At 40.6% G+C, this 72,089-nt stretch overlaps 2 protein-coding genes across 4 annotated transcripts; one reads left to right on the top strand and one right to left on the bottom strand.

Moving 5' to 3' along the window:
* Positions 1-1,775: 1,775 nt before the first annotated feature.
* Positions 1,776-6,883, bottom strand: mIF3 (mitochondrial translation initiation factor 3). Of its 2 annotated transcripts, none has more exons than XM_068229850.1 (3): positions 6,211-6,883; positions 2,375-2,743; positions 1,776-2,100 (listed from the first exon to the last, which is right to left on the bottom strand). In XM_068229850.1, the coding sequence occupies exons 1-2, from the start codon at positions 6,784-6,786 to the stop codon at positions 2,591-2,593; spliced, it is 729 nt and encodes a 242-aa protein (XP_068085951.1). In that variant the 5' UTR covers positions 6,787-6,883; the 3' UTR covers positions 1,776-2,100; positions 2,375-2,590. The 2 variants fall into 2 exon arrangements, with proteins under 2 accessions (XP_068085951.1, XP_067012245.2); XM_067156144.2 differs by having other exon boundaries at positions 1,776-2,103.
* waw (Translation factor waclaw) lies at positions 6,812-57,789 on the top strand. Of its 2 annotated transcripts, none has more exons than XM_067156140.2 (11): positions 6,812-7,066; positions 7,182-7,767; positions 9,023-9,291; positions 12,286-12,525; positions 25,790-25,917; positions 27,101-27,238; positions 36,871-37,085; positions 42,305-42,433; positions 43,997-44,080; positions 46,430-46,566; positions 56,632-57,789. In XM_067156140.2, the coding sequence occupies exons 1-10, from the start codon at positions 6,927-6,929 to the stop codon at positions 46,553-46,555; spliced, it is 2,055 nt and encodes a 684-aa protein (XP_067012241.2). In that variant the 5' UTR covers positions 6,812-6,926; the 3' UTR covers positions 46,556-46,566; positions 56,632-57,789. The 2 variants fall into 2 exon arrangements, with proteins under 2 accessions (XP_067012241.2, XP_068085950.1); XM_068229849.1 differs by having other exon boundaries at positions 7,039-7,105.
* The last annotated feature ends 14,300 nt before the right edge of the window (positions 57,790-72,089 follow it).

Here is a 72,089-nt window from a genome sequence, read left to right on the forward strand (position 1 = left end):
AAACTACAATGTCATCAGCAAAGAGCATAGACTTTACTTGCTCGCCCATCTTCTCCTTGACATTACGTAGAATACTATTCATGATGATAAGACAGGGAAGTGTATTTTCTCCCTTACTCTTCATTAAGTCTGTCTCAACTCTGAACCATTCAGTTTGACCCACTTTGGTTCTAACACAGCTTTCTTAATAGTTGTGTTAATACTAAAATTAAAATGGTTAACTAGTCCTTAGGCTACGCTTAAAACACTATATAAAATGGTTTGTGACACTGAAAGAACTGTCACAAAATTGCACAACACTTACATAAAATGAACACTTAAGTGCACTTGACATTTGTGTTATTGTCTTCATACTTCATTTGGATAAAATAATGCTTTTGTTGATCGCAAATATATTTTTCAAACTTATAACTTCATTGGAATTTACAAGTGTACCTGAGTGTTTATAATTATTAACTGTCAAAGACGATCAACAAAAGCATTATTTTATCCAAATGAAGTATTAAGACAATAACACAAGTGTCCATTTTATGTAAATGTTGTGTATTTTTGTGATAGTTCTTTCAGTGTTACAAGTCATTTTATATAGTGTTTTAAGCGTAGCCTAAGGACTAGTTAACCATTTTAATTTTAGTACAGTATAAAGACACCATGGATGTAGATGCCTAATATATTTAGGCAAAACATTTCCCGTTATTTCATTATGTAACATTTCTATTAAATCACAAATTGTATTGAAAAGGTGGACTTCTAGGAGGTAATTCTTTCATGAGCTTATATGTAGTTCACGGATTTCGATATGAAATGTATAACTTGCAAGAGCAATAATGAGTCAGCAAATTTAAAATAATAATTAGTGAGGAAAGAAGTGGCATCAATGTAAATTGATCAATAATGTCGCATATGGTCTTGGCTAATAAATGAGATGTTCCCTCTGTCCTTCCAAATCGTAGAATTCATTGAGTGTGATACAGCCAATTTGTTTGTTTTCCCATTTTGCAATTCTGTGTGACTTTTCTTCAACATTAAACACTTTCCCTCTCGTTTTTGACATCTTCACAGTATTTAACAGACAGACTGATTTGAAATCTACAGTTTACCAGTGGCGAAGTGTGCTGGTAACTGGTAACAGTTTGAAAATATAAAAATCTAGTACTCTTTAATATTAATATTTAATATATTTGTTTCTTTGGCGGGACGTGTCGCGAGAACTCTATTGCAGTAGACAGCCACCGTCAAAGCTGAGAGAGAGACTGTTACGGTGTTACCAACTGCAGGCAGTGGAAACGCGTTGAATAGCTTCTAACAGCTGGGTGAGTATTACTGTACCTGCGCCAAGCAAAGCCCTTCTCCTTCCGACACTGACATGTCCCCTCTTCATGTTACCACAGTGTAAAGTGTTAACGAATATTTAAAATGTTGGTGCTGAGTAGTTCTGTCCGTTCTTTGAGCTGCGCTCAAAAGTGCAGTGTTATAATTTGAGTTAATTATTGTTTTCGATATAATACGATGTGACTTTTCTTGTTAAAGTGTGAATTTATATTTAATTTGTCTTAGGTAAAGACAGCATATAGTAGTGCACAACTTATTACACATTAAAATGAGTGCTGTCACTTCCACCTCGAAAATAAGAGTGTTGGTGGTCCCAGAATGGTCATATGTAATATAAAGTTCTTTAATGAACACACCAATTTCCTTCGGAAACTTTGAAGAAAAAGGAAAACATAATTGAAAAAGTTAGACCCATGCCTTCTCTTAAGAATTTAATCAAGGAATCGAAAAGAACAGCAATATATTTTCATGACTTGTGGCACAGAGATCTGCATTGGTTATTTGGTTATGCAAAAATGAATAATCTGTATTGTTGGCCGTGTGTTCCATTTTCCTCAGGAATGAATGTTTGGAAAAACGACCGTATCGAGAATTTATTCAGTTACAGAATTTTAAAGACGCCATGAGGTGTCTCAAGCACACATGAACACTGTTGTCAATATGATTCAGTTCGGAAGGTCCAGAATAGAGTACAGCTTACAGAAAGAAGGTGAGAGCGACGAGGAGTGTGCTAACACTTTTCAAAATGTCACACGTCGCTACTGCAGTCTACTGAAAAGAAAAGTTTGAAAATAAGCTTTACATTGTTGTCAGCAATCCCCAAATGGGTAACAAAGAAAAAATAAACTTTGTACGTTATAGTCGATACATTTCTCTGTTATAAAAATATGCCATTTTATACGATATGCTGTAAAAACCTATTTTTAAATATATACAGGATTTAGACGGGGACATTAAATTTTGCCATTATATCCAATAAGTTGTTAAAAACGATGTTGGAATAAACGGCTGAGACTGTACCACCAATTGATTAAACACCCACCTTTTGGATAATACTGCCAGAATGGAGCAAAAAGCTGGTAATTCCACCATTGAAAAGGCTTAACAAACTTGAATGTTTATAAGACTAGTTTTGTTTAACACTGTAAAATGTGTAATGAAGTTAGTTCAGTCATGTACAATTTTACCAACACTACGTAATGGAAATGATCAGTGAAGAATCGTTATTGCACTTTGTTCAAGTTCTTCATAGCAAATATCATGTTTCTTGAGTCAACTCTTTGGGCTCCTCCTCCACCTCCTTCTTCTTCAGTGGATGGACTTTGAACTTGAGACTGTTGCCTTTCTTCTGCTTCTGAAACACTTGGCCGTAATCCTTCAGTCCAGTCTGAATCACCTTGTAAATGTCTTCCTGAAACACAGAGCAATGGTATTCCTGAATATCACAGCAATAGAGAACATATCTCATGCTCCATTAATTAACGATTAGTATTTAATTTTTTTTTTTTTTTTTGGAACTCTTGACCTTCAGTATGTTTTTATCTTTATTTAGTCTAGTTTCAATAAAGCTAAGTTAGGTACAATTAGAGCACTATCTGAAAGAACTTTATTTATATTTTTATTTATTTGTATTTAACTATACAGGGTGTATCAAAACTCGATGGCAAAAATTTAGGAATGGATTCCTCTCATAGAGAGAAGAAAGAAGGTTATGACAACATGGGTCCGGAAACGTATACTTACAGATTTATTCAAACTTTTGTACATTTACACCGTACGTCTGTAATGGCAGCTGAAACACTTTGAACATGTATCAGAGTAAATGTTCAAAGTGACGACCTTCAGCTTGAATATAAGCCTCCGCTCGTCGTCGCATGGAGTTACGCACGCGATCAAAAATGCTCAGTGTGTTGTGTAGTGCCTGAGAGGTTGTTACAATGCGCTCACATAAAGTTGCCTCAGGTAAAAGTCCAGGGGGTTCAAGTCAGGAGAGCGTGGCGGTGGCCAAGCAATCGGTCCTCCTCTACCTATCCAGTGCTCAGGAAATTGGGTATTCAGGTACCTGCGGGCAGCAGACTGAAATGTGCGGGAGAACCATCATGCACGAAAAACATTTGTTGACAGGATGCAAGTGGCATGTCTTCCAAGTAATCAGGCAATGCAGTACGCAAGAAATTCGTGTAGTTCTGTCCAGTAAGCCTATTTGGAAGAACGTAGGGTCCCAACAAGGAATCGCTAACAATGCCTGCCCAGATGTTAATGGCGAACCTCAGTTGATGAGATGATTGGATGACTGCATGAGGACATGTAAATTATTACTAAAATTAATTTGTGTCACAAAGTTTGAATAAATCTGTAAGTATACATTTCCGGACCCATGTTATCATAACCTTTTTTTCTTCTCCCTATGTGAGGAATCCACTCCTAAATTTTTGCTGTCGAGTTTTGGTACACACTGTATATTGGTGACAAAAGGTCCCATAAGCCTACGGCTTATGATAGCAACAGTACAGTACATATTTCTGTATTGACATAATTTATTTTAACTCTTCAGAACACAACAAAATGTTCTTTAGGCTCAGGCCTGAAAATTAAACAGATCAGCTAATGTTTATGTTAAGGTATAAGTGATGCAAGAACTGGAAAATTTTCAAAAGAAAGCAGCACGATTTGTTCTGGGCGATTTCCAGCAAGAGTAGTGTTATGAAAATGTTGCAAACTTTTGGCTGGGAAGACTTGGGAGTAAGGAGACGAGATGCTCGAGTAAGCTTTTATCTTCTGAGCTGTCAGTGGAGAGATGGCATGGAATGACATTAGTAGACGAATAAGCTTGAGTGGTGTTTTTAAATGTAGTAAAGATCATAATATGAAGATAAAGTTGGAATTCAAGAGGATAAACTGGGGCAAATATTCGTTTATACGGAGAGGATTTAGGGATCAAGAGAAATGTTTGATAAATATCCAAGTTCTTTGAAGTTACCGTCCTGGGTAATCACGATGCGGGCTTCACAGTTCTTCTCCAGCCCTTTCTTCATATTTTTCACCCTAGATAGTTTTAATATATTTTTTTAGAGAGAACTGAAGCCAAAATTATGACTATTGATGCTAAAATAATTGTGAACAACGAGACAATAAATATTATTCAGATTATCTACTTTGAATTAATCAATCTTTTTGAATGGAAGTCAAATGTACTTATATACTAAATAAATAAATTATCTAATTTTGGTTGAAAAGTCTAGCTACGGTACAAAATTGATAGGGAATCTGCCACCTAGCCAACAGCACTAAATACAGATCAATAACTGATTTCATCAGCAAAAGTAATTGAAAAATGCTTTTAAAGGAATAAACAATTAAGTATGCTTTCTGGTATGTTTTGTATATCTAGAAAAGGCATACAACAGAATATCAATGGAAAATGATGTTAACTGTAATGGGGGAGTATGGAATTACAGGTAGATTATTTTATTTACATTTTTTAGAATTTTCTTTACGTCGCACTGATACAGATAGGCCTTATGGCGACAATGGGACAGGAAAGGGCTAGGAGTGGGAAGGAAGCAACTATGGCCTTAATTAAGGTGTGGTGCTTGGTGTGAAAATGGGAAACCACAAAAAAACCATCTTCAGGGCTGCCGGCAGTGGGGTTCGAAACCACTATCTCCCAAATGTAAGCTGATAGCTAAGAGACCCAAGCCGCAAGGCCACTTTATTGGTGGGTAGATTATTCCAGGTAATCTAAGGTATTTATGTTAACGACTGACCTGCAGTGAGAATTTATGGCAAAATGAGACCTTGGTTCAAATTTCATAGGCTGTTCATAGTACCCATGAAGGTATAAAGCAGGGCCTCTCAAACGCCCAAAATCTCACGCGTGCAAATTGAGGCGCAAGAGCTCCGTGCACTGTGCATCGGTCCCGCTCGGCTGGCTCCGACCAGCGCTTCGTCTCATGGCTACTCGGCTAAGCTCGGCTCTACTCGGCTTGGATTTGAGCGCTACGGGGCAAGTGGGGAAGAGGAAGGCAGTGGGAGCGAGCGAGACAGGCGTGAGGAAAGAGAGAGTAAGCGCTATTGCTCCAAATCGAGAAGTGGGGGGGTCTGCACTCTGGTCAACCAAGCGAAGTCGGCTTATGCACCGTGCACAGTGCATGCACCACGCGCATGCACCCTGAGAGGCCCTGGTATAAAGTAACAGGGAGGGTTTAGTTTGGGAGGAAATGTAATAAGCTGCTTGGCCTGTGCTGATGACCTGGTGTTAAAAGGCAGATTCTCCCAGGAGGGTAGTATACTGAGACTGAGTCAAGGTGCAGCAAAGCTAACGTAGTTAGCTCGCAGTTGTGATCAACAGTATTCTGTAGAACAAAGCCAGTTCTTGGATGAAACTATCTTTACACCAGTCTGTTTTCAGACTTTCCTGTACGGGAGTGAAAATTGCACGGACTCTGCATATCTCATTCATAACTTAGATGTAACAGATATACAAATAGTAGGAGAATGATCGGTGGTATAAACAGGTGGGAACAATGACAGTAGGGTACTTGAAATGGGGGGCTTAGTCCAGAATGAACTCAATGGATGAAGCTGAACATATAAACTGGCTTCAGTGGTAGGGTCATGTGAGGTGAATGGAGGAGGGCAGGTTACCTAGGAGAATAATGGAATCAGGCATGGAGGGTGACGGGAGTAGAGGGAGAAAAAGGTGACAATGGTTAGCCTGGTTTTTTTTAAAATAATGAGAGATGTGAAACTAAATGAGGCTACAGAGCTAACTGCAAATAGAGGATTGTGGAGGTGGTTAGTTAACTCACAGAGGCTTGCAGACTGAATGCTGAAATACATAACAGTCTATAATGAAGACGTATGTAAGATACTTACTGCAGCCTCTTCACTGGATCCGTCCTGGGTGATCACAATGTGGGCTTCACAGTTCTTCTCCAGCCATTTCTTCATATTTTTCACCCTAGATTGAAGGTCATGCTCACTAATTTTAGTCGATAAAGTAAGTAGTTTCTCCCTCTTAATTTCTGTCTTTCTTTTTTCTGCTTTGAGTTTTCTTTCCTTCAAATCTTCTTCAAAGAATTGGGCTCCAGTCATCAGCTTATAAATAGGTCTGTCCGTCTTCGTATCCACATCAGTTATTTTCACAAGTTTTAAGTCCCTCCGTTTTGCGAGCTTCTGAGCCTCTTCAAGGCTTACTACTGATAAATTACCATCAACACCCAATAATGTAATTTTAGGTCCTTTCTTCTTTTTCGTTGTACCCTCAGGACCATCACTTTTGCCTACAGTAGCGAAAGATGCGACTGATTTACAACTAGGAATGTAGTTAGGGTTTTTCCCCACAACTCTGGGAAACTGGCTAACTGTGCGTGTATTAGTGGAAATTATTTTATGCTTCCAAATGACACTGTTTAGTCCGTTCAAAGATCGCACCAAGGCCGCATACGCCATGTTTGTTTACAAGTATCAGCTGTTCCAAGACGTCCACTTTTACTTCTGAGTGCGGACTTACAGATACAAATGATCTTCTTTTGTATATATCCGTGTTTCCATAAATTACTTAGTCATTGTGGATATAACTACAGCTAGCAATGAATTCTTCCCTTTTATTAGTGGCTGACTTATCCAGACATATACATTTTCACTCCAAGAGAATTATAGTGAGGTTATGTTGTGTAGAGAGAAGCGTGAAATTCTGTAGAGGCACAGTTGGTAAATGTATAATCAGAAGGTATATACGAATGTTTTAATTAGAATAGTTCCTATGGAGGTAATTTTCTTTTTATTTATGAAAAATTACTTTCATTTGTAGATAATATGCTTTCTAACCTGACACGTTTTTTCAGGTTATCATTTTGGGAACATGCTTCTTCAACCAGGTTATATCAGAAGCCGGTACCGCACTACAGTAGCATCAGATATGCGTCAAGTGACAGCAATAATGCTGACATTCCTGTCGAAAATATTAGGAACTTTAGTATAATTGCTCATGTTGATCACGGGAAAAGTACCTTAGCTGATCGGTTATTGGAAATGACCGGTGCTATTGAAGAGAACTCTGGAAAGAATCAAGTCCTAGATAGGTTACAAGTGGAACGTGATCGAGGTATTACGGTGAAAGCACAAACTGCATCATTATATTACAATTTAGACGGCACCCAGTACCTACTTAATTTGATTGACACTCCAGGACATGTAGATTTTGCTAATGAAGTGTCCAGATCTCTGTCAAGTTGTCAAGGCGTTATTTTATTAGTAGATGCTAATCAAGGCGTTCAGGCACAAACTGTGGCGAACTTCTATCTCGCTTTCTGCAAGGAGCTTGCTATCATCCCTGTTCTCAATAAAGTGGACTTGAAAAATGCTGATCCTGAACGAGTGACAGAACAGCTCGTTAACCTCTTTGGTATTAGGAAGGAGGACGTTCTAAAGGTGAGTTATTAGAAGACTTTTATCATCATCATCATCAGTAGTTTACAGTTTCTATTTCCCTGGGTACTGTTCATATGCCTGTTCCACTCTTTTCTGTTCATGAAAGTCTTGCTCCTTATGACATCATCCATTGTCTATCCTCTAGCTGCAATGTCAATCTTACCATATCCATCTAGCAAGTTCTAAATCTTCCAACTGGGCATTTTTCTTCTCAAAGTTACCAAGAAAGAGTGAGAAAGTGAGGTGACTTATTTAATTTTTAGTCAGTAATAATAATAATAAATAATGTTATTGGCTTTACATTCCACTAACTACTTTTCGGTTTTTGGAGACACCGAGGTGCCGGAATTTAGTTCTGCAGGAGTTCTTTTATGTGCCAGTGAATCTACCGACATGAGGCCGATGTATTTGAGTACCTTCAGCCAGGATCGAACCTGCCAAGTTGGGGTCAGAAGGCCAGGGCCTCAACCGTCTGAGCGACTCAGTTCGACTTGGTCAGTAGTTGAAAGATCATTTTTTATACCCTAAAACTGTTTTGATTTTATGTCATTTAACTACATTATTTACATGGATATGTTTTTGGGCTGGGGGGGGGGGGGGTCTCTGGAATTAGTATCATCAATTTAGTGTAGACAATTTTGCGTTCGCAGAAAAGCAACATTGTGGTAACCAGTCAACCAGCATTGGTCATCATCTTCCTGACGTTATTACCATGTGCCAGAACACTGCCTTTTATATACAGTTGGTACAAATGGAGCCGTGTTTTAAATGAGTTTCCACTGCCTTTGACTGGCGTTTCGTCTAGCTCACATCAAAGCCTCTTACACACGGTAATGTCATCGAAGGCAGCAGAATTTTTCTTGTGATACATATAGCCTACTATGAATATTTATGGCTATAAAATTGTATGCTAATCAGTGACCATTCTGTTGGACGTAGATCTTGACAGATATAGTCAAACTGTTGTGTCTTAACAATGTGAACAAATGCAAGCAAAAGAGCGGGGAGCATCCCGTATTGCAGGCCCAGCAAGCTGTTGTAGGAACCTGTCCCTGATATTACATATTCAGTCCCACTTTGCCAGAGTGAAAAGGCTAGAGTCATACTGCTGAGTTGTGATAAACATCAGTTACTTAAGTAATTTTTCTTTTGATGTTCCACAGGATGGTGCACAGTTGATTTTCCCCATCCAGCAAAGCTCCTGAATATCTGATATGGTAATGCTGGAGTATATAATTCTCATTGTGGTTTTCAGGTGTCTGCCAAGTTTGGTACCGGTGTCGACGATGTGCTCCGAGCCGTGGTGGAGAGGATATCCCCTCCTTCGGTCGACCGCTCATCCACTTTCCGAGCTCTGCTGTTTGACAGTTGGTATGACCGCTACCGAGGAGCCATCTCCTTGATCTACATCACAGACGGTTCTCTTGCACCCGGGGATGAGATCACTTCCGTCCACTCTGGCAAGAGTTACGAGGTACGAGATGTTGGACTGCTACGCCCACATGAGGAATCGGCACCGCGTCTGTGAGTAGTCCTGATGTGGATCTGTAACCTTCTCGTTAATATGCCTACCCCTTACCATCTTGTATAGAGAGGTAGAAACATTAAAAGGAAAACATAGCAGGGTAAATACTGGTTCAATCAATCAATTAATTACGGTAATTAATCAGTCATCACTGATCTGCATTTAGATCTGTCTTCCAGGTGGCAGATTCCCTATCAGTTGTTTACCTAGCCTTTTTTTTAATAATCCTGCATGGTTAGGAGCGTGCGGCTGTGAGCTTGCATCCAGGAGACAGTGGGTTCGAATCCCACTGTCGGCAGCCCTGAAGATAAGTTTTCCGTGGTTTCCCATTTTCACACGAAGCAAATGCTGAGGCTGTACTTTAAGGCCATGGCCACTTCCTTCCAACTCCCAGGCCTTTCCTATCCCAACGTCGCCATAAGACCTACCTGTGTCGGTTAGACGTAAAAGCCACGAGCAGAAAAAAAAAAAGCTTAAATAATTGCAAAGAAGTTCAAAATTTATCGAACATTTCCCTTGATTAATTATTCCAATCCCTTACTCCTTGTGTTATAAATCAATATTTGCCCCAATCTGTCCTCTTGAATTCGAGCTTCATCTTCATATTATGATCTTACCTACTTTAAAAGCTCCAATATAAATGGTCCGTAATTGGACATAATAAATTTTCCAGCTAATTCATTCCTGGTTGCCAGCGTTTCACCCCCTTGTGCTAAGTTGGGCTCATCAGTTGGTACTTAACACACCTACCAAGACGCATGGCTAGTGCATACTGTGGAAGCCAGTGCGTAGGCTACTTGGAGCCACTGGCCAGTGCCAATGCACTTGAGAGACTTTGTCTCATTACCAGAAATTGATGCCTGCTTGGCCATCAGATGATATAGATGTTGATACCCGTTTCGCTGGCAACCAGGAATGAGTTAGCTGGAAAATTTATAATGTCTATTTACGGACCATTTATATTGGTATTATAAATTTACTCATTCGGGACAAATATTTCAGGTTCCCTATGGGAATCAACATCTATATCATTAAAAGCTCCACTCAAACTTTTTCGTCTACTGTCATTCCATGCCATCTCTCCACTGACAGCTCGGAACGTATCACTTAAGATATTGATTACCCTAGGGAACTTGAAATATTATTTATCCTAGATGAGCAAATTCATAATTCCAATATAATTGGTCCGTTATTGGACATTTTCCATTTCATTCTTCGTTGCCAGCATTTTGACCCAGTGTGTCAATATGGGCTCATCAGTTGGTAATTAGCTCTCCTACAAAGACGGACTTGCAGTGACAGACCATTTATATTGGAATTACATACCACTTTAGTCGAGCAGCTTGCTCTGCTTAATCCCAACGCTTCGCAGCCCAGACTTCCTTTGTCTGAAATAACCAAGAACAAATCACGTTGCATTTCTTTGGATCCTTTCCAAGTAGTCCTCATGTGGGCCTGTAACCTTTCTTTACAACCTCATTAATATGCTTACCTCTTTGAAGATAATTTCGTGTATTAACACCTAAGGTACTTACAGTGTTCCCCATGAGGTACTTTCATACCGTCAGCACAGTAATTACAACTGAGAGGACTTTTCCTCTTTGTGAAACTCACAACCTGACCTTCCACCCCATTCATCATCTTACCATTGTCTGCTGTCCGTGTCACAACATTGTCGAGGTCTTTTTGCAGTCACTCGTAATCCTGTATCTTATTTACTACTTAATACAGTGTAACATCATCCACAAAATGCCTTGTCTGTGATTCCAGTTCTTTACTCATATCAAGCTGTCAGCTTGCATTCGGGAGATAGTGGGTTCGAATCCCACTGTCAGCAGCCCTGAAGATGGTTTTCCATGATTTTCCATCTTCATACTAGGCAAATGCTGAGGCCAGGACCGCTTCATTCTCACTTCTAGCCCTTTCCTATCCCATCGTCGCCATAAGACTTAAAAGTCAATAAAAAAAGACTTAAAAGTCAATTAAAAAATCAAATCAAATATATTGCTACGAATTAAAACTCCATCTGTTTCATTACTCTAATTTATTTCAGGAGGACCCAATAAATGCACACACACATGTATACCCACACAATTCTGATCAGCTATGAATGGCTACACTTACTAATTACTGTCTATTAACAAATTGCTCTTCCTTACGGCGCAGCAGGCGGTCTGGGGACGCTTAATCCTTACTCTCACTTCCCCAAGTCCAGTCACGTCATACAGCAGCTGGATCTGAACACAGGGCTACGGGCCACTCGACACGCAACGACTGTTTGTTGGTTCGACTCCACAGATAGCTCAGTTGCAGCGAACAACTAAACAGCTCAAGAGCAGGACGATACTCACAACAGCGAACATTAACACTGGTCCACTTATCCTCGCACTCACGATAGCAGGTTTCTTCGCTGACTCACGGCGACCCTCAGTCCACAGAAATCCACAGGCACACACTACTCTCAGGTTATACACGTCTTCCGTTCCGTCTACTCACTGGTCTCTCCGACACCACATCAACAGCCCCTCGTTCAGACCTCGGTGGGACACTAGTTACAGCCAACACCTCTGTTGCCCTCAGCCCACCCACCGAACCACAATTCACTGAGTGTCACACTGATTCCACCACGGAGCCCAACGATGACTGACTGTCTCCCTTTTTATCGCTCGGCCGATGAGAACAATGCACGGAAAGGCCGGCCTCACCCCACAAGCCGGCTGGGAGATCGAAAGGGGCTACCACGGGGCTGCCACATAACAATATGTATAAATATTGTTATATTAACACCTAGGTACTTACAGTAATCAAACTACACCCAGGAAATTCCTTAATCCATCCCTGACTTTTGTTAAAATCTGTGTTTGTTGGATACTTAGACCTCTCTCTGTATGGTCTAGTTATTTCTCTCCCCAATTACTTGAAGATTTCAACCACTTCCAGTGCCTCTTCCCTTAGTATGATCACTCCTCAGATGATCTGTCTTTTGTCTTCAGGTTGGCTGGACAGGTGGGTTATGTAGCTTGCAACATGCGTTCCGCCAAGGAGGCCCACATCGGAGACACTCTGCACCTCAAAGACAAGCCAGTCACACCACTCCCTGGCTTCAAACCTCTCCAGCCCATGGTGTACGCTGGCGTCTACCCCATGGACCAGTCTCAGAATGTTGCACTACGGAGCGCCATAGAGAAACTGGTACTCAACGACTCTGCAGTCTCCGTTGCTGTCGAGTCCAGGTATGGCTAATTATGTTTGTCTCTTTCTTACCCTTTATCCTGACAAACAGGGTTTGCTGTCTTGCTTCATCTTTCACCAGTTGGCACAGTCTTAGGCATCGTGAGGGTTCTAATGTTATTAAATTACCATGTTCTGCCTTAGAATTTGCTCTTGTGTGGGCGTGCTAGCTGAGCAACATCATCATCACTCGTTTATCATCAACGCAATTGTGCTTTGAATCCTGGTCAGTGCATATGGAAGTTTTGAGGTGACATGGTCTATAAAATGTGGCTACATACATATGAAACTTAGTGTAGTGATAATGTTCTCACAGTCGGGCATATGGCTCCAGACATGAAGATCCAATCGAATGATTAAGGTAGTTTTTGATTGAAAATGTGAGACGAGAGAAATATGACACTCAAGGGTCCTCAGTTTAACCCTTTCCTGCCCACATTTTCAGTGCTCTTATCGCCAGATTTCAACCTATTATTTAGGAAAAATTGATGCAGAGCACACTGTTTCAGAAAAAGTTAAATATAATAAAAACTGTTGATCACAATCTATTCAAATTTTCAATAGTATTAGAAAACATACCATTACATCCATTTCCATATTCATTGAGTCATAAGATAGTTGGTTCAAACCTTCACACCCCCTAATTGTGGTACTTGACACAAAGGTAGGCTCTGTTTGTCACATTCTCATGTTGTATGAATCCCTCTAAACCAGTAATCGCATGATTCTGGAAGTGGAATGTATACTGTATATCAGCTTCTATTTCCCCTGAGCAAGTGTCTTCACATTCTGTATCTGTGTTTCCGGAATGTGCCTGTTTGAATGCTGCATTGATATATATGCAAGTGGCTATCTCACTGAAGTTTGTCTCCTCCTAACATAGGTATGTCAAAAATAATATATTTATCATAATACTCTTTCCAAATTATGGACAGGTTCAATATCATCCATATAATCATTCGGAGTAACGTAACGAAATATTTGTGTTAACTGAAATGCCGCGGCATCGCAATCAGGTCCGAATTCTCGATATACGTTTTCACTTACATCAGTGTTATCACTAAAATTATCTTCGTTGATATGTTATTCCCTCACTAAAAGTTCACCTCCACCCCTACTCAATGATTCTGTGTCACTTTCATCGCCTATATTCAGCTCAGTTTCAATATCCGCAGTATTCAATCCCGCCATGTTTAGGAACGAAACAGCTGTTCCGCACACGCGGAAGTTCACGACCGTTTCCTAGGCGACGTCAAGACAGATTATCGCTCTTCTTTCATTTCCTAAGCCTTGTAGATCATACTGCATTTTCATAAATGCCTCATAAACACTTCAAAGCCAAATAAAACAAAAAACTATCGCATAGCTCGCGTAAGTGTGCAGATAATGCAGCCGGGCGCTTTCGGGCGCTAAGGACCAGAAGGCAAAGTGAAGAGTCGGGCGCTTTCGGGCGCTAAGGGTGGGAAAGGGTTAATACACAGGGTGGAGGGGGCTTTTTTTACACTGTGAAGACGAGCGATATATCTCACTTATGGATCTGCTTCTACGTACTGCAAACGTTGGCAATGTGCTGGAGCACATGCTGCAATGCTTGTAGTTCTTAAAACAAATACTAGATGGCAGGACATCAATTGAAACCAAAATCTGTGCTTGATACTACTTTAAGTTGGTACTACTGAGGCAGCTTCATTGTCGCATGGGCTGGCACGGTCGACAAGTGACTGAATTGTACATGCACGGTTGCTCGGTGTAATCATGGACTCAAGCCATCTAAATCAGCAAGAACTGGATATTTTAGTGAATAATCTCGGTTCAGTTCTCGACGATGACGATTCGGATGAATTGGTTGCTGTTGTGAGCAGTGTAATGGCGGCTTGTGTTTCCCTTATTGTTTTGAATTATCTCATATCAGAGCCAGTTTTCACAGATACTAGAAATTAATGATACAACTTTGGTATTTCTCGGTGATTATTATACGTATGTTGTTTTACTTAATTGTATCATGGTGTATGTGACTGTCTAATATTTCATGATTTCAATATGCGTTGTGAAAATTGATAAAACTGAAAGTGTAAAACAGTTTTTTACTTTTAAAAATTTGTAATTTTACTCCAGTTTTGAAACACTAAAACATTCTGAATCCAAAATACGTTTGGGATAGTAAGTAAGCATGTCAGTTATTCTTGTGGAACTCCTCAGTCCACGGTGTTAGATCTGAATTCAACATACTGAGTGAGTGGCTGAATGGTTTGGATCACATTGCTATCAACTTGCATTCAGGAGAGAGTGGGTCCGAACCCCACTGTCGGCAGCCCTGAATATGGTTTTCCGTGGTTTTCCATTTTCACTCGAGGGAAATACGAGGACTGTACCTTAACGCTTTCCCACCCATAGTGCCCGAAAGTGCCCGGCTGCATTATCCCTACACGTCTGCGATCTGTGCAATAGTTTTGTATTTTTTTTGGCAGTGAAGTGTTTGTAAGGCATTTATGAATATGCAGTACAATCTACAAAGCTTAGGAAATAAAAGAAGAGTGATGATCTGTCTTGACATTGCCTAGGCAACGATTTTGAACTTTGGCGAGCGCAGGTCAGCTGTTTTGTTCGTAAACATGGCAGGATTGAATAGTGCAGATACTGGAACTGAGCTGAATATAGGCAGAGAAAACAACACAGAATCGTTGAGTAGGAGTGGAGGTAAATTTTTAGTGAGGGAATAACATATCAACAAAGATAATTTTAGTGATAACAGGGATATAAGTGAAAATGGATATTGAAAAATCTGACCTAATGGCATTGCCGCAGCAATTCAGGTAACGCAAACATTTTGTTGCGTTATTCCAAATAATTATATGGATGATGTTGAACCTGTCCATAATTTGGAAAGAGTATTACGAGAAATAGATTATTTTTTACATATTGTTAGGTGAAGACAAACTGTTCAGTGACATAGCCAATTGCATATATATCAATGCAGCATTCAAACAGGCACATTCTGGTAAGACCTATCTGTGTCGGTGCGATATGAAGCAAATTGAAAAAAAAATTAAATTAGGTGCTTTTATGATTCTCTCTTTTTCCAAATTATAAATGCTCTTGTACAGCCAGTCCCTGCTATGAATGGTGTGAAAACATTGCTCATAGGGTCGGTTGGTGCATGCATTTCAGGGGGCTTGGCAGACTGATATGTAATAGCAACTTTTGGCTCGGCGAGGAAAGCAACGGGAATCTACCTCACTCCTCATTTCCCTAGTACGCCTCTTCAGTGATGCCTAGGCCATCTATGACTGCTGATGGCAGAGCTATTGAAGATCCAACCGGCCTTAGGGCTGAAGACTGAACATACATATACACCTAATGGAAACAGATACAGAACTGGTGTGAAGAAGCTGCCAGGCCATGTTGGCATTGCGGAAAGTGAACTTGCAGATCAAGCTGTAAAAAAAGTGGTAATTTTATTGCCTAGACCTTTGAAAGTAGGTACCGTATTTCTCTGAATCCAAGACGACCTTGAATGCAAGATGACCGCCACTTTTTCCTTCAAAAAAATTTAAATCAGGCTTAAAAAGTGCTTTGTAAAATCATACGAATGCCTTTCTTGTACAGTACGCATTATTAAACTGTCTTTGTCTTTGCGCCAACGCCAAACATTGGCTTTAGTCATGCCGTATTTTTTTGCGGATGCGCAATTATTCTTTATTTCCGCGGGTTTAATAACCATTAAGTTAAAATTGGCATCCTAATATCGAAGAGAACCCATTGAAAATTTGCCGGCAATACCTGTTCCATACATCTCTACAGTTCGACGATCCATCAGGAAAATATTCTTGCTGTCTATAAAACTGTTATTTTTAGTCAGCGTCAGGTACAACTGGCTGCCGCTATATGCACGTCTCGCTTGCGGGTTCGACCTTCTGCGGCTAGCGATGTATAATAAAGAGGTGGTCGTTGATTGTCAACGAGTTTTGTGTGTGCGCGCGGGGGTGAAAAGAAGCAGTGTGGTTACCGTGGTAGTTGCCAGTAATGTTCATTACTGTTAGGTCATGAATGCAAGACGACCCTTGATTTTTCACATTTGATTCTGAGAAGAAAAAGTCCTGTATTTGGAGAAATATGGTACCTGATACGTTGAACCACCTTGGTGTTGTGGGAATCTGAACTCCCAACAAGCTGAGAGCAATTAAGAGGACATCTACCCTGTGGCAATCCTATTTCCAACCTCCTCACGGAGTTCGCCGATCTCTCTGGCCTAAGACGGAGCCTCAGCCTGCAGGATGCACTCAAACTCATACTAGGTGATGACTTGACTACTGTTGATCTCGTCAGTCACTTTATGTATGACAGTGGATTAATTAAGGGTATGTAAATTTCATGCGTTCTCTTACTCAGGGAACTTATGTTTGGAGCCCTGTGGGGATATACAAAATAATATCCGCATCCGCTCCGCATCTGCACTCCCTTAATCTGCACCCGCATCCGCATTCACAAAATGGTTATCCGCGGATAAAATAAATTTTAAACTACAGTATATTACTCCCAAGGTATTGAAACGGATAGATCTGTTAACATAATACAATAGGCCTGGCACCAGAACCCCTACAGTCGCAGATTTATGAGAGATTTTCTCTTGCAACAACTACCGACGTATTGACCTTTGTTCCTTTCTTCCATTAATTGCGGGCAGGAGCCAGTTAGGCTTAGGGCAGATTTATGGCTTTATAGTTTCAAGGCTCTTTATATATCACTATTCTAGCATACCATTGTCAAGGGTCGCCTAACCACAAGCCAAAAACAAGAGTATAACTCAGTGAAAATCTAAACGTCATTATTTAGACATTATCAGCAAAATTATCCGCACTGCCATACAGTTTGTATCCGCATCCGTGCTGGGCTCTACAGTACTTATGTTTCCTTTTGATGCATTTGTGTTCTTTACAGCTTAATAAAATCATTTTTGTTTAACTTTTAAATTCATTTCCAAAATTTCTCTATTACTGTAGTCACGTCCTAGTTCGTGAACCATGGGCAACGGCTGAGTGGCCTAGTAAGTGGTCCTGAGAGTCGGGATACCAGGTGCTATGGAATGGGAGTGGGCATCTCGGACATATTCTGAGTCGTGGCCCTCCTTGTGCTTAGGCGGCTAGGACAATACAATTCACCGGTGGTCCATAACCCGTTAGAGGAGAGATCCTCACTTGGACTATGTGCAAGTAGGGCAGCATCCTGCTTCATGAATTTACCGAGCTCAGAACACTTTAAGCAAGCCTCGGGCCTGTGGGAGTAATGGAGTCTCACTCCCATTTGACAGGCGAGGGACTCCTTGAATACAACTTGGTGAACGAAATGGAATTCAATGGGGAGCTATCAATATTAATGGGGCTTATGGAAGAAAGAAGGTAGAACTGGCTGAGTCGGCAAAGAGGATACATCTGGATGTGCTAGGAGTAAGTGATATTCGGGTAAGGGGAGATAATGAGGAAGAGATAGGAGATTATAAAGTGTACTTGACGGGTGTTAGAAAGGGGAGGGCAGAGTCTGGGTTAGGGCTCTTTATCAAGAATACCATTGCACGCAACATAGTTTCTGTTAGGCACATAAATGAGCGAATGATGTGGGTAGATTTATCAGTTGCAGGAATTAGGACTAGAATTGTGTCCGTGTATTCACCATGTGAGGGTGCAGATGAGGATGAAGTGGACAAGTTTTATGAAGCATTGAGTGACAGCGTGGTCAGGGTCAACAGCAAGGATAGAATAGTGCTAATGGGCGATTTCAATGCGAGAGTTGGGAATAGAACTGAAGGATACGAAAGGGTGATTGGTAAATGTGGGGAAGATATGGAAGCTAATGGGAATGGGAAGCGTTTGCTGGACTTCTGTGCTAGTATGGGTTTAGCTGTTACGAATACATTCTTCAAGCATAAGGCTATTCACCGCTACACATGGGAGGCTAGGGGTACCAGATCCATAATAGACTATATCTTAACAGACTTTGAATTCAGGAAATCTGTTAGGAATGTACGAGTTTTTCGCGGATTTTTCAATGATACAGACCACTGTTTGATCTGTAGTGAACTAAGTATCTCTAGGCCTAGGGTAGAGAAAGTGAAATCCGTCTGCAAACGAATAAGGGTAGAAAATGTGCAGGACGAGGAAATTAGACAGAAGAACATGGATATGATTAGTGAGAAGTTTCGAACAGTGGACAGTAAGCAGGTTCAGGATATAGAAAGAGAATGTGTGGCATATGGGCATGCTGTAGTAGAAACAGCAAGAGAATACCTAGGAACGACTATGTATAAAGATGGGAAAAAGCGAACATCTTGGTGGAATGACGAAGTGAGAGCAGCCTGTAAACGTAAAAGGAAGGCTTATCAGAAATGGCTCCAAACAAGGGTTGATGCAGACAGGGAATTGTACATAGATGAAAGAAAGAGAGCAAAACATATAGTTGCATAGTTGCTGAATCCAAAAACAAGTCTTGGGAAAATCTTAGTAATAACCTGGAAAGGCTAGGTCAAGCAGCAGGGAAACCTTTCTGGACAGTAATAAAGAATCTTAGGAAGGGAGGGAAAAAGGAAATGAACAGTGTTTTGAGTAATTCAGGTGAACTCATAATAGATCCCAGGGAATCACTGGAGAGGTGGAGGGAATATTTTGAACATCTTCTCAATGTAAAAGGAAATCATCCTTGTGGTGTCGCGAACAGCCAAACTCATGAGGAGGAGGAAAATAATATTGGTGAGATTATGCTAGAGGAAGTGGAAAGGGTGGTCAATAAACTCCATTGTCATAAAGCTGCAGGAATAGATGAAATTAGACCTGAAATGGTGAAGTACAGTGGGAAGGCAGGGATGAAATGGCTTCATAGAGTAGTAAAGTTAGCATCGAGTGTTGGTAAGGTACCTTCAGATTGGACAAAAGCAGTAATTGCACCTATCCATAAGCAAGGGAACAGGAAGGATTGCAACAACTATCGAGGTATCTCATTGATTAGTATACCAGGCAAAGTATTCACTGGCATCTTGGAAGGGAGGGTGTGATCAGTAGTTGAGAGGAAGTTGGATGAAACCCAGTGTGGTTTCAGACCACAGAGAGGCTGTCAGGATCAGATTTTCAGTATGCGCCAGGTAATTGAAAAATGCTACGAGAGGAATAGGCAGTTGTGTTTATGTTTCGTAGATCTAGAGAAAGCATATGACAGGGTACCGAGGGAGAAGATGTTCGCTATACTGGGGGACTATGGAATTAAAGGTAGATTATTAAAATCAATCAAAGGTATTTATGTTGACAATTGGGCTTCAGTGAGAATTGATGGTAGAATGAGTTCTTGGTTCAGGGTACTTACAGGGGTTAGACAAGGCTGTAATCTTTCACCTTTGCTGTTTGTAGTTTACATGGATCATCTGCTGAAAGGTATAAAATGGCAGGGAGGGATTCAGTTAGGTGAAAATGTAGTAAGCAGTCTGGCCTATGCTGACGACTTGGTCTTAATGGCAGATTGTGCCGAAAGCCTGGAACTTGAAAATAGGTGCAATGAGTATGGTATGAAAATTAGCCTCTCGAAGACTAAATTGATGTCAGTAGGTAAGAAACTCAACAGAATTGAATGTCAGATTGGTGATACAAAGCTAGAACAGGTCGATAATTTCAAGTATTTAGGTTGTGTGTTCTCCCAGGATAGTAATATAGTAAGAGAGATTGAATCAAGGTGTAGTAAAGCTAATGCAGTGAGCTCGCAGTTGCGATCAGCGGTATTCTGTAAGAAGGAAGTCAGCTCCCAGACGAAACTATCTTTACATCGGTCTGTTTTCAGACCAACTTTGCTTTATGGGAGCGAAAGCTGGGTGGACTCAGGATATCTTATTCATAAGTTAGAAGTGACAGACATGAAATTAGCGAGAATGATTGCTGGTACAAACAGGTGGGAACAATGGCAGGAGGGTACTCGGAATGAGGAGATAAAGGCTAATTTAGGAATGAACTCGATGGATGAAGCTGTACGCATAAACCGGCTTCGGTGGTGGGGTCATGTGAGGCGAATGGAGGAGGATAGGTTACCTAGGAGAATAATGGACTCTGCTATGGAGGGTAAGAGAAGTAGAGGTAGACCAAGACGACGATGGTTAGACTCGGTTTCTAATGATTTAAAGAAAAGAGGTAAGGAACTAAATGAGGCCACAACACTAGTTGCAAATCGAGGATTGTGGCGACGTTTAGTAAATTCACAGAGGCTTTCAGACTGAACGCTGAAGGGCATACCATTTTCGTTGTGCAAATATTGTAAATAGGACTGATATTGAAGAAAGTGAGTGGCTGTGTCCCGAGTGTAAACAAACTGAGAGTGAGGCAGAACAACAAGAAAGAGAGACTTACGAAACTATAATTAAGATTTTAGGAGTGCTACAAGAGGACTTATGCGCTCTGAAACATGAAAATGAAAGCTTAAAGGACAGAATAAAGAAACTGGAAGATAAAGAAGACATTGGAGAAGAAAGATTGCCGTGGACGGAAGTGGTGTGTGGCCATTTTAGGCCTAATGTTAAACATATGGGGGAAACTACGTACAACTTAAAACCGGGAAAAAACTCTTTGCAGTGCCAAAATAGATTTCAGTTATTGCTGCAAGTTCCAGAAGAAGACACACCAAGTTTTCCAAATAATTTTAAAACCAGTGGTGGTAAGCTACAGAAGAAGAAAACCAACCGAAAGTCAAGATCGCCAAAGATTCATCTCTACGCAGACAGTCAAGGGCGGGGTATGGCAGAAGGCATCAAGGATGAGCTGCAGAATCCAGAGAATGAGGTTTTAGGACTAATAAAACCAGGTGCCAAAACTGAAGACGTCCTTTCAAGTTGTGATCCTATGTTAGAGAAGGACAATTATGTGGTGATTGTGAGTGGTACAAATGACATTGCTGCAAATGAAGGTGAGGAATTAATTACGACTCTCAGAGGTAAGATTTCCAAACTACCTGACTCAAAAGTAATTGTAGTAAATGTGCCACCCAGGTTTGACCTTTTAGAGGACTCATGTGTGAACAAAGCTGTACATGAAGTAAATATAAAAATCAAGAGATTAAGTAAGAGTTTTAGAAATGTCTATGTAGTAGATACTTTAGGTCTTGGCAGGCAAACGTTCACTAGACATGGGTTACATCTAAATGGTAATGGAAAAGCAACTCTCTGTAGACAAATTGCTACAATTATCAACAGAGATTTGCAAACTAATCTGTACTTAAGAAAACCCATACCACTAAACTGGCACATACAGGGAAACTTGCCAGAAAACCCAGACCCTTAAATCAAGATCTAAGTACAAGGATCTGGGTTCCAGGGAAGTTCTCAACTCATGAGTCAAACGTTACCCAATTGCAACAGTCAAGTTTTAGGGAGGAAGGAGGTCTGAGATTGCTCTTGGTAAACTGTCAGAGTGTAGTAAATAAACAATTAAAATTCGGTACATTGATGGAATCTTATGAGACGGATGTGGTGATAGGAGTGGAATCGTGGTTGAGAGAAGGGGTGGGTAATACAGAAGTATTTCCAGAAGGGTATACAGTCTATCGTAGAGACCGAGGAGATAAAAAGGGAGGAGGGGTATTTATTCTGGTGAAGGAAAATTATTGCTCGCATGAATGGTTTACTGATGAAAGGGATGAAATATTAGGGATAAAATTAGTTTGTGATAATATGAAGGAGGTGGGAATTATAGGAACATATAGGCCTGGAAGAGAGGAAAGAGACATGGAAATATTTGAGAAAATAATAGATTATACTCATAAAAACAATAATGATACGGTAATAATTGGTGGAGATCTAAACTTGCCTGAAGTTGAATGGAATGGAGCTGCAAGTGAAGCCCATGAACAGAAACTGGCAAATAAGTTAATTTGGGAGGGAGGTTTTACACAAGTAGTACAAGAACCAACTCGTCTCAATAACTTGCTAGATGTATTCTTGGTTAAACCATGGGAAATTGTTGATAAAACTGAGGTAATTGAAGGAATAGGTGACCATAAGGCTGTAATAATGGATGTAGGACTTGTACCAAAAATGCTTAATAAGAGGGTCACAAAAGACAAGAAATTATACAGAAAAACTAAAGTTGATGAATTTGGGACTTACCTTAAATCACAATTCAGTTGTTGGATAAGTGAAGGGAATAATGTGGATACACTTTGGGCTAAATTTAAAGGAATCATTTGGGAAGGAGAGAAGAGATTTGTACCTGTTAAGAAGGGTAAAATGACCTCAGACCCTGTTTATTACACAAGGGAAATAAGAAAATTAAAAAGAAAATGTAGAATAGTAAACAGGAAAATCAAAGAAGGTAGGGAGAGTAGAGAAAGTAGAAAACAGCTAATGAGGGAACTGAATAGAGTGAAAAAGGAAGCAAAAGAGAATTATATGAATGGCATTCTTCAAGAGGGTAATGACCACAAAGGGAAATGGAAAAAGCTGTATTCATATATTAGGAATCAAAAAGGAAAAGGAATCCAAATTCCTACAATGGTGGGAGAAGGGGGTGAACACTATTTAACAGATACTGAGAAAGCAAACCTCTTTAGTAGGGAATTCCGAGATTCAGTAGAAGATTGTCAGGACTTGGAAACCGTAACAGAAGATAGAGAGGGAGAGACACAGAGGGAAACAAGAAGCTTCTCATTCACAAATGAAGATATTTTCAGAGAAATCCAACTGCTTCAGCGAGGAAAAGCAGCAGGAAGTGATCAAATTACTGGGGAGGTATTAAAGACAATGGGGTGGTATATAGTGCCTTATTTAAAATTTCTCTTTGACTATGTCATAAATAATAGTGTGATACCAAAGGAATGGAAGGAATCTATAATAATACCAATTTATAAAGGAAAGGGTGATAAAAGGAAACCAGAGAACTACAGACCAATCAGCCTGACCAGTATAGTTTGTAAAATACTGGAGAGTTTAATAGCAAAGTACATCAGAGGGATATGTGATGATAAAAATTGGTTCATGAGGAGCCAGTATGGATTTAGAAAGAAATTTTCTTGCGAGGCACAACTGGTGGAATTTCAGCAGGACATATCAGATCAGGTAGATTCAGGAGGCCAGTTAGATTGCATAGCCATAGATCTTTCCAAAGCCTTTGATAGAGTGGAACATGGAATATTATTAAAGAAATTGGAGGAAATAGGACTGGATGTAAGGGTTATACGTTGGATAAGAACATTTCTAAATTCAAGGGTTCAGAAAGTCAAAGTAGGAAATAATATATCACAGGAAGAGAAAGTCTGGAAGGGAATTGCACAGGGTAGTATAATCGGTCCGTTACTTTTCTTAATATATGCAAATGATTTAGGGAACAATATAACATCGAAAATAAGATTGTATGCAGATGACATAATTGTTTATAGGGAAATAAATAACATTGAGGATTGTTCAGAATTACAAAGGGACCTTGACGGTATTCAAGAATGGGTTGAAGAAAATAATATGAAGATTAATGGAGGCAAATCAACTGTTACAACATTTACAAACAGGAGCTTTAAAACTGAATTTGAATATACTTTGGATGAGGTAGTTATCCCAAGTGCAAATACTTAGGTGTGAGATTTGAAAGTAATTTGCACTGGAAGGGTCATGTTGATGACATTGTTGGGAAAGCATACAGATCGTTACATGTCATAATGAGACTACTTAAAGGATGCAACAAAAAATTAAAAGAAAAAAGTTACTTAAGTATGGTTCGTCCATTATTGGAATATGCAAACAGTGTTTGGGATCCTCACCAAGAATACCTAATAAAAGAACTAGATGGTGTGCATAGGAAAGCAGCAAGGTTTGTAACAGGGGATTTCAGGAGAAAGAGTAATGTATCAGAAATGTTAAAGGAACTTGGGTGGGAAACTTTAAGTAAGAGAAGGGAGAAAACTAGACTTATAGGATTATATAGAGGCTATACAGGAGAAGAAGCATGGGGAGATATCCGTGAGAGGCTTCGGTTGGAAAATAATTATATTGGTAGAACTAACCACAAGTACAAAATTAGAAGGAATTTCATCCGGGAGATAGTAGGTTCGAATCCCACTATCGGCAGCCCTGAAGATGGTTTTCCGTGGTTTCCCATTTTCACACCAGGCAAATGCTGGGGCTGTACCTTAATTAAGGCCACGGCCGCTTCCTTCCACCTCCTAGGCCTTTCCTATCCCATCGTCGCCATAAGACCTATCTGAGTCGGTGCGACGTAAAGCCCCTAGCAAAAAAAAAGAAGGAATTTTAGCAGAAGCGATTGGGGTAAATTTTCTTTCATTGGGAAGGGCGTGAAGGAGTGGAACAGTTTACCAGGGGTAGTGTTTGATCCTTTTCCAAAATCTGTACAGATATTCAAGAAGAGAATAAACAACAACAGAGATAATAAATGTTAGAGTGCATTCGACCAGTGCAGGATATTGTAAATAATAAATGTGTGTGATTAAATTAATTCCATCCCCTGGTCTATGGAGTTTGGACAGCCCAAGTAGGGGACTGCCTGTAGGGGTGAAGTACAGTGGGGACTTCGAGGGCCCTGGGACCGCTACGGTAGCTGTGAAGGCCCTTCAGGAACTCTGAAAAGTGGTGGCAAAAGGGGCTCTGGTTAAGACGCAGCAGGTCGTTATGCTACTTAGGTTCCAAAATGGGTAAAATATAAATATGTAAATAAATTCAGTGTTAATTTTAATCTTATACCAGTTGTATAGTATTATTAGAAGTAATTTCACATACCGTACTGTATATGAGTTGACTATGTTTGTAAGTAGTACAGGAGATATTATAAGTAGAATTTTGTAAACAATATAAATTTATTAAGGATGATGTGTGTGTTTAATAGAAAAAATTATTAGCGTAAATTGTATAATATTGTATTCTAGGAAAATTTTCTTCGTCTCCTGTTAATTTAAAATTTAGTGCTTGACAATAATGTATTTTAGTGTACCATTTGCCACCGAGGTAGACACCTCATTTGCAAATAAAGAGATTTTGATTTGATTTGAACAGTCTATAATGATAATGTAATGTATGTATGTATGTATGTTGAATAAATAAAATAGTTTTATTTTAATTTTTGTTTCCATTTTATTTTTTCTGAGAGGATGATGACCTGCTTGTGTTTCTTCTTAAAAGAAAAATCACCACCACTATGTGAAGGCAGCAGAATAATCTTTTGATGGAGTATTCATAGATGAAGGCCTAGAATAAGAAGAGAAAAACCTGTTTCCACCACTTATATTCACCCTTTCTTGTTACAGTCCTGCATTAGGTCAGGGGTGGCGTCTTGGCTTTCTGGGAATTCTGCACCTGGAGGTGTTCAGCCAGCGACTGGAGCAGGAGTACGGCGCCCACGTTGTCCTCACTGCGCCTAGCGTCACCTACCGAGGTAACACAACTTTATTTCTGTTCTCAGATGTACCCGAGGAGAGTGAATTTCTAAAATAAAACTGGAAGTTGCAAAATCAAACGATCAGAATGTAGTTTAGGGATAGGTCATAGAGTAGGATGATTGTATGTCGGAGGCAGGAATAAAAGGACACTTGCCTGTATAATACGCCACACACACCCAGCCCCCGAGCCATTGGAATTAACCAATTAAGATTAAAATCCCCGACCCGGACGGGAATCGAACCCGGGATCCTCTGAACCGAAGGCCAGGACGCTGACCATTCAGCCAACAAATCGGACACGAGTGACATAGGCTGTACTTTGTATTTCTGCTGACACACAAAGAACAACCAATGCAAGATCTAAGCGAGGATTCCCATATGTACTCAAAAATAAGACTCCCCCCACTGATTGTAAGACCCACGAGTTGTGAGGACAAAGATTACAAAAATAAATATACGTGCAAATGTTATACCCGTAAATTTAGTTACTGGAGAGGTTGTATATCCGAGAAAAACATTTCTTCAGAATTCTGTTGCTACTGTTGACCAATGACAAATTTTCCCCTTTCAGTTGTTTGCAAAAGAATATCCTTAGCTAGGAGGGGCTGGGAATTTGACTTTGCACAGTAGTATGTTCTACCTTTCTGCCTGCTGCCTGCTTTCATTTTTACTAGTAAAGCAAGTTCTACAAGGTGGAACTACAGCATCTTCATTTGGATGAGCAGTTTTTTTTATTTTACCATGTTTTTCAGTGTTATTGGTAAAATGAATTCACCAAAGAGTTTCATGTGGAGTTTAAGCTAGACGTTGTGGAGTTCACCAGAAAGAATGGTGCACGCAAGCTGAGAGTATTCAGTAAAACTGAACGTGGTTCATTACTGGAGAAATCAAGGAGATAAAGTGAAGGTCATACAAATAACATTATTTTAATAATCCAAAATACCAGTTTGTAAGATCCTTTGCAAATGTGAGATCCCCTGCACCAATTAGGGACTAAAAGTTGCATTCAGAAAAGGGGTCTTATTTTTTAGTAAATAAGGTATTTTTCTCCTTCAATTCCATATCAAACATGTCAAAAATTAGGGTGCATGATATAAGTGATGGAGAGAAATACGCATGTAAATATGGTGTTTAATGAATTAGTTTACCATCTTAATATTGTTCTCTGTCTTTTTTTAGTTAAAATATTTGGAGCGAAGAATATTCAGAAATACGGCAGCTCTGAGATCTCCATCTCTAACCCAGCTAATTTCCCTGACCCCTGCATCGTGAGCGAGTTCCTGGAGCCGATGGTTAAGGGAACCATCATCACGCCAGGTGAGGCAACTCTTTCCCATGATCCTTCACAGTTCTAACTTTGCAAATTTGAAACTTTGGGACTTGTAAGAACTTTGGCTCTGCTACAGGAGTATAGTTAGAATTTTTTGGATAAAATGTATCCTTTTTGTAGACATCATATGGGCTTATACCGTTTCAAGAAAACAACGTGAAACTCTTTACGTTTCGCAGAGAACTTTGCTCCCTGTCTTCAGAAGAAAATCTCGACTGTTCACGAGGAAGTCTTCTACAATAATGAGGGTTTGCATTACTGTTGGAGCTGTAGTGGTATGCTCATTTGTCACCAGGTGGCTCGCTGTATGCTGGCACAGTGCTCCAAGGGGGAATTGATGACGATATTAAGCTCCAATTAAGATGTTCTATAGCATTGTGTGTGCGTGAGAAGTGGCATAGATGAATCAGGGACGAATGTGGTGGAAGAAAACATAGAAACTACTTTTTATTTTAAGTGTTTGCCTAATAATCAGATGTGCTGTATGTTCAAGAGGTTTGTAATAGAATTTTTTATACAAAATGACTAAGAATGTCACTTTTAACCCATTTCCATACTTTAACGGACACTTCCGTCCTGGTGCACGGAACTTTTATAAGTTCATTATCACTGTTAGCTGGACGGAGAGATTTATTCTGTTTGTTTTGCAGCCTACGCAACAGATGTCAGATGATACCTGAAGCTATTTTCTCTGTGTAAATAGTAACTCTGAGTTAAATAAAAAGCACCTCATTTTGCCGCTAGTTGTAAACAATCATGGCGGCAACCGGGCTCGGCATAGATGAAGTTATTCGTAACTGACTTGAAAATAGTCATGTTGAAAGTCGAAATGATTCTCTGGAGAGTGAAAATACTCCTTCTTCAACTGACAGTGATAAAAGTGATTCCGATTTCAGTTCCAAGGTGATAGTGCCAATAGAAACAACGGGACAAAACCAGAATGCAACTGGAGTGAGTGAGAACTCTAGTAATGCCCTTTGGAATTGGGATCTTGTTGACAATAATCCTGTTTCTGTAATATGCAAATCAGTTTCTGAAATTCACTCTATAGTGTGGAGGAGGTTGGGGAATAATCCAAAAGAAATGGAAGTAGTGAATGAATTTCTTCCAACCCGGAAGTTCAGGGATCACGTTACAAAGGAAACCAATGCCTATGCCTCTGCATTTCTTGCTAATTTATCAGCTTTACTTGAAAGCAGTAATACTTACGAACAAAAACATTGGTTTTCTATTACTCTAGATGAGCTAAAAGCTCACTTTGCTCTGTGTATTCTTATGTCGCAGACAAGAAAAGCCTGCAATGCAAGATAACTGATCGAAAACTAGAGTAATAGAAACTCCCATATTTAGTGAAACCATGAAGTTCAAGCGTTTTGTTTCTATAAAAATTCTTGCATTTTAGTACGGACTCCGCCAAATCAGAGCACGACAAACTAAACAAGGTTAGACCTGGTATAGATGTACTTTCGAACAAATTCAAGTTTGTGTATACTCCAGGAGAAAATATATGCAACCGAGCTCGATAGCTGCAGTCGCTTAAATGCGGCCAGTATCCAGTATTCGGGAGATAGTAGGTTCGAATCCCACTGTCGGCAGCCCTGAAAATGGTTTTCCGTGGTTTCCCATTTTCACACTAGGCAAATGCTGGGGCTGTACCTCAATTAAGGCCACGGCCGCTTCCTTCCCACTCCTAACTCCTTCCTGTCCCATCGTTGCCGTAAGACATATCTGTGTCAGTGCGTCGTAAAGCAACTAGCAAAAAAAAAATATATATATATATGCATTGACGAATCGATGATGAAATTCAAAGGTAGACCGTCGTTCATTCAATATAATCCATTCAAGAGAGCAAGATGTACAAAGTTTGCTCTTCAGAGAATGGCTATTGCTGGAATTTCAAAATATATACTGGGAAGGTTTATGAGGGAGGACCTACCTACTGTATGCGCACTTTTTAGTGATAGATTTTTGTACTCGGTGAGGAGTAAGAAGGGAGCACTGCCGGTTCCCGTAAATACTGCCAACTGAATGGAAATGAAATCTGAATTGAATCGATAATATGATCGATCGATATGAATTTTCGAAACCTTTATTATCTTAACGCCAACAACTGTGTCACACACACAATATATAATACTATATAATATTTCCCGATGCGAAACGTGTTCCTAGCATGAATTATATAGTTTGGCTTTGCTGTGTAAACAACAACAGTACGAGTACGTAAAGTGTACGCCAGATGTCGCACAGCGATGATAAGCGATTCTTAGTTTGTGTTTCATAGGTTGCCAATATGAATCTCGAAAGATAACCGAAGTCGACCGATTCAGCACTAGGGTGTAAATCTATCGCTAAAAAGTGCGCAGATAGTACAATGATTTATTAGTTAGTGGGAGAATTATTGACATGTGTAAGGATCTTATTGGTGTCTGGAGAACTTTATACATGGATAACTAGTACATTTCACTGTCTTTGTTCAGGATTCTCCTGGAACATAACACACATGCTATTGGCACGGTTAGGGCAAACAGAAAACAGCATATGCTTCATAAGTTCAAGGAAATACAGCTGAAAACGTGTGAACTTACTTTTGATTCAGCGAACAAAATCTTAGCCGTAAAATGGGTTGACAAAAAGCCTGTACGCTTTTTTTAAACTCAGCACGATAGACCAGATTTTGTAACAGTCCAATCAAAAAAGAGGAAAGGAGAAGCTGAAACCCAAACTGGCAGTCAATTATAATGGTGGAATGGGTGAGGTCGATTCTCATGATCAGTGACTGGCGTCTTTCCCACTCACGAGGAAGTATGTAAAAGGCTATGAACAGATGTACTTCTACCTCCTTGATATGGCATTATTGAATTCCTTTCTCATTTGGCAAATTTTCTACCCAGCAATGAAGAATATATTCTTCACAGCATTCTGCATGAATGTTGCAGAATGGTACTTACAAGGTACTCAAATATCGCAGTATCCCTGCAGAGGCTGTCCCCACACTGGTACCACCCCCTTGAAACTTCAGACTCAACATTCTGGGCACTTCTCATCCAAAATTGCAGAGAAGAAATTAGTGCCATCCAAGCGATGCAAAGTGTGTTACGCACAGGGTGTAAGGAAGGAACCCTCTTTTCAATGCATCAAATGCATGTTTGCCCTCCATGTTGATACCTGTTTCTTGCTGTACCATACAAAAAATGATTTATCCTAAGCATGAAAACGTGATAAAACTTGGAAAATGTTATCGTGTGCGTCTTCAAGTTCCCTGTATGTGATTAGTCTCATTTATGTTAAAGTGACTGAAAAATAAATGGTATGTAAGGGAATATATAAGGGTTAAAAATACATTTATGAAAGGAAAGTATTAAAATAATTGATTCATTTTTTTTTCGTTATTTGTTTTACATCGCACCGACACAGATAGGTCTTATGGCGATGATGGGATAGGAAAGGCCTAGGAATGGGAAGGAAGTGTCCGTGTCCTTAATTAAGTTACAGCCTGGTGCGAAAATGGGAAACCACGAAAGGTCATCTTTAGAGCTGCCGACAGTGGGGTTCGAACCCACTATCTCCCGTATGCGAGCTCACAGCTGCGCGCTCCTAACCGCACGGCCAACTCGCCCAGTATTGATTAGTTTAATCTCATTCTTGAGTAAATTCAATCTTAAGAGTATCCAGGCATTTTGTATAATTATTTATTTACACTGTTTATGCCCACATTGGAGCACCAAAATCAACCTTATACAATAAAATCTTCAGAAAATAAGTACATCAAAAAATAAGTTCATTGATCAGGTAATCAACCTAATAATAATAATAATAATAATACTCATTCACTCACTCCGTAGGCTTCTGTGGGACGTGAAGTTCCTGTGCCGATCTCACAATCCTCTTCTATCCTTTTCAATCTTGAGCCTGCTCTTCCCAGTTATCAATTTGGAGGGTCTGGCATACCTTTTTGATCTCCTTCTTCCAGGTGCTTCGGGGTCTTCCTGAAGGTCTTTTCCCGTTAAGAGATCCCTTGTATAGGTCTACTGGTGCTCTGTTATCCTGCATCCTCAGTACATGTCCAGCCTGGCCCAGTCTGTTGGATTCTATCACACCCATTGTAGTGTGTTGTTGAGAGAGGGTGTAAATCTCATAATTACATTTTTTCTGCCAGCTTTGAGAGATAGGATCAAACTATGGGCTAGATATTTTTCTATAAACTTTATTCTCAAAGACTTGCAACTGCTGTTGCTCTTTCTTGGTTATACTCCATGTCTCGGAACCATACAAAAGTACTGGTCAAATGATTGTATTGTAGATAATCATTTTTGCATTCCTTGTTAAAAACTTGGAGACTAATGTAGGGCTCATAGAGTAAAATGCCTTATTTGCATTCTTAATTCTAGCTTGTATGTTTCCGTTGCCTTCGGTTTTGCTCATCGATTAATACACCAAGGAATTTAAACTCCTCTACTGTTTTAAATACATATTTCCCAATCTTCAAATGCAGTCTGTCAACCTCCTCATGATTCGGTCTCTGTACAACCATGTAATGTGTCTTTTTATCATTCACCCATAAGCCAACTTTGGCTGCCATTTCCTCTAGTTTCACAAATAACTGCCTAATTTCTAATTCATTGCGGCCAATAAGAACAATATCATCCGCATATGCAAGGACTTTATGTTGTCTCCCCAATATGATGCCAGCAGGTACAAGAGCTAATTTCCTGATAATCTTCTCCAGTTCAGTGTTGAATACTACTACTACTACTACTACTACTACTACTACTACTACTACTACTACTACTACTACTACTACTACTACTACTACTACTACTACTACTACTACTACTACTACTACTACTACTACTACTACTACTACTACTACTACTACTACTACTACTACTACTACTACTACTACTACTACTACTACTACTACTACTACTACTACTACTACTACTACTACTACTACTACTACTACTACTACTACTACTACTACTACTACTACTACTACTACTACTACTACTACTACTACTACTACTACTACTACTACTACTACTACTACTACTACTACTACTACTACTACTACTACTACTACTACTACTACTACTACTACTACTACTACTACTACTACTACTACTACTACTACTACTACTACTACTACTACTACTACTACTACTAGTTCCGAGATCTCTGTGGAACAGCAGAGGTGAAAGAAGGTGCGGGCTGGAATAGGTCTCAACTACAGAATTAAAGTTAATTTAAAACTTTAACAAAGGTTATATTTTCTTTTCAAAATCAACAAATAACAGATAACAACATTCAACAATTTCCACTAGGTGAAATAACAACGAAAGGCAGGTACAAAATAATTTTTCCCATTCAGGGTTTTTTTTACCAGGTTTTGGGCTTCGAGCCCCACAATCACAATCCTTGAGCGATTAGCCCAACTTTTCCAAGGTACAAAAATGAACAAAGGGGCAGAAAGCCCCATGATGCCAAGGAACACTTGCTCCTAATTACAATGTTAAGGAGAAGAGCAGACCCGCTCTCAATTTTACAAGCTTATCAAAGGTTACAACAAACTTCACTTCTATCTGCCCTTAAGGCACACAAGGAAACAGGGGTAATTACTACCTAACCTACGGGGCCTTCGCATGAAGAAAACAAAACATTAAGTTAAGTTATTGGCCCAAAGCAAAGGGGATGGAGGCGTAAATTTGCACTCCTAACTCTACATATTAAAACCTAGGTGGCTCTAGGCCGATATACATTGGCTAGTCCCAAGCTAAGGAGGTGACTCGTCTGAAAGATTTAAACACTTTAAGGAAGAGTAGAAACGGTTAGAAAAGCGTAGTCACCTCAATTTCAAAATGAAGGGGAGTTCGAGAGGGTGAAGCACTCTCTATCCCCGAATTACAGTTCAAGAAATAGTAGTTTTTACATAGACAGAAAAAGGGATTTACATTTTAAGGAGATGGATTACGTATTAAAGGTTTTGAACCTTCTCCGAGAGTTAAACTGCTGAGCTAGCGAAAAAAATAAAGAAGTTAAAAGGCCATTACCTTGTAGAAGAGTCGCTGCCCGAAGAACGAGGCGCTTCCCGCCCCCTGCTACATATTCACACACACAGAGTAGATGTTATACTAGTGGTCCTGAGACAAGAGAATCAGCAGTTTTTATACCCTCGTGGAAAATTCGAGACCTTTCAAGAATGAGTAGACACACCCACCCGACTTTATTGGTAGACTAAGCATTACACATGGAAATTTGAAGAAGAAAGCTATGATTGGTGGAAAATTAATTACAGAATTTCGGGATTGGCTGAGTTCAAAACTGGCGGAAAGAAAGGATTAATATTGCCAACCCACAAACCACAGAACAAAATTTAGTAGAGGCAAAACTTAAGCATACAAAATTTCTGCAAGGGAGTTCATTCCATTGCACCAGAGTGCGTTATCATAGTTTTTGGTAGAGACATCTGTTAGAGAATGTCCAAACTTCTGGATACGGAGCAAACAAACACAAATCGAAATAGACACAGTTCAGAACACTTCAAAATTACAAAATTTACAGTAGTGACATCTTCTGAATAACCGTTGAGTTAATACAGATTTTCAAGTTCAGAGTTTCTCCTGTAGAGGAGTTTCAATTGGCGCAAGATTTGAACTCGCGTCGCGGAGGTGTACCGCCCGATACAATAATAATAATAATAATAATAATAATAATAAAAAGAGAAGGTTATCATTTCTCGGACATTTGTACAGAATGGACCAAACCAGACTAACCAAAAAGTTGTTTGACTACCTGTAAAACAAGAAGACGACGACGGCATGGATTAAGGAAGTTCGTAAAAATCTAGAGAAGTCCAACATCCAGCAAGTTCAGATGTAATAATAATAATGCTATAGGCATTTTTTGATTTTCGGAGACACCAAGGTGCCGGAATTTGGTCCCTCAGGAGTTCTTTTACGTGCCAGTAAATCTACCGACACGAGGCTATCGTATTGGAGCACCTTCAAATACCACCGGACTGAGCCAGGATCGAACCTGCCAAGTTGGGTTCAGAAGGCCAGCGCCTCAACCATCTGATGGTTATGAATTTCATGTTTTTGGTCCGTATTGAACAATATATAAGTAATAATAATAATAACTTAAATGTTTCCACCTTTTCAATACAATATATTCACAAAATTACAAAATTATACGGTACTAGTTTCGACCCATCTAGGGGTCATCATCAGCCTAGATGGGTCGAAACTAGTACCGTATAATTTTGTAATTTTGTGAATATATTGTATTGAAAAGGTGGAAACATTTAAGTTATTATTATTATTACTTCAACCATCTGAGCCGCTCAGCCTGGCTGGTTCAGATGTTAGAGATTTTGGACCATGATTCAAAATTTGGAAGGGTTTTAAGTTGAAAGAACTGCAAAGATGGGAAGAACCTGGACAGATGAACAGAAGAAACAGCAGAGCTCCCATATGAAGGAGTACTGGAAGAAGAGGAAACTTCAGGCAAAAGAAAAAAATGAAATTTTAGCATGATCCTAAGTGGTCAATTCGCAAATTAAAAAAAATAATAATAATAATACTATTAAAAAAATGCCTTGCGTGATTCTGAGCTAATTATGAAAGTAAATTGATTTGTCATAAACCCTAAATACATGTGACTCTATTGAAGGTCTTCAGTGGATTAAGATATAGTCTGAACATCACAACCCCAAAAACTAGGTTCACGGTGTTTAGTAGAAGCAACCCTGAAGTTGTCTCCATTTCATTAAATAATCAGAACATTATACGAGTAAGTTCAATTCATATACCTTGGTAGCACCATAACAGACAATCTGGACCCTGAAAAAGAGATCAGACGCAGTATTGAGATTTCCAGATCTTTCCAAAAGATGAGGTCATTCTTTTGTGGTGAGAATCTAAACCTCAAACTCTGGCAAAAGCTGTTTGGATGTTACGCCTGGTCAACACTGCTTTATGGACTGTCAAAGCTTCCTCCATGAACAGGTTAGAGGCCTTTGAAATGTGGTTACGTGGGAGAATGCTCAGAATAGTCTGGACGGATTTTGTGCCAATTCATGAAGTGTTAAGGACAGATAGAACTGAGCGTGAGCTGGCGAACATAATCAAAGCCAGGGAAATTGTTTATTTAGGGCATATTCTACGAGGTTCGCTAATCAGCCATTCATTCATTTATTCATTCAATCAGGGTAAGAAAAGTAGAGGGAGACCAAGACTACGAAGGCTAGGCTCGGTTTCTAATGATCTAAAGATACGAGGTGTGGAATTAAGGGAGGCCATAGAGCTCATTACAAATAGAGGATTGTGGAGGTGTTTAGTAAATCCACAGAGGCTTGCAGACTGAACGTTGAATGGCATAACAATCATGTCATTCATTCATACATTTTAATGGTCGTGTCATCTGTGAACTATGTTTATACAATCTACCTGCCCTACTGTCATGCAAACTAATGCTCTTAACTTTGCATTCTCGCTAAGACTTTTACTTCTCCTTTATTTCTCTCTTGCCGAAATGTTCCGTGGTCTGGCAAGTTGCTTTTCAGGTGTATCCCTCATTCCTGCAATCTTTTTCCTAAACGTTGCTCTGTCCTGTGTCTCTACCTCTTCAACACGCACTTCTTCTCTGTCTTTGTGCATCTGTGTGACTACTTAGATTGAATTTTTCATTTTTCTTGATTCAGGTTAGCAACCCGTCGGAAAGTATTGGGCCATGTGTCCCGTTACGGTCTTGCAGTTTTCTTTTTGCAGGACTTGAAAGCAATCAAATGTCCTTCCGACAGGTTGCTAGCCTGAAGGAAGTAAGGTCATTGGTGGGGCTGCCACCTCTCAGCTAATGGACTAGCTGAAATTACAGCATTTCCTCCGTAATTGATGTAACGGTTATACCGCCATGACTCAGTCGACAGTGCCTTGTCTGTGGGAACAGGTTTGTTCATCTCGGGAAGGTGAGGTTGGCATTTGGGCAGGAGCAGTTATGTCATCATCATTATGATCATCATTCTTCCAAGTATTGGGCCATGTGGCCCGTTACGGTCTTGCATTTTCATTCCATCGCTTCATTGGACGTCCTATAGATCTCTGTCCTCTTGGTTGATAGCGTAGGATCTCCTTTGTTAGTCTTCCAGATTCGATCCTTTGAATGTGACGTTTCCAGTTTTCTTGGTATCATAGATGTAATTGATTACTGGTTTCACATTCAGTCCCTTAAGCACATCTTCATTTCTTATACGATCCCATTTTGTATAGCTTGCTGTTTTGCGCATGAACGTCATTTCACGTGCTGTAATTCTGGAAATGTCTTGAGTTCTTATTGTCCATGCCTCACTGCCGTAGCAAAGGGATGGTCTGGCTGAAGTGTTATAAAGACATAAGCGAGTGTGTTTTTGGACAAGATATGGCTTCAGGATGTGATTTATAATTCCTGTTGTTCTGGTAAATTTGGTTATTTTTGCAGAGATATTATTATTATTATTATTATTATTATTATTATTATTATTATTATTATTATTATTATTATTATTATTATTAAAGTGAATATGGTGTGTTTTAAATCTGTTTTAATAGATTTTAGTAGTGTTTATAACCTTTCTGCTCTCTAGATGTGTATCTTGGCCAAGTGATGACGCTGTGCATGGACCGACGTGGCGTTCAGACATCGGCCACCAACATCGACAACAGCCGTGTGATGATGACATTCAAGTTACCGCTTAACGAAATACTCGTGGATTTTCACGACCACCTCAAATCTCTGTCTTCAGGATATGCAAGCTTCGATTATGAAGATGACGGCTATGTTCCTTCCAACCTGGTCAAAGTAAGTTGCCATTTGTTACCTATTCGGCAAGGGTGTTTGCTACGCAGCTTGGGTCATGTAGCTGCAAGCTGGCATTCGAGAAATGCTGGGTTCAGATTTCACCATTGGCAACCCTCAAGGGGATTTTCCATGGTTTCCCATTTTCACACAAGACAAATGCTGGGACTGTACCTTACTAAAAACCACATTCACTTCCTTCCCATTTCTATCCCTCTCCTGTCAGTGCATCGTTGATAACCTTGAATGTGTTAGTGTGACATTTTACCACTATCTAAAAAAAAAAAAAAGGAAAAACATTGCCTGTTAAATTGTTTACGCTTTAGTACGTAACCGGGCGTTATGAGTAAACTCATATACCAGTAGTTGTTATTATTAGCGTATGGCAGCGTACACAAAACAATACAAAGATTAAATATACATGAACAGTAAGCACAAACTGTTATATACATAATTACAAAATATACACATTATAACACTGAAAACAATAATGCAAGCAAAAGGGTTGAAAGAGTTTGATCTAAATTCTCTAGCCATTGTATGGCCTCAGCAGAAGCCAAAACAAAGTCCTGGCTGGATCCTGCGAATGCCCTTCCAATGCATTCGGTGACAATATGGTTGATAGTCTGCTTAACTGCACCCTAGTCACAGGCTGGAGAAGATCTCATACCCCATTTAAACATCATTGATCCACATCTCCCGTGGTTAGTACAGACTCTGTTGAAGGCTACCCATGTCTTGCGGGGCAAATCAAAGCCAGCTGGAAGGTTCTTATAATTGAACAATGTCTGCCATTGAGTCAGAGCTACGCTGTTCCCAATAGTTGTTGCTTATGTTGATTACTGGTTTCACATTCAGTCCCTTAAGCACATCTTCATTTCTTATACTATCCCATTTTGGTGGTCTGGCATTTGTTGCTTATGTAGGTAATGGTGAGTTGACTCCTCCAGAGAACACTGTAATGGGCGGAATGACTTAACACTTTGCAGTGTATTGTCGAAAGTTGTTTGGTGATCATTTTACTGAGCCCTACCCTTCTCGTAGATCCCGTAGCCAAGATATTCTCCTTCTTCCCCTACTTCTCCTTCCTTCAATTTTACCTTGTAAGATAAGCTGAAGGAGTCTGTATTTATCGTTTCGAATGAAATGGCCAAAGAACTCAAGTTTCCTCTTTTTTGATGTTGTGCATGACCTATAGTTCTTTGTATAAGCGTTATACAGTAATACTTCAGTGTTACGTATTCTGTCAACCCATGATATCCTGAGCAAGCGTCGGTAGCGCCGCATCTCATAAGATCAAAGTTTTTTGGTGGTGTTCTCTGTTAGGGTCCAAGTCTCAGCACCATAAAGTAAGACAGAAAATACATAACACCGAAGTAAACAGAGACGGAGATTGATCTTAAAGTACCTGTTAAAGAGAAGTTTGCTCATTCTCTTGAATGCAATCCTTGCCTGTTCAAACCGGGACCTAATTTCAACAGGATTGTTCGAGGTGTGATCAAGTGCGCTCCAGTGATGTGCCAGCTGTTGTCAAGTTAACAGGTGAATGACATGTTTGCTTATGACCATTGCTTTGATCTTTCTTGTGTTTAAACGCAGACCTGCTGCAGCACTGTGTTCAACCACACAGGTTAGTAATGTTTGCAGATCTTCAGCACTTGTTGCGAGCAGAACAATATCATCTGCATATCGTTGATTATTTATTGTGATTCCATTAGCAATGATGCCCTCCTGTTTTCCTTCTAGATCTTCAGAAAATACCCTTTCAGAGCAAATATTGAAGAGGCAACAGATATTGGTCCAGTGGAAAGAGTAACGAAATTCAAATATCTGGGAGAAATAATTCAAGAAAATGGTGTAGACAAATCTGCAGTAGAAGAAAGGGTACACACAATGGAAAGAGTATATTGTATCACAAAGAATTTTTATAACAAAAAGTGTCTATCAAAAAAATCTTAAAATAAGGCACTACAGTACAGTTCTGAAACCGGAATGCCTATATGCAAGTGAATGCCTGGTACTAAACTATAGATTAGACAAATTTGAGGTACTAGAAAGGAGAATCATGAGAAAAATCTTAGGCCCTGTGAAAACAACAGAAGTATGGAAATTAAGATCTAATGATGAAATATACAGGAACATAGAAAACATAACACAAAACCATAAGAGAAAGGAGATAGCAATTTTTTGGACATATTTACAGAATGGATGATTCCAGATTAACAAAAAGTATTTTCAGGTAGGTACCTTTGGGACAAAAAGGCAAGAACTAGCTGGATTCAAGAAGTAAAGAAAGATTTAGAAAGAAATTATACAGGAGAAGAAGAAACTATGGACAGAGAGATTTTTAGAAATAGAGTAGTAAGTTTGTAAGGATTCAAAGGAAGATTGAACAAGAAGCCTTGGTGCGAAGTGGTCCGAGGACAGAAAGAAACAGCATAGTGAAAGTATGAAAGAATACTGGAAGGAATAGAAGAGAAAACAACAAAGTATGAAGAATGGAATTGAAATTGGCACGTGGTCCTTAGCAGGCCTCATCGGAGAGAAGAGGAGGAGGAGTGGAGATAGAACACAGCCTTGTGTCATTCCTTGCTGTATTTCAATAGGGCAGGTGTTTTTGCTGTCAGCCTGAACTGATGCGGTCTGATTCCAATACAGGTTGGCAATAATTCGGATATCTCTGCCATCCTTGACGATATCATGTAGGATATAAACTTGTTAATGACTGTGAACTGGTGTTGTTATGAATAAGTAGTCCTCAAGATGGAAAGGTATCACGAACATCCTGATGCTGATGATGAAACTGAAACACATTGAAATATTTTATTCATCCTCCTTCCCCTTATCCAGCTCCTGCCAGGTTGGGACATTTATGGCACTTCTCCACCTTCCTTTCTCCTTCCATCATTTTATCCCAGTCCAGATTTCTTCTTCTTGCACTCCTTTTTAATCTATCCACCTTGTTCTAGGTCTCCCTGTTGCTCTCTTCTCCTCAAACTTCATCTCAATCATCTGTTTTGGTATTCTTTTCTCTTCTATCCTCTTTACATGGCCAAACCATCTTATTTTATTGCTATCAATTCTCTTATTTAAGTTTTCTATTCTGACTTCCTTTCTAACTTCTTTGTTTCTCACCCTGATTTTCCTTACCTTTCCTATCATATTTCTCAGGTATTTCATTTCGCTGTCTTCATTTCTCCTCTCCTCCCTACTTGTTGCTGTCCAGGTCTCAATACGGGTGCATAATAATACATTTTGTACATTATCTCTTTACACTTAATTATTCCAGACAAGGTTTCTTACACTCTGGTAGAATGCCCTGTTGCACCCTCTTGCTGATCTCTATGTCCAGCCTTGTATTCCGCATTAACACGTTCAGTGCGGATCACGTGTTAGGCGCGTGGCACTGATTTATAAGCATATGCGGAGAATGAGCCTAGCGCATCATGGGACGGGTGCTGGGAAACGTGATTTACAGGCTTCCCGCATATCGTGTAAGTCCAATCTACCAGGAGGTTTATCCGTAGCCAAATTTGCACATGCATATTCCATTTCCCGCGTATTTCCTCTTCGCAGTTTTCGTCATACGTCGTCATTCTTTTTTGATCTTTGAGCAGCAAGAAAACTTCAATGCGAGGTAAGCCACTGAATATTTTGTTTATTATTACTTCAAAAGAATTTACGAGCGATTCTGCTTTTGAAATAAATTCGACTACTGCAATAAGTTCAGCCAGAGGACTGAACTTGTAATTGTCATTTATTCTTCCATCATATTTATGAGCCATGCAATAAATTTTAGTAATAATTTGTGACTGAGTCATGATCCTTATGTGATAATTTTATTTATATTTTGTTCAGATGGCCGACAATGCAGTTCCTTCAACATCACGAGGTTCACCAATTAAATAGTGCGCTTCGACAGAAGAAATAACGGCTCGGCATTTGGCAGTTTTGTAATGATAAAGACATTGTGACATAAAATTGTATAATAAAGAAGTGAAAATATGAATATATTTATGTTTGTAATAATTGCTATCCATGGTAAATAATGCACAGTAAACTACCCACGTGCCTGGCGTGTGATCCGCCTGATGACGAGTAGTACTGTGTCTCGATTTTAACCACTGTGCGCGTCACGTACCAGGCGTGTGAGTGGGATAAATCCACGAGTTCGATATAACTCGTCCTACCAACGTTCAAAACTCTTATTATTACAACTTTTAAAGAGTTCCACGCAAATATCTTGCTCAGTTTGATGGGTATGTCATGCTCCACAAATACGCAGCAAACATGGAAATTCACTCCCTGGGTATTTGAAACTGTCCTCAATTTCAAGGTTTTGATCACCTATTTTCATAATGCCTTTCCCTTGTATTTCTCCTCTTGATAATCACCATGGTCTTGCTTTTCACTGTGATGATTTTCATACCATATTTTTCAATTTCCTTGTTCAGTGCATCAATTTGTTCTTGTACTTTTTTGCTGTTTGTTCCTCAGTCCTCAATATCATCTGCTAACACTAATAATTTTTTTATCTCCCTATTCCCATATGCTTCCTTTGCCTTATTTACAAATTTTGTCCAGAATAATTAGAAACAAAATAGGTGACAGACAGCACACTCCACTGACTTTGTCCAGTTTCATTTCTAAACCATTTCATGTTTCCAACCAGAGTTTGTACGTTGCTGACACCATTTCTGCAGCTTGTGTACCTAGTCTCTTTTTGACTGTAACGGGAGTTAGTTCACTGATATACAAATAATGAATAATAGATACAATGTGGAAAAAGGAGAATTGCCTTTTTATATCACCGATAGATCGTATGGCAACGATGGGATAGGAAAAGCTTTGGAGCGGGAAGGAAGCAGCCTTGGGCTTTATTAAGGTACAGTCCCACCATTTGCCTGTTGTAAAAATGGGAAATCACAGAAAAAAAATCTTCAGGGCAGCCAACAGTGGGGTTTGAACCCACTATCTCCCAAATGCAAGCTCACAGCTGCGCGATCCTAACTGCACAGCCAACTCGCTCGGTGATCAAGACGCTGACCACTCAGCCGTGAAGACTGACATATTCTCAGATGAGTCATTGAAAGCCATATCAAGGTCTGGCACCTCAGATAAAAGCTTCAGAGTTCTTGATCTTAAAATTTCCTTCCTACCGTTACAACAGTAGTCCTTTTTTTTCCTCGGTATATTTAAGTTCATGTTCCTCTCTGTTTCAGCTTGGCATCTTGCTCAATGGAGTTCTGGTGGATGAGTTGAGTTCTATTGTTCATGTTTCTAAGGCTAATATTGTTGGACGTCGACTTTGCCAGAAGCTGAAGGAGACCATTCCTCGTCAGATGATTCAGGTAAACTAAAGTGTTCTGGGGATTGTTTTCATGAAGAGGAAGCATTTGGGGTTTAGATAAAATATGTCAGTAATTACCTAAAGTTTTACTGACGCTATGGTTAGCCGGTTTGAGTCCTGTTGGTCAAAAAAATTTCACCATTAGAATGTTGGACAGTAGGTTAGGAGAGGTGGTGGTATAAAATTTCCAGTCACTAGATTGTGTGTCGAAAGCCTGGATACAGTTCTAATCCATTGTGCAGTGATGCTGTTGATGGTGTTACACCTATCTGATGGCGACGTTATGCCTTGAGCAGACCCTTAGTGCTATTTGACAGAAGTAAGCTGTGTGCCGGCATTGGATTTCACCCTCTCCCTTCCTACTATCAAATATCACATAATTTCATTTCGTAACTCCTCTGATGATGATCGAGCTCGATAGCTGCAGTCGCTTAAGTGCAGTCAGTATCTAGTATTCGGGAGATAGTGGGTTCGAACCCCATTGTCGGCAGCCCTGAAGATGGTTTTCCGTGGTTTCCCATTTTCACACCAGGCAAATGCTGGGGCTGTACCTTAATTACGGCCATGGCTGCTTCATTCTCACTCCTAGCCCCTTCCTGTCTCATCGTCGCAATAAGACCTATCTGTGTCGGTGCGACATAGAGCAGATTGTAAAAAGAATTCCTCTGATGAGGTTGACGTCAGGAAAGGCGTACGGTCGTAAAATCTCGGTACGAAGATTCATCTCACTTCATACCGAAGCCCATAAAAGAAACTGGATAAGGATTGGATATGCGTACATTCCCTTGAAATGCAGCAATCCCCAAGGAAGTCCAAGATGGCTGTCAATGCTGCTTCACTGTTATATTGTAAGTCCAGTGAGCCTCTATTATCTTGTAATGGGTTAATTGAAAATTATTGACCGAGTTAAGGTTACGCCCCCCTGTGTTTTACTTTACTGCAACAATACACCAAGTTTAACAGATGGTGGTGATTATTGTTTTAATAGGAAGTACAACTGGACAACTATCCTCTATTTTAAAACTAATCAGAGGGAAAAAATGGAAGGGGTCCAAGACTTTGAAATATGAAGGTATTGGTCAAAGAAAAGTAAGGGCCACAAAGGGCATGAAATTAAAGAGATATTTGCTAGGCCTCAAATGCTCTAATACCGCTGAGGTCAGAAAAGAACAAGAGTTGACCAAAGGAGGTTGGATAGGATAGATAAAAGTGAGGAACCTGGCACAAGTAAGTCCAGGACTCAGCTAAGGACTCCAGGGTCGCCAACCCACACTCCCATGTAAAGAGCCCCTGGGCCCCCTTTTAGGTGCCTCTTACGACTGACAGGGGATACCGTGTGTTATTCTACGCCCCCCCCACCCCGCCCACGGTGGGACCAAGTTTGACATCAGTACACTTTGTTATTAAGGATATGGTTGTTTTGTTTCCTCAAATACCACACACGCCTTGCTGATAATGTTCATATTCAACTTGAGTTTCAGTTTTCACTTATCCAGTGCTTCAGGTTAAGTTTTTTTTTGTATGAACTTCGTGTGCCTTAATAATTGAAACCTTTTCTTTGCAGATCAATGTCCAAGCTGCAGTAGGAGGCAAAATTGTTGCCAGGGAAACTATAAAACCTTACAGGAAGGATGTCACTGCAAAATTGGTGAGTAAACAGTGGTATGATGTTTGCTGAGTAACAGACCCTCCTCCTCCTAGTTATTGTAATAGGGATAATGCTTGTCCAACTGTTGCACTTTGATCTGTGCCCAGGGTAGTCACATCTTCTCTCGGTGTACCGCCTTTCTTTCCTTTGACCTTTCTTTTACAGTGGGTTTTTATTTTTTTCTCCTGAAAACCTTGTACTTTCTTCAGGATCTGTCTCACAGCCTGTCTGTTTTGTAAGTGTGACAGCCCCAGTTCATTTATGTCCTTCTTTTTCTCTGTCAGTCGGGTGGTACAGACTTTCTTGTTCCGCCAGGAGTTGAACAGTGTTGGTGATCTGTTGGGAGATAATCTGGTCACATGACCATAGAATACAGTGACCAGATTTTTTCAAAACCGAAAAAAAGGGACAAAAGGACAAAATGGGACTCATCTAATTAAATTATTATTATTAATGTCCGACTCGTTGGCTGAACTGTCAGCGTACTGGCCTTCGGTTCAGAGGGTCCCGGGTTCGATTCCCGGCCGGGTCTGGGATTTTAACTTAAAATTGGTTAATTCCAATGGCACGGGGGCTGGGTGTATGTGTTGTCTGCATCATCATTTCATCCTCATCACGACGCGCAGGTCGCCTACGGGAGTCAAGTAGAAAGACCTGCACCTGGCGAGCCGAACCCGTCTTGGGATATCCCGGCACTAAAAGCCATACGACATTTCATTTCATTATTATTAATTATTATTAAGCAGTACCTGATTAGAATATAGCATATGTGAATAAGTTATTTCGCACTCGAAACACAGAACTGAAATGTATTAGCGACTTTTGACATATTTTAAAGATTTTAACAGTTTCAGAAGTTGCTTCTTCCAAAATATAAAACTCTGGTGTATTACGAACTATAAACCTTTATATATTTGCCTTATAAGATGACAACTTGTAGAAATAGAGTGGACTTCATCACAGAACTGAAAATTGCGCTACCATTTATGATTGGCTTTATTCACAATCTTTTGTGAAGAAACTATTTCTTCTGAAAGGTTTCATCTTTCAGTATTATGGTTTGTTGTTAGGACAGCTGTGCAGCCATGTTGCCTCGCGTTACAGCATCTAGTTTCGACTTATTGAAGAAAGATCATTTAGAATACTGAAGGAACTCTTTTGCCTAGATCTCATTTATCCAGATGTGAAGGTCTTTTTCTTTGTTTGTTTGTTTGTTTGTTTGTTTGTTTGCTACGCCGAAATGTTACGTAAGCTTTCAGGCTTCATAATTTTTCACAGAAGTTTTATATACTGTCCTGTACCTATTTTCTGTTTATATGATTACATTAACCTTTTGAATTAGATTATTTGGATTTTTGCTAATACAAATGAACCCTAGTTCTGATTGGTCTGAGTAATTTAGCTCCTATTGTATTTGCTAATCATGCAGCGTACAGATATTGTCTCGGAATATGACAGTTGCTTAACGTGACCATTAGCAGAAACTTCTGTGTATTTAACATTCAAAGCTTCTACAACTACTGCGGTCATGCCATTATTGAAAAAGGGACAAAAATGGGACCGGAGTTAATAAAAAGGGACACTTTAGCATCCCAAGGAACAATGGGACGATAGTCGAGAAACAGGACAGTCCCATTAAAAACAGGATGTCTGGTCACCCTACCTTAGAAATCTATCCTCCTTCTCCTGACACAGTCGGAGAGCCTCTTTGTCTGGAAGTAGAGCTCTGTAATTTAATATCTCCAATATTCCCCATTTTCCAGTACCAGGCCTAGGATCTATCTGAGCAGTCTTCTTTTTCTGCCTTCCAGTTTTTCAATCAAGCCTTTTCTATTTAATGATAAATACTCCATGGCATACGGGGCTTCCAGGTGTTGTTGTGTTGTGTTAATGTTTCAGCTTCAGATTTCGTGACAGGTATTGCGAGTGTTTTGAGTCACTTGATAGGCCAGTTCCAGCTTATTAAACCTTGCAGAAAAGGTTGCTTTCTCTGACAAGTTCGATTCTGTTCAGTTGCCGAGGTGCTTAAAATTTCTCAACTCACTCGATTTTACCATCTTCTAGTGACATCTCTGTGTTAGCCTTTTTGACGTTGGTGAATCACATGGTCTTCTCCAGTGACACTTGAAGTCCCACTTTGGTTGTTTGTCTTCCAAGACAAATGACCTGGTTCGCCTCTATTTTCAGAGATTGAGCGATCCATGGCATGCTGTCTGCAAAGGCCAGACAGTCTTGTGACCCCAGGTAGACCCCTCTCTGGACACCCAAATTGATCATTTCCTTACACTATTTCTCTCACAACTTTTACAAGGACACCCACCACTCATCCTGGTACGTCTTCTGTTCCAGTACGGCGGCGATGTAACGAGGAGAATGAAGCTGCTCAAGAAGCAAGCTGAAGGCAAGAAGAAAATGAGGATGGTGGCAAACATTGAACTGCCTCGAGAAACTTTCATCGACGTCCTCAAGCGATGACTTCCTGCCAAGTGAGTTTATGACAAATTTTCTTTTTGAAAAGTAAAATTAAATTAGAATTAAGTCTCCTAAATTTGAATTTTATAGATTCCTATCTCTCTATATGCGTTGGCCCTGCACTGTAGGGTTAGCATGTCTGCTTCTTAGCTGGAGGCTCCAGGTTCGATTCCCACCTAGATCAGAGATTTTTTTTTTTTTACCTGGATCTGAGGGCTGGTTCAAGGTTCACTCAGCCTGCCTGATTACAATTGAGGAGCTATCTGAAGGTAAAATAGCGGCCCCAGTCTAGAATGCCAAAAATGATGGGCGAGAGGATTCATTGCGCCAAGCAGACAATTCCCCATAATCTGCAGCCCTTTGGGCTGAGCAGCGGTCGCTTGAGAGAACATGACCCTTCGAAGCTGTTGTGCCGTGGCGATTGGGGATCTCTCTGTATATGCCTTGTTTTGACAGTTCGATGGCTGAGAGAGAAAGGGTTACAACTAAAAATAAAATGCATTTTTGAGATGTTTTTCCTTCAGAAATTGCTTTACATTGCACCAACACAGATAAGTCTTATGGTGACGATGGGAGAGGAAAGCCCTAGGAATGGGAAGGAAGCGGCCGTGGCCTTAATGAAGGTACAGCTCCAGCATTTGGCTCTTGTGAAAATGGAAATCCATGGAAAACTATCTTCAGGGCTGCCGACACTGGGATTCGAATCCACTGTCTCTTGAATTCAGGCTCACAATTGTGCATCCCTATCCACACGGCCAACTCATTTGATTTTTGAGATTTTACCAACAATGCTTGGCGTATTTTGACCTCTACAAACTCTGAAAGTGCCAGGAAGCACTTCCAACAATTTTCAGTGTTCTGACATTATTCTCTCTGCTTAATTGAAAAGGGTTATTTTGAGTTGGAACTCTTCTCCAGATCATAATAAATAATATGTTCACACCAGTTTTCATAAAAAATGTGTATTTTTGAAAGGCAGTGACGTAAACTGCTAAAACATTAAATTATTGGGCGAGTTGGCCATGTGGTTAGGGGCGCGCATCTGGGAGATAGTGGGTTCGAATCCCACTGTCAACAGCCCTGAAGGTGGTTTTCTGTGGTTTCCCATTTTTACACCAGGCTGTACCTTAATTAAGGCCATGACCACTACCTTCCCACTTCTAGCCCTTCTCTATCCCAATGTCACCATAAGACCTATCAGTGTCGGTGACACTTAACCCTTAGCCCTCCTTTTTTTTTTTTAACACTCCTGCCTCTCCACCTCCATTTAAGAATGTTCTTGCAGGGGGATAAGAGACAGCATATTTCTGAAAATCAACTAAAACAAACACAAAATAAATATAATACAAGTACAGTACAATATTAGGTGCAATGTTCAGAATTTTTAACCCTCGAAGCTGTAGTTGAAATAGCTTTAACCGGTGGGTGTGCACGACACATTTGCAGTACCTGACTTATGTCACTCTTACAGATGTGTTTCCTGCTGTGGGTGGGGGGCGGTAGAATAACACCCACGGTATCCCCTGCCTGTCGTAAGAGGCGACTAAAAGGGGCCCCAGGGGCTCCGAACTTTGAAGCGTGGGTTGGCGACCACGGGGCCCTTAGCTGGGTCCTGGCATTGCTTCCACTTACTTGTGCCAGGCTCCTCACTTTCATCTATTCTATCAGACCTCTCTTGGTCAACTCTTGTTCATTTCCGACCCCGAGGCTATTAGGTTTGCGAGGGCTAGGGAGTCTTTCATTTTCACGCCATTCGTGGCCCTTGTCTTCCTTTATCCGATATCTTCATTTTTCAAAGTGTCGGACCCCTTCCATTTTTCCTTCTAATTAGTGTTATATAGAGGATGGTTGCCAAGTTGTACTTCCTCTTAAAACAATAATCACCACCACCACCACTTGCAGATGTATTATTCACATAATATGCATATATAATACACCGAAATATTCAGCATGAACTGGACTATTTGAAAAGTGGTTTACATTTACCCTCAATATAGTATTTTTGAAAATTTTCTGCCTCTTTAAATAATCCCGCAGAAAATCAATTTTTTTTTTTTTTACTTACTGATCAAATATAAATAACTAATCAGTTTATCTGAAAATTTTTAAAATATACATTTTGTAGAGAAGTTAATTCTGATGATAGGCATACAAATTTTAAGAGAATAGTGTTATTACTTTAGGAATTATTCAATAAAAAGTAGGGTAGTTGATAGAGCTCTAACAGGTGGCACAACACATCCATTATGCTGCAGTAGCCCTTGAATTTACAGATGCATTTAATTCTATTACAATATCTTCATCATTAAAACCCGAAAATGTAGCCATCATGTGTGCATAACACGCAGTAAACAATGAAAGCAAGTCACAAAAAATCAACACGTGTTTCAAAGCTGTATGAATTGCAACCTTCATTTGTTTCAAAGAAATCGCACCTAAATTGGATGAATTTAACACAGAAACATTCCACATTCCAAGGAGAAAACATGCCTGATGAATGCTGCCATCTAACGGAAATATTCACAACTTCTTCTAACTGTATTTACTGGTAAAGTAGACCTGATGATCTATCGTCTGCGGCGGTTCGAGGGTTAACCCTGAAATGATCTCAGAGAGTCACTTTTTGTCTGTAATTGTGCATTGTGTGGAACCTCTCAAAGCACTTGCCGGGATGTACTCCAGGCTTTTGTCTGCATGTATTGCAGAAAAACGCTGTCTCACGTCGTAATTCAGGCTTATTGTTCATTGAAATATTTAGGATTACGCCTAAAAGTGCTTTGAATTCAGGAAGAGTAACTTCTACCCATGACCTCCTCCTAACAGACTCATGTCTGAGGGGCGTAACATTTTGAATGTTTACACTGGCATACCGGTTAGTCTTGCGCACAATCTCTGACAATAACTCATCAATTATGAATAATTGGAAAAGGTAAAGTTCACTGTTAGGTTTAGTCCCTTGCGGTGGTTTATAACCTGATGTACGTGTGAATAGGTTCTTTTGAAGTCCAAGTCCGTTTCACGGTATTCCCTCCAGCCATCAGTAGAGGTACCGACACTGCCATTTAGCATACTTTTCTAAATGTCAAGATCATCATCACTCCATTCACCAACACAGTCTCATTCCGCGATATCTTCCTCACCACTTAATTGAAAATCACTCTCACTATCGCTGAAATCAATGTTGCTTTCACCTAAATGTCTGGCAATTTCCTTCTCATGCTGCTCGAACGATGCCATGTTGCTGAACAACTTTTGTTTACAAACTCACATGATCTTCAAAGAATGCGCACAAAGCCTGATTTCAAAGAGATTATAGACATAGATGGCTTCAAATTGTTGTCAAAAGATGGCAGTAGCTTACTGTACCTGTAATTCATACGTGCGTAACCTGACAAAGGAGTTATATAGAGAAGAAAATCATGTCGGGCATTGCCCACCCGGTGTGTGCTAAGGGTTAAAGCCAATTGTAATTCTCCTTGTCTTCTCCTTCCATTGCTCCCTTTTCCCACATTGACCTGTTATTGTGTTTGTCCTATTGTGTCTTCCTTTTCATCTTCCTGTCTCTCTCTGTACACAGTCAAATCACATTGCTATGACCACATTGCTTCTCCAAACTCGGAAAATCGATCTACGCCTATTTTTATTACGGCAGGGGAACACCACATCTTTAACCTTGTACCCTACCGTGCCAAAAAGCATAAATAGGCCTGACACCAAATAGGAAGTCGGCCTCCCCAAAATGCCAAACTGTGTCATCAAAGGCCCTCACGGACGGAGAACTCCTGCGTTCGCTCAAAAACAGAGGCGTCCTAGCTCTAAATCTATCCAGGATTCTCGAAAATTTCATCCCAACAGACAGTATACTGGTTCAACTCGCCACGGAGTTCGACGTTCAGAAGGCCCTGAAATTCGGAATCTACATACAGGGATGGCCGCACATTGGGGAACCATGTCCAAAACATATGGAAAAATTTTGAACCGAAACCGGGTACCCAGCCACCCTTATACATTCCTCCACCGCTGTCACCGAAACCTGGCACACAGCCACCTCCCTACACCCCGCCACCGCAGCCGCCATCCTGCACATATACCACCCCCACCAGTACCATTACCACCACCATCGTTACCTATCCTACTCTTACCTCACCTAATACTCCCATAACCACCATAGTCACGACCCACCCCTCCCCAATTATGATGTCTCCCATCTCCACTACTCCAACCAGCCCACCAAACACAACAGCCCGGCTACCCACTAAGGAAGGAACAGCAACAGCAAGACCAGCAACACCACCACCAGCGCCCGAATGCAATACCACATCTCCACCGCCACCACCTCCTGAGTGCAACCCCAGCTGCGTCGTGAAGGAGGTGAACCCAGGAATCTTAATAAACCTCATCAGCCATGAATTGCGCCTCGCCGGATTCCACTTAAAATGAGCATCCAGAATCTACACCGGGCGAGTTGGCCATGCGCGTAGAGGCGCGCGACTGTGAGCTTGCATCCGGGAGATCGTGGGTACGAGCCCCACGATCGGTAGCCCTGAAGATGGTTTTCCGTGGTTTCCCATTTTCACACCAGGCAAATGCAGGGGCTGTACCTTAATTAAGGCCACGGCCGCTTCCTTCCAACTCCTAGGCCTTTCCTGTCCCATCGTCGCCATAAGACCTATCTGTGTCGGTGCAACCTTAAGCAACTAGCAAAGCAGAATCTACAACGAAGCCGGACCCACCTTCATGCTGCGACTCCAGCTCCAGACATCAGAGGAAGTCCAGCGTCTAATCCAGCAGGGGATAAAACTCTTCGGCCGCCACCACCGAGTGGAGTCATCCTTATCTCCCCTGCAACCCCGCTCCCGCCCTTCCACTTCTCGAAACCGCGCCCGGCTTCCCAACCCCCAACGCTACCTACCAAACCCCCACAACCGTTCCTACCTTCTCCATGTACTACTTACATCCCTGCTCAACTTTTCCTCCCTATATCAAGAAATCATTCAGTTCTTCTTCCCAAAACCCCAAGTATAAATGTTAAACTACTGTATTGTAACATCATTGTACCTCATACTCAGTCATTGTAAACCATATTGTAAATCACTGTAACGCAAGCATAATAAAAAGCAGAGAACAGATCCTGCACCCCTTAGCCAAGAGGCCACGTCTCCAAACCTCCAAATCAAAGCTCCCCCTTTTCATATTCCAACACCAAAAATCCCCAAATCCCGCCAAATCTCCTGGCCTGAGAAAAGGCGTAACCTTCTTGGTCCTTGTTATGACCACCTGCGAGTATCTAGAGTAACCACACTTTGCAGTGTTCTCCCCAGAAATTTTCGTCAGGCGGGTGGCAGGAATGAGTGGCCTGTTACGTAAAAAAATTAATGTTGATAACATTTCAGTTTATTCCCCTTCGGGCATTAACAGTAATATCAGAGAGGTAAACATTAACTATAAAATTGAACTACAGTATTTTAGTGTTATTATCTCAAAGACGACGTAACAGAGCAGTTTGAACTTCTAGTATTCTACTGCTCATTCATAATGATGTAACACCAGGGCATTCCACTCGGTTGCTATGAGTTTGTGACATCGAGTGCTCGCGTGCAATTCCACGCTAATGCAGACACTGCTTGCGCAGTGACAGTCAAGCTGAACGTTTAAACTCCGATGTAATTGATTCAGTTATGCCGACATAATGAAGATGTATCATTTAAATAAACAGTTTTAGTATTTACATTTTAATTTGGAACATCCAGTGACTCAAATATGTACGAATGATTTGTAACTAGCACATATCTAGGTTATGTTAGCCGGCTGGTCTGAAGTCCCCTCTTCTACTCTAGCCATATACGGCTGCTCTGTCTTCAAGATGCAAGGTCCTGGGGAGAACACTAGACAGCAGCTGCATGTGCTGGGAATGACTCAGTCAGGTGCTGATAGGTCTCGACAGGTATTTGAAGTCGTACTGTCTGCAGTGCGTCCCCCAACTGTTGAAAGGTGCTTGACGGATAAGACAGACGGCGAACATGACAATTGAGGTGGTCCTACTGATATTCAATTGGATTGAGATTGGAGCTGTTTGATGATCAGTCTTGATCATGCTCGTCTAGACAATTATAGCCGTGTGGCAAAGTCATCTCCGTACAGGCCATGAAGGCCCTTGGAGGGGAGGAAGGTAAAGGCTTCCACTATCCGTAACCTCGGCACTTGATGGGGTAGAGTGGTTAGCTCTACGCCTGGCCGCCTTTGCCCCCAGGAATTAACTTGGTACTCATTGTTGGAGTAGGCTGAGTGAACCTCAGGGCCATATGCACCTCCAGAAGTGAAAATCTTGTTTCTTAAATGTTTCAACTTCCTGATGGGTAATTGAACCCACATCCTCCAGAGTGAATCAATCACCCCTTTCTGCCTCGGCCAGAGACAGCTCCTCTAGCCGTGTGGCAAGGTACACTATTGCGCTGGAATATCCTGTTCTTCTGAGGATAGACAATTATCATGTACGGGTTGATGTGATTGGCCAGGATGGATCCATAACCAAATTGATCAAGAGTACCTTTGACATGGATGATGGGAACTGGAGAATCCCATAAGAACATTCCGCAGGGTGTTGCTTTTCCAGTATTTCTTGCCGGACACGGTGACGTTCATCTGTTCTATGCAGCTGAAAACGTGACTCATAGGAGAAGGCTACCCATTGGCAGTCAGCAATAGTACAATTGCCATACTGTAGAACAAATTCCATCCGTTTTTGCCAATACACCTCTGTTAGTCTGGGTGTGGTCGCACTCCATATATTCTGGACCCCCATTCGCAAAAGGGTCTGGATGTCCGCTGGACGGGGAGCTGTTCCATTGTATCCTGACCCCCTGCAGGTGGGGGACGCACATGTTGAATACACCCGCGGTATCCCCTGCCTGCCGTAAGGGGCGACCAAGGGATGCTGGTATTAGAACCATGAAACTACTATTGATTAGTACCATCACGCGGGGAACACCATGGGTTGCCTTTACTTACGAGTAGTACCACTATATTTGGTACACAATAGGTTTGTGATTAGTAGCAGCAGAGAGTGGATCCCCTGTGGGTTTCCAGTACCCGTGATTAGTACCACTGTGAGAAACACCACGGGTCTGCGCGTTGCCTGTGAGTTGTACCACTATATAAGTGACACCGTGGGTCTGCGTTGCCTGTGATTAGTATCCACTATGTGAGGAACACCACGGGGCCCGTGGGACCGGCACCCGTGCCTAGTACACGTAGGTGAGGAAACTCATCGGTTTGCGTTGGCTATGAGTGGCGCCATTGTGTGAGAAACACCATAGGTCTGCGTTACCTGTACGATGTACTTGTGAGTAGTACCATCTTGTGTAGAACACTGTGAGTCTTCGCTACTTTTGATTAGTACCCCAACATGACAAATACCATGGTTCTACTTTACTCACGACATGTACCATTCTGTGGGGCCTTAGACGTGGATTTTGCACCCCTTTAGACATCAAGCATCCTCGATTCAGGATTCTGCTTTATAAGTGGTCCCTTGGTCAGTAATAAATTATATATGATCCTTTTCTTTTTGAGTTGAATCCACTAATTTTTTTGTTTGCTCATTTTTTTTCCCTTCATGTCCATCCATTCCTTTTTCATGATGATTTTTTTTTCTTTTGGGCAGTGGATGATTTTGAATTTTTTGTTGTCATTTCATTTCGTATCATTAGGGGCCGATGACCTCGATGTTAGGTCCCTTTAAACAACAAGCATCGTCATTGTATCCCGTTTCCCGCACCATCGTAGTCTATATTTACTGCACGTTATAAACTTCATATTGGGTTTCTCATTGAACTACGTATAAGCTCATGAAAGAACTTGAACGATGTCACTGAGTTACGTAGTCCTCTCTATGGGCTGCTTCCACATTTTTTAGATAAATCAAAATTAGGAGAGATTTCTTCTCAAATCAGAGACAAACCCTCTCTGACATCAACGTCGCACACCAATATAGTTCCCTCCCTCCCACTCCTCCCTCTCCTTCTCTAGCCTACCCCTCTGCACACACCAGATACAATAGTAGACGTGCAGCCTTGGCCACAGCACCTAGGCTGCCAACAGCAAAGTAATTGTCAGTCCTCGGTCATAATCCCCACCCCGCCACCCCCACGTATATTCGCCTAGAGCTTATAACTAAGGTGTTTAAAAAAAAAAAAAAAAATGTTCATGGCGTCAACCTCTTTTGCCACTACTTGCACCATATGATTTGAACCTGTGTGTAATTGTAGTTGCGGAAGTGTAGAGTGTTGAAAGTGAGGAAAGGAACGTTAAGGACAACACAAACACCCAGGCCAAGGATATTAATCATTTACAATTAAAAACCACTGACCAGGCCAGGAATCGAACTCAGGGCCGTCAGGTGACAGGCGGATGCTTTGCCTCCTACACCGCGGGGCCGGATTATAACTAAGGTACTTCCCTCTTCTTTTTTTTTTTTTTTTTTTTTTTTTTTTTTGTTTCAGACTATTCTCCCACCATAACACGATTCTTTTTTGCACTGAAACATAATATCCATTCACAGAAAGAACTTTGTCTCGAAGTCCCCTCTTCTGCTCTAGCCATATAGGGTTGCTCTGTCTTCAAGATGCACACAAATCAAGCCCAGTTACCATGACTCATCAGTTCACAGTTTTAAATTGCCACAATCACGGTCTTAATCTGCAGTAGCACTTTTATCCTAGGAAGATACAAGTTTTAGGAATACAAATACAAGTGTACCCGAGTGCTTGCAAATATTAACTGCCATACACGACCAACGTTATTTTACCCACTATGATGTTTGAAGGAGACAGTACAAATGTCAGTCTCACTCAAGTGCTTATTTTATCTAAATAAGTGTTTTCTTGTAATAGTTCTTTTAATGTTATAAGCCTCTTTACGTGTTGCCTCCGTGCCTTAGACGGCAGCGCGTCGGCCTCTCACCGCTGGGTTCCGTGGTTCAAATCCCGGTCCCTCCGTGTAAGATTTGTGCTGGACAAAGCAGAGGCGGAACAGGTTTTTCTGCGGGTACTCCGGTTTTACCTGTCTTCTTTCATTCCAGCAACACTCCACTATCATTTCATTCCATTTGTCAGTCATTAATCATTGCTCCAGAGGAGTGCGACAGGCTTCGGCAGCCAACACACTTCCTATGCTTGCCGCAAGATGGGGTGTTCATTCTTTCCATCCCTGACCCAGTCATTGACTGGAAAACAGGTTGTAGGTTTTCATTTTTTAGCCCACTTTATGTAGCATTTTAAGTTTAGTCTTAAGTCTACTCTGCGACTGTAATTTTAATGTTGAGGACAATACAGCTGAAGATGCCTATTATAGGTGAAACATGTTGCGATATTTTAACATTTAACTTGGATTTTGATTTTTAATAAATCACAAAGTGTATTGAAAAGGTGGACTTCTATGAGACAATTCTTTCATGAGCTTAGTCGATATTCGCTTCGGACTTCAATGGCGTGTGGAGCTTCACGTTTTTCCACGATGGTTATTCGCAATGGTGACATTCGTCCACTCACAGTACACCTTCACCGCAGAGGCACATGACCAGTTGACATAATTCGCTGTTTCCAAAATGAGTAAGGGGCTTTGCTCTGATCTAGACGAAACGTCAGTCAAAGACGGTGGAAATTTGTTTAAAACACGGCCGCATTTGTACCTACTGTATACAGAAGGCAGTGTAATAATGTGAGGAAGATGATGAGAAATACTGGTTACCTGGTTACCTACTGTATATAGAAGGCTGTGTAACAATGTGAAGAAGATGATGCCAAACACTGGTTGCCAGGTTACCTACTGTATATAGAAGGCTGTGTAACAATGTGAAGAAGATGATGCCAAACACTGGTTGCCTGGTTACCACGGTGGAAATTTCCTCTCCACTCTAAATTGATGGTGCCTGCTGCAAGATAGACCCTTAGCCTAAATTCACATCCATGATAAAATGTACACACTGCAGCAAGCTTCCTCTTGTTACCTCTAGGTAAATTTTGTGCTGGTAACATCTCTCACATTTTGTAATACTCCTTTTCTTTTTCTTTTATTTCCAGTGAACTGTCTGTCCACACTGGAGCTGAGGAATTTTGCTTGAAGGAGACATGAACTCAAGACAAAGTAGTTCTGCTCTGCTGCAGTAAGGTGAAAAGACTACAATCCCTGTAGTGGAAGTCCACTGTGATCACATGTCGTGAAGTAGCTCGCATCCATTGTCCAAGAGCAGACTCAAACAGGGAAAGACAAGCAAACACACGAAGGAATTCACAGGGTGGAGCAGGTCCCGTTTGATGGACAGCAGATATAGATGTTGAATCCCATAGGGAACCTGAAATATTTGTCCCGAATGAGTAAATTTATAATACCAATGAGTTGGCTGGAATATGTATAATGTCCAATAACGGACCATTTATATTGGTATTATGATGGACAGCACGCGCGGCCTTACCGAGAAGATCCGTTACGTAATGGACTGGATGAGCATGTTCATTTAATAATATCTTCTTTTTTTTTTTTAATATCCCTTTAACTCCTTTCACGGTTTTCAGAGGTGTCAAGGAGCCGGAATTTTGTCTCTAAGGAGTCCTTTTCTATCGCAGTAAATTTATCGACACGAGGCTGATGTATTTGAGTACCTTCAAGTACCACCAGAATGATCGGAATTGAACACAACAACTTGAGTTCAGGAGGCCAGTGCTCTTCCGCCTGAGCTACTCTGCCCTGCAGTGTAGGTGCTGAATCTTTTGGCTTCCCTCCCCTTATCCAGTTCCTGCCACGTCAGGGTATTTACAGTATGGCACTTCTCCACCTTCCTCTCTCCTTCAACCATTCCTCTTCCATCATTTTGTCCCAGTCCAGATTCCTCCTCCTTCTTCTTTTTCTCTTGCACTCCTCTTTATTGAATCGATCCCTCTTGTTCTAGGTCACCATCATTTGTTTTGGTATTCTTTTCTCCTCCGTCCTCTTTACATGTGCTGACCATCTTAGTATACTCATATCAATTCTCTCATTTAGGTTTTCCGTTCCGATCTTCTTTCTCACATCATCGTTTCTCAGTCTGTCTTTCTTTGTCTTTCCTACCATACTTCTTAAGGTACGAGGGCTATTTTTTTTTTCAACCTCCGATCGGTAGCGAAATTAAAACCATAGCGAGAAGCCAATGAAGCCTTACACAGATGTGTTGCGCAGTGTATCTAGTACGTCCGTCGACTGTGTCTCGCCACACTTGTCAGTTCTGAGTGCGCAGTGTGCACGTAAACACGCCTAGAGCAATAGAGTCTGCCGCCAAGTGTGAAGTGCGTACTGTTATTCGATTTCTTCATGCTGAGGGGTGCAATGCAGTTTTCGTGAATCGCCTGATTAACTCACTGAACAAGATCATCGGTTGACAGTCAATTCCGTCCCTGACCGCCTGCACCATGAACGTATGTACTTACTGTTTCTGAGTTCCTGCACTTTGCTGTCAGTCGTGAAAGTCTCACGGTACACATTACTCATTCATCGACGAATTTTGGTGGCATTGCACCCCTCAGCAGGAAGAAATCAAATGACAGCATGCACTTCACACTTGGCGGGGGACTGTGTTGCTCTACGCATGTTTACGTGCTCGCTGCACGCTCAGAACTGACAAGTGCGATGAGAAGTGGTCGACGGGCATACTAAAGACACTGCACAACACATCTGCATAAGGCTTCATCGGCTTCTCACTGTGGTTTCAATTTTGCCACCGATCGGAGGTTGAAAAAAAATACGCCTCATATTTCATTTCTCTGGACTGAATGCTACTCTCCTGCCTACCTGTCCAGGTCTCAGCTGCATAAATCAATATAGGTGTGCTTCATAGCAGCTGTTTAAAATGTTCAACATTGGTATCTAAGTACAAGTTGCAGCGGTGAAGTAAGTCCTGAAAGATTTGTTGCAGATCTTCTTGGCTTAATATATCATGTTCAAGAACCTGGGAAGTACAAAAGTTGTTCCTGTACTCTTTCTGTTTGTGGATACACCAAGGAAAATAATCACAAGCAGTTAAATCGGTATTAACACTGCCTGGCCGAGGCAGTAAAAGCGTGCACGTTCACCCAGAAGAATCTGGGTTCATTTCCCGCCAGGATGTCAGAATATTTAAGAAATGAGATTTCCACTTCTGGAGATGCTCATGGCCCTGAGGTTCACTCAGCCTACACAAAAAATGAGTACCAGATTAAATCCTGGTGGCAAAGGTGGCCAGGCGTAGAACTGACCACTCTACCCCTACCAAGTGCTGAGGTTACTGAGCCTTTACCGTATCTCCCGCCCCCCTCCCAGAGCCTGTGTGGAGACTACTTTTAGTTAAGTCACCGTGAGCTACTTTCTGAAATTATTACCTTTTCACATCAAAAATGCACCCTTTTTTTCACCACTTCATAAACATTCACACCATGGTAGTGTAGTTCTTAATGGCCCAGTGGCCTCTGAGGATATGTTTTGGTCCATCTGGAATTATAGGATATAAACTTTATGGTTTTGATCTGTATTGAATTGTGATCACAATAATAATTACTAAATTAATGTCGTAAAGAAATGTAAAAACACACAATTGACATGAAAACTAATGTACAAACACACAATTAACATTAAAATCTGGGATGAACTAAGTGTAAAATCTGAAAAATAAATAAATAAATAAATAAATAAATAAATAAATAAATAAATAAATAAATAAATAAATAAATAAATAAATAAATAAGGTTCTAAATTCTTAGCATCTGGAGTATGCTCATCATCCAGACTCTTTCTTGTATTGATATTCATCACTGCTAATCGTTACAATTTCAACTGCAAAACAGGAACTGGTAAATGTTGATTCTGTAGTCAGATCATCAATCACCAAATCTACTTGAGTGGTGTTAGCAGTATGCAAGCCACTGGATGCCACTGTAAATAACCAGCAGCTGACGCAGAACTGCTAGATGGTGTTTCCACATTGACCAATGTAAATAAAATGAAATGTTCCCGTAGTGCTTGTTAAAATCGTGCTGAAATGCTGTTGGACATTGTCAGGACAGCACATATTTAGTTATTAGATCTATTACATTAAGGCTGAAGATGGTCAGCCAATTCCGAAACTAGTCCCTAGTTTAGTAATGTAATTCAATAATATTGCATAATATAGCATTAAAAAAGGTAGACCATACAACATTAATTTAATAATCATCTGGAATTAGTTTCATCAATTTCTCGATATCACTGTAACCATAGCAACCACTGTACGTCTATGTACACTGGGTCAGTAGCGACATCTTCTCACTGTGCGCTTTCTTCCTGTAACTAAGAGCTTGAGAACATCTCATATCAAGTGAACCCCGTTCCACTCCTCAGTTCAGAATTAAAATGTTTGAACTGACCAGAAAATGAACCCAGGGCCTTGGAATAAGAGACAGGCATGCTATCTCTACGCCACAGGGTGGGGGACGCAGACGAAGTATACACCCTGCCTGTCATAATAGGCGACTAAAAGGGGCAGCCAAGGTTTGATGATATAAGAACCATGCGATTACTTGTGATTAGTACCATTACGTGCGGAAGACCATGGGTCTGCGTTACGTAGGAGCAGTACCACTTTATAAGGAACATTGCCTGTGGTTGGCACCACGCTGTAAGAAACACCACAGGTTTGATTGACGCCTCTGATAGGTACCACTGTGATGAAAACCACAGGTCTGCATTGCCTGTGAGGAACACCATGGGTTTGTGTTGCCCGTGGGCGTTACCATAATGTGTGAGTATACGTCTCCTGTGATTAGTCCCATTATGCGCGAAACACCATGAGCCTATATTACCTGTGATTAGTACCATTATGAGGGGCCAGCGACCTGGATTTGGGACCTCTTTAGATCAGTATCATCCCAGTGCTTGAGGCATTGTGAATAGGAACCACTGATTGTTTTCGTTTCACGATCATTGTTCATCGTCTTTCGTTTTAGACTAGTCAGTGGATACATTTTGAAGTTTTAATTTTCATTTCGTTCACCTCGTACGATTAGGGGCCGACGACCTCGCTGTTTGGCTCCTTTAAACAATAAACATCATCATCATCAATAATAATAATAAAATTGGTTTTATATTTACAAGGTATAGAATGTCTTTTAGCCACGCTGAGTGGCTCAAATAGTAGAGCGCTGCGTTCTGACCCCAACTTGGCTGAGTCCTGTGGTATTTGAAGGTGCTGAAATACGTCAGCTTCATGTTGGTAGATTTACTGGCACGAAAAAGAACTCCTGCGGGACAAAATTCTGGCACTTCAGCATTTCCAAAAAGCATCAAAAGTAAGTTAATTATTAGAATGTCTTTTATTTTCTCACAGTTCATGAGCCTTGCCATTCTCGTTCTGATGCACTCATTTCTCTCTCCTCTGGGTGGAGTCATGATATTCCTCCAGGAGTTCTCCCTCATGCCTTTCTCTTTCTTTTCATTACACTTCTCGTAACACACCCCTTCCACGATAAGATCCTTCCTTCGTGCATCCATGTTTTCTGAAAAGGCAAATAACTCAAAATTTTCCTCAAGCTCAAACACTCGTATCATTCTCCAGTTTACTTGATAAACCTTCTATATTAACAAAGCCAGAGACTCTGTGGCTCAGGCGGCAGCACGCCGGCCTCTCACCGCTGGGTTTCGTGGTTCAAATCTTGGTCACTCCACGTGAGATTTGTGCTGGACAAGGCGAAGGCGGGACAGGTTTTTCTCTGGGTACTCCAGTTTTCCCTGTCGTAATTCATTCCAGCAACACACTGCAATATCATTTCATTTCATCTGTCATTCAACAATCATTGCCCCAGAGGAGTGCAACAGGCTTCGGCAGCCGGCACAGTTCCTATCCTCACCGCTAGATGGGTCTTCATTCATTCCATTGCTGACCGGGTCGAACGGCTGGAAACAGGCTGTGAATTTTCATTCATTCGTTAACAAAGTGAATTCTCAGTAATAGTTATTTCGCTTTTCTGTTATCAATCATACTTTCTGTTTGACTGTGTGTATAGTTTTATCAATTTGGGCTATACTTCCATGAGGAGAGCTATTAATTCTCCCCAGAATCTTTCCTTCCTGTTAATTTCCTTTTCCATCTACGAGATATCCCTTCTTAGTCCATATGTTTTTCAAGTTTTGTCCTTGTATCTTTTTCTTATGATCTTCTACGAGGGCAAGTCAATGAGTATTTGCAATTTTGCTTTAATTGTCTTTAAGTTGGCTCTATGGCATTTTGTGCTCGCCAGCTGCTAGATAGCACCGTTGTCTACGTCTGTGGTAGGTTTCAACATTATCAGATTAGTACAGCTTGCACTGTTGCGACACAAAGATGGCCCCGCCACTTTCTGTTTGCACCAAGGAAGAACAGCATTCCGTAGTCCGTTTTTTTTTTTTTTTTTGTAGTTTGAGGGTGTACCAGGAGCGGAAATTCATAGAACAGTCACTCGTCTGTTATTCAGGATTACTTGTTCAATACTGGCATCAGTTACGGCTACAGATGGATGCCCGGATCTTTTCTTATCCTTTAGAACTGTTCAGTCCACTGGTAAACACTTCGCTGTGGCAAAACATTGTCCCCGTATTGTGCTCAAAGCAGTTCTTTCTCCAACCACTGCCTATGATGGAAAGTCTTCTCCCCCTTATGAACGCTATAAGACCCTCTCTTCTTGCTTTCCCCAGGTGGAATCGAAGATCTCTTATTATCTCCTTTCTTTCTTCAACTCCTAGGTCTCTCCGGTTCGAAACTTCTGTTCCTTTTAAATTCCTGACATTTAGAAGAATTTGATAGGCTTTCTTCCCAGATACCAATTGCACCTTAATTGGCCTATTTTCTTGGGTCCTTCCTATTCTCTGCAAGTCATTAACATCGGGTTCTGTGCAATTTACTTTCACTCCTGCCATAAGCAATTCCAGTGCTGAAGATGATAATGCCAATTTATCCTTGCCCCTATCATGTGGGTGGAGTCAAAAGATGCATTATTTGCACCCCAGGACGTTATAAGAGGCTACTAAGAGAGGAACAACCAAAGAATCTGTGCTCGTTCTCTCGTTTTATAACCCCAAAAACATATCCGTGTAGTGGAAAACGTGTATGTTGAATTTTTATATACCTTGTTGAACGTATGTCTCAAAGAGAAAAATATTTGTTGTTGTCTTGTGTGTACTCACCTGATTTGTTCCGTTACATGCCCTCAACTGGCTCGCAGCGAGTGGAAGGTTCCTTTTGTTACCTGTCGGGGAAGCTCGTAAACCTTACCTGGAGATGTGCAGTCTGTGGTATTCATAAGGGACCTCCTGCAGCCTACGAAATCCCTGGCGCGGTAGGTTTACATACTTCAACGAGTGTGTTGTATTTTTTCTAGTAATAAAGAGTAGATGTTGTGACTCGTGTCTAATTATTAAGAATATGTATATAAATAAAATTAAATAATTTTTGTTTTTACACTTAAAACATTTGCCAGATTTAAAAATTTAATCTTGGCTCGTCATTATAGACTATTTTACCTGTCAGCATTCGATTTCCAAGTCTCTCTGAATTAACTAAGCGCCTCCACAATCCCTTTTATTTGTAACTACTGTCCGCACACTTTATTTTGATGCATTTGTGTACGGGGTGAGGAGTAAGGAGGGAGCTGTCCCGGTATCGATAGTGCTGCCTGGTGCTGCCAACTGAATGAAAATGAAATCTGAATTGAATCGAGAAGATGATCGATCGATATGAAATTTCTAAACCGTTATCATCTTAAGCCAACAACTATGTCACATACACATTATATAACATTATAAAACATATATCTCGATGCGAATCTTGTTCCTAGCATGAATTCTATACTTTGACTTTGATGTGTAAACAACAACAGTACCAGTACGTAAAGTTTACGCCAGATGTTGCACAACGATGCTTAAGCGATTCATAGTTTGTGTTTCAGAGGTTGCCAGTATGAATCTCGAAGATCGCCGAGGTCGACCGATTCAGCACTAGGATGTAAATGCACCAAGATAAAGTGTGCGGATAGTAGTTCTGTGGCCTCATTTAGTTTTATGTCTCTTATCTTTAAATCCTTAACTTTTTCCGCTCGCGTTTTGACAACATCAAAGTTTGTAATTTTCATGTTCCGTATTGATGGCAATATAATTATTGTGGATAAATGAGGTAATCCACGTAATCAATATTAGTACTTCAATTTATTTTAATCACGTTACTAGTTTTGGCCTATTGATATTAGGCCATCATCAGTCATGAAGTCTTAAAACACATAAGAACCTAATTGGCCATACATATAATAAAAATAGATAACATAACACTTGAGAATACTTGTGAGCTGTTGGTATACTTACAACTAAGATCTTATTTAACAACAATCTATTCTATCTTAATTTTCCACCAAATTGCTTTTAATTCTATACAAGCGTTCAACAAATTATTTATAGATCTTCAAGATAGTGATTTATATTTATTAAAGTAGGACATAGTGTTAAATATTGTTCAAAGTAAGGTCATCTATGATGTGTCATAAAAGGTCGGGATATGCCGCATAAAATATTCCTAATTTTTTGTTTTTGAAAGTTGGCACATGTGTAATAAGAACAGTGGTGGTGGTGATTATTGTTTTAAGAGGAAGTATGACTAGGAAACCATTCTCTATTAACACTAATCAGAAAGAAAATATGGAAGGGATCCAACACATCGAAAAATGAAGGTACTACTACTACTACTACTACTACTACTAAACGTTTTCATTCCTCCCCTGAAGGAGGAGACGAGCCTCTTAGACGGTGATGCCGTCTCTCAGGCCGGGAGATTTGTTACGGTGAAGGAGATGTGTGGAGAAGGTGAGGACAGTCAACGGGTGGGGCCAGGCTTGAAGTCCGGCACTGTGCCCCAGACCCATCTCCCGAATGCAGAGGCGTAGAGCCGTGGCCATCTTTCTTCTGCTCGGTTGGCCGGTCAGAGTGCAGAGCACATGGGACAACAACCCACTCTGCATCTACCGACCAAATGAAGGTATCGGCCAAAGAAAGCCAAGGGCCACAAAGGGCGTGAAAATGAAGGGCTCCCTAGCCCTCGGGAACCTAATAGCGTCGGGGTCGGAAAAGAACAAGAGTTGACCAAGGGAGGTCGGATAGGATAGATGGAAGTGAGGAGCCTGGCACAAGTAAGTGGAAGCAATGCCAGGACTCAGCTAAGGGTCCCGTGGTCACCAACCCACGCTTCAAAGTTCAGAGCCCCTGGGGCCCCTAATTGTCACCTCTTACGACAGGCAGGGGATACTATGGGTGTTATTCTATTACCCCCACCCACAGGGGAATAATAAGAACGTGGGGGTAGTTGATTTTTCACACCACTACATAAACTCGTTCACCTTTACGTGTAAATCAGTTAAGTGGTGGCTGAAAATGTTTTTTCTGACTTCTGGAGATGTCCCTTGTGAACGCGTACCTACTCCTTAAGGAATTCAGCCCTAAAATATTGTATCTTAAGTTCAGGAATAATCTAGTAACCCAATTTGTTGGGAACATCCAGCACACTTAAACAGAAAAGGGGCGGGCGATCCACTGCAGATGATGAAGTGCGACTATATGGCAAGCTGCATCTGCTTTATCCCCATCCCAATAGAAAAACCAAGGACTGCAAGGTTTTTGCAGTAATAGGAAAGTTGCAGGGGCGGGGAGGCAAGAAACAGTTCACTTCTGCAAAATCTGCGAGAAGCAACCAGGACAGAGCTTTGAACATTCTCACACCCTCCAGAAACTCCATAAAAAAATAAAAAAACTTGTCTCTCTCTTTCTTATGTCTTGTGTACAATATTTTTGTATTTTGAACCTGTACAAAGTTGTAAATAAGTGTTCCATAACACATCTCCCAGTATGGCAAAAACTGACTGAAATAATTACAAGTTAACATTAGCTAGGAAAATATTCGAGGGCAAAGGATTAATAACAGAGTCTATCCATCATTGTCTTGGTCTCCCTGTACTTTTCTTACACTCCATGACAGAGTCCATTATTTTCGTAATCTCTTCCTCCATTCATGATCCTACTACTACAACACACGTCTTCATCTGTCGAGTTTTTTCCTAACGTACGGTATTCTTTATTCTCCTACTTTATCATTCTGAGTATCTTCCTGCCATTTTTCCCACCTTTCGTGAACCAGAAGACATTCTTGCTACTTTCAAGTCCGTTACTTCTAACTTGTGGATGAGATATTCTGAGTCCACCTGGCTTTCACTCACGTACAGCAAAGTTGGTCTGAAACCAGTGTTAAGATAGCAGTCAAATTTGTTTACCTGGTCACATACTGTTGAGGTCTAAATGTACCAGCAAATACTACGTACTGGCAGGCCTCGTATCTAAGTAAAGTTCACTCTCGTAGATGCTTTTTTGTTTTGTATGTTGTAGTATTGAAGTGCTGTGAGAAAGATGTAGTAATGGTAGGAGAGAATGATTGGCTCTACTAAGCTCTGCCTTAGAAAGGTTCTAGGCTGCTCACAGGTCCGTGTAGTTCTAATCAGCGTTGAAGCCACCCTGAACTCACATCCATACTAGTGATGAGCAGTCTGAGACGAGGTTTCGAGATTTCTCAAGACTAGCGCAGGCACTATTTCTGGTGAGAAATTTTTAGAGATCTCGAGAGTGTTGTCCCCGCACTGTGAGGCGAGCAGCGTGTCATAGGCTTTACAGGTAGGCGGAGCTGAATGCTGTGTGTGCCGAATTTGCGAGTAGTCGACTATAGGCCTTCTCCATTCCATAAATACGTGTCTGCAAGCGACTAGGGCATTAATTTCTTTCACTTCTACCAAGGTCTGTTTTGATGCAGTATAACATAATTATAAGAGCTACACATTCTGGCATTGTATTCAGTGGTAAGTATACGAGTTACAACATTACCATACTGGCATGTCACCTGAAAACCCCAGGTAATGTACCTAGTATCTCAGGTACAGCAAGCAATATTCATAATTATAAGTTTTGAAGGAAATATTACAATGTATTTCAATACTGTATAGTAGTCATAGGCTGATTCAGGAAGTAATGTCAAAATTGTGTTCACCAGTGGGTTGGTCATCTAAAGTAAATGCAGTGACACACACATGAACAGAAGATTCTTGATGATGACTCGCTGCCAGTCACGAGCAACTGAGTGTATGATAATCTCGGGCTACACCCTGAACTTTGTCTGCTAGCCTCATTATAAAAGAGCCTGTGTCTCAGGCTCGGCAGCTTCACTTAATCATCTTTAAACATCAACACACTGTAAGGTAGGACTCTGCCAGTCCATCACCAAGAATCGAAGTCTGCATTAACATCAGCATTGAGAGTAGATTATCAACATCTGTTTAACTTATTCAATCTTGAATAAAAGTCAAGTTATTTAAACCTGCTAATGGCAAGTCTTAATTATTTTTGAAAGAGTAGCTTACAGCAAGCAGTAACGAATTTGTGACCCTAGTGGTTTAACATTAGCACTATTTAAAGGTTCTACGTTCAAGGTATAAACCGCTAAAACGTAACTGGGGGCCCGTCCGGGATCGAGCAGAGTCTTCATAGCCAGGTAGACCAAGAAGGAACTGTTGGAGGAAACGACAACCCTGAAGGAGTCTTCTGGGTGCAGCTCTACCGACAACATTTAGGGGGCTGCACAACTTCCAAGGGGCTTTTCAACCACCATTAGAACCGGACTGCTGATCTGCACAACTGCTGAGCAACTTGAGAAAGACTGGACCACAAGCAGACAGCCAACAGGATCAGGAAGATGCAGATGACTTCGATGATTTTTTCCTATCTGTCATCATCATCATCATCATCATTTCCCAACTCCAGTTTTCTGGGTGTGCTGTACAAGCGCTCGCCATCTCTTTATGTCTTCATACATCTTCTGTTCCAGTACATCCTCCCATTTGTGTCCTCTCTCCTCCACATCTGATCTTACAGGCTCTATCCAGCATTTTCTTGGTCTTCCCTGTGGTCTTCTTCCTATGAGATTAAGGTTTCAATATTTTCTGGCAGGTCTTTCCTGTTCATTCTCATTATGTGCCCATACCACTGAAGTTTGCGTTTCTTTACAACATTGGTCATAGGAACCTCAATACCAGCTACTTTCCTATTCACTTCATTTCTGATCTTGTCCTTTCTGGTAGTTTGGTTCGTGGTTCTAATGAATCTCATTTCAGTTGCTTGGATTCTACTGAAGTCTTTGTTTAGTAGGGTACATGTCTCTAAACTGTACATGAGGATTGGTACAAAGCAAGTGTGGTACATGATTTTTTTTTGCTTTTTGTGGTATTTTGCAGTCCCAGAGAAGATTTCTGACTTGACTGTAGAAATTTGATGCTTTCTGTGTCCTGCTGTGTATTTCCTGCCTAACAGTGTGCTTCCGAGGTACTTGAAGTGGGAAGCTGATTCAATTTTTGCTCCTTCCAGAAATGTATTTGAGCTCGTTCCTTCCCTATTGATGGTCACTTCCACTGTCTTTGTTTTGCTTATCTTCAGTCCAAAATATTTGAATGTATTGTTCCATTTGTTAAGTTTCTTCTGAACTTGAGCTTCTGTCTCTCCCCTTAAAAGCACATCATCAGCACATTTGGTTCACTGTCCATTTTCTTGATAGATTTTTATGACTTTGCCCATTACTATTACGAACAGGAGTGGTGATAGGGTACTTCCTTGTTGGGCACCTCTCTTAGTTTCAAACCATTTTGATCGTCCGTTGCCTGTCTGGACACAGCTGTAGCACTTCTGGTATAGCATCTTGACTTTGTCAATTAAGTACTTTGGCACCTTTAGGTCTTCCAGATATTCCCATATCTTGTTTTGAGGAACACTATCATATGCTTTTTCAATGTCCACAAATGCAATCACAAGATTTCTTCCGTATTCCCAGTACTTTTCTGTCAGTATTTTTACTGCAAACTTAACATCCACAGTACTTCAACCTTTCCTGAACCCGTGTTGTTCTTCCTCAAGCAAAGGTTCCACTATCTTCCTAAGTCGCATTTCTGTGATCTTTTCCAGCAGCTTCAGCGTGTGTGACAAGAGCGTGATGCCTCTGTAATTTCCACATTTCCGTTGGTTGCCCTTTTTGAACAGTGGGATGATGACTCCATTACTTTAATCCTCTGGGATCTTATTTCTTTTCCAAATCACTGATAACACTCTATATAGCCAATTCAAGCCTGGTATTCCAGCTGCCGTTATCATGTCTGAGCTGAGATCATCAAAGCCTGGGGACTTCCCATTTCACATACTCTCTAGTTCTGTTTCTACCTCAAGCCATGTTAATGGGTATTTGTTGTTTTTGGCCTCACCTATTCTACAGTCATTGGTGGTGGCATTGCCCCCATTTCCATTTAACAGCACAATGAACTACTTCATTTCATCCCTGATCCCTAATCTACCATAATCTGTTTCCAGTGCAAGGATGTTTATATATTCATTTCTTTTACTGTTTACTATTTTTTACAGTAGTTTCCTACTTCCTTGACAGCTTCCTCTATCCTTTTTTTTTTTTTTGCTAGGGGCTTTACGTCGCACCGACACAGATAGGTCTTATGGCGACGATTTCCTCTATCCTAGTAGTAAAGTCATCCCAGCACTTTTCCTATTCTTGGATCAGTCTTTTTACAGCCAGTTTCTTTTTCTGTATTCCTGTGCTAGATGTTCAATTTCAAATTCATTTCGTCTATCATCTGTTTTCTGTTTTTTGGGGTCTAATTTTCTTATCAGTATATTTCTGTGTTTAATTGCTGTCTTCACTCGGTCATTCCACCAATTAAGTACAAGTAAATGACCTCTTTCAAGCTATTCGAATCTTCAGATCATATGACAATGATCGCGCACGTGAAAATTACATGGACCAGCTGAGGAATGGGCAGAGAACACAACAGAATAGAGCGACACCAAACACTAGTCACAATCCGTTTACCGCACATACACTCGCTTCATTCGGAAAAGCAGAACACAACTATAGGTGTACACCACCACGAAGACCTCAGTTTACGCCACAAACAAGAACACACGATCAAATTGCACCTCGTCCCTTTTCGAACACGCAGCCAAGACCAAAGTGGATTCCCAGTGTAACACCTAAAACAAGACCGTTCGTCCAATCGAACCTACAGCCCGCAAGAACAACTACATCTATGAACCGAACCTAACCTACACCTAATCACATTGGTAGACGTTTCACTCAGTCTCAACCAAAGCAGAACTATCAGAGACCAATGTCAGGCGTTTCTACTGTAAGAGGAAACTTGAATTCATATGCAGAATTCTCTACTGACATTCAGACAGAAAATCTCATGCATAAAGTAGTTTCAAACAGAAATTGAAAATGAGGCTCGAACTAACGTCCATTATTTCATTGAAGAATGTGACACCGCCTAAATTTCTGATCACTATGACACGAATGTCCTAAGACCTTTCCTATACAAGTTTTGTTTCGTATATATGGATGACAATTTTTTACAGCAAATCTTTGGAAGAGCACATTCAGCACTTGAATCTAGTGATACAGAAGCTCAGAGAAGTGAACTTAAAGGTTCAACTTGACAAGACTGAGTTCCTTCATAAGGAAATCCCTTTTCTTGGTCATATTGTCACCCCAGACGGAATAAAACGGAACCCAGAGAAAATCCAGGCGATAAAGGACTATCCAATCCCAAAGACTGCCACAGAAATTAAACAGTTTCTTGGCTTAGCCGGATTTTACAGAAGATTCATAAAATACTTCTCGAAGATAGCGCAACCCATCCCGCGTTGCCTAAAGAAATGTACAAAAATTGACTTAAAGAATCCCGAATATGAGACAATGAAAACAGTCTTAGGCCCTAATCAATGCACCAGTCCTAGCTTACCCCGATTTTGATGATAAATTCACACTAACCGCAGATAGTTCGGATTTCGCATTAGGATGCCTTCTGTCACAGAGAAATCACCCAATAGCATATTTCTCTCGAACCCTGAACCCCTCAGAGAGAAAATACTCCACTATTGAGAAAGAACTCCTTTCTATAGTAGAAAGCTATAAACGTTTTAAACCATATTTATGGGGCAAACACTTCCCAGTAGAATGTGACCATCGACCGCTTCTGTGGTTGTTCACATTAAAAGATCCCGGTTCGAGGCTTTATAGATGGAAAATAAAACTCGGAGAATTCGACTTCGACATCAAGTATGTCAAAGGGAAGTTGAATTATGTAGAATAGAAATAAACTCCAGCGAAGACACAGCTTCTAATATGCCAGACATAGGAGATGAAGGTTATCAAGAAGGACTTGATAATCAGACGGTCCATTCCAATCAGAAAGTTAAACCAGAACCAAAACCAGATATTCGTCAAATTTGGTAGCTCATCGAAGATTCTCGAACAAAGGATATTCAAGAAGCACACCAGCCATATGATGATTGTCACACTAGACAGCCGGAACTAGGATTTGAATAATCACTTACTTAATCCTTCAAACAAATACGCCGTTCATTTTGATGACGTAACCCTTGAAATCCCGTTCATCCAAACATGTCAAAGGTTGTTCACATCTGAATTGATAATAATTAGATGCATACAACTAACTATTAGAAGACGTTGAATCCCCTGATTCACAAAATCAGATAATTTTACAGTACCATGCTTTGAATCATAATGGCATAAATGAAACAGTTGAGCAGCTACAAACGAAATACTATTGGCCACAGTTGAGAGAACAGGTTCGTACCCTGATCAATCAGTGTAACTCATGCCAAAGAAACAAGTATGAAAGAAACCCCAACCAAGTCCAGAACCAAGGACCTATCACCGCAGAACATCCCTTTTCTTCAATCCACATTGATACATTTCATTTCGAGCATGTTAGAATACTAACTATAATAGACGTATTCTCGAAATACGGTCAAGCATATGTGCTGTCAAATGGTACAGCGCTGGCCGTATTAAATGAATTGCAGACATACTTCGCACATCACGGGTACCCTAAGAAAATTACCCATGATCAGGGCGGAAAATTTGAGAATAATTTAATTAAATACTTTTGTAAATCCATAAACATTGAATACCATGCCACAACCCCTCTGAACTTGTCATCTAATTCACCAGTTGAGAGATTTAACTCAACCCTTCTCGAGAAATTGCGCATTTCAAGAGATAAGTTCACGCCATTACCCCAGCTGTTACCTAGTGTAATAATTAATTACAATTCAGCCATTCATTCCAAGACAAAGCAACCACCATTTAATGTATTATATGGTCCATATTGCAAGTCCCTGGATCATATCTTCTCGCCTTCGCCCAAGATCAATAAATACGTTGAGAGGCAAGGTAGACACCTACTCACTATGCAGAACAACATCGAACCCAGTTCAACCAATTTCAAACACACTTTCAAAGTAGGAGAAACTGTCTTTGCATTAGATCCACAAACTAGAAACAGAAAATCAAAGAATCTCTACAATGAAGGCACCATATAATTGCACAAATTGAAGAGAACAAAGTTTACTGTAAAATGAAAAATGG

The sequence above is a fragment of the Anabrus simplex genome, chromosome 12, assembly GCF_040414725.1.
Source record: "Anabrus simplex isolate iqAnaSimp1 chromosome 12, ASM4041472v1, whole genome shotgun sequence".
NCBI lineage: Eukaryota > Metazoa > Arthropoda > Insecta > Orthoptera > Tettigoniidae > Anabrus > Anabrus simplex.

What these genes read in the sequence shown, in the direction of transcription:
- mIF3 (XM_068229850.1), bottom strand. Translation starts at nt 6,786, where the DNA reads ATGGCGTATGCGGCCTTGGTGCGATCTTTGAACGGACTAAACAGTGTC. An exon ending in GATCCAGTGAAGAGGCTGCA is followed by an intron (nt 2,744 to 6,210) that starts GTAAGTATCTTA and finishes TCTGTGTTTCAG; the next exon opens with GAAGACATTTACAAGGTGAT.
- waw (XM_067156140.2), top strand. Translation starts at nt 6,927, where the DNA reads ATGAATTCTTCCCTTTTATTAGTGGCTGACTTATCCAGACATATACAT. An exon ending in TTCCTCGTCAGATGATTCAG is followed by an intron (nt 42,434 to 43,996) that starts GTAAACTAAAGT and finishes TTTTCTTTGCAG; the next exon opens with ATCAATGTCCAAGCTGCAGT. An exon ending in AGGATGTCACTGCAAAATTG is followed by an intron (nt 44,081 to 46,429) that starts GTGAGTAAACAG and finishes CTTCTGTTCCAG; the next exon opens with TACGGCGGCGATGTAACGAG.